Source organism: Dipteris shenzhenensis, chromosome 18 (genome assembly GCF_047967505.1).
Source record: "Dipteris shenzhenensis isolate YYH24624 ecotype China chromosome 18, Dip_SZ_1.0, whole genome shotgun sequence".
In the NCBI taxonomy this organism is placed as follows: domain Eukaryota; kingdom Viridiplantae; phylum Streptophyta; class Polypodiopsida; order Gleicheniales; family Dipteridaceae; genus Dipteris; species Dipteris shenzhenensis.
In genome coordinates, this window is record NC_141613.1 from 31,992,774 (window position 1) to 32,044,528 (window position 51,755).

At 41.4% G+C, this 51,755-nt stretch overlaps 1 protein-coding gene across 3 annotated transcripts; it reads left to right on the forward strand.

Moving 5' to 3' along the window:
* The first annotated feature begins 3,320 nt into the window (after positions 1–3,320).
* LOC147891116 (uncharacterized) lies at positions 3,321–34,596 on the forward strand. 3 transcript variants are annotated; one of them, XM_087389977.1, is made up of 23 exons: positions 3,321–3,350; positions 3,792–4,212; positions 4,461–4,619; positions 4,751–4,830; positions 6,975–7,061; positions 7,699–7,749; positions 7,968–8,085; positions 8,282–8,338; positions 8,487–8,551; positions 8,658–8,741; positions 8,872–8,922; positions 9,041–9,103; positions 9,278–9,321; positions 9,517–9,727; positions 10,102–10,191; positions 10,343–10,381; positions 28,154–28,303; positions 28,438–28,515; positions 30,032–30,117; positions 30,243–30,294; positions 33,681–33,761; positions 33,874–33,967; positions 34,082–34,596. In XM_087389977.1, the coding sequence occupies exons 2-23, from the start codon at positions 3,900–3,902 to the stop codon at positions 34,252–34,254; spliced, it is 2,226 nt and encodes a 741-aa protein (XP_087246103.1). In that variant the 5' UTR covers positions 3,321–3,350; positions 3,792–3,899; the 3' UTR covers positions 34,255–34,596. The 3 variants fall into 3 exon arrangements, 2 of the variants coding, with proteins under 2 accessions (XP_087246103.1, XP_087246104.1); XR_015542635.1 differs by lacking the exon at positions 3,321–3,350 and having other exon boundaries at positions 3,684–4,212; positions 34,082–34,338; positions 34,373–34,596; XM_087389978.1 differs by lacking the exon at positions 3,321–3,350 and having other exon boundaries at positions 3,692–4,212; positions 9,517–9,586; positions 9,665–9,727; positions 34,082–34,593.
* The last annotated feature ends 17,159 nt before the right edge of the window (positions 34,597–51,755 follow it).

A 51,755-nucleotide genomic window follows, 5' to 3' on the forward strand; every position in this document is an offset into this window, starting at 1 on the left:
TTATATACCCCTACACACAAGCATTTGTCCATGTCTTTCGTATGGTGGAGGACCACTTTGTTTAACACGAATATGGTTGTGGCAAATCCACCTTAAGGAAATGAAATACCAATGTAGCACAAAAGACCACTAGCTTTGATTTACAAAAAAAGAAACTATAGAGTTATTGAAAGTTATTGAATGTGAAAAGGCTAAACGGTTTATAAAAAATTTACACAGTCAAGCTCTCCTTTCCATCCTTCATTCTTTTTGGTGGTTGTACCCTACCCCATAAGTGAACTCCTAAATTCAAACGTAAAAAAATATTTAAAAATCAAACATTATTAAGTAATATGCTCCACCTCGAGCGACAAATATGCCAATATAGTTTTATGCTAGAAGTCATTGTCTCACAATCCCATCCCAATGTGTAAAAGAAATAAAAGCATGAGGCTATTGCATTATATCAAGGAATAAATAAAGTGGGAATGTTGTACCATCTAAGGAGGCAACATGTAAATGTTAGCCTATGGCTAATATATATCTATCAATACATAGCTTCAAGATATAGATGCGCACATGCATCATTCAACATCATAGCAATGGTTGTACCCTAGCATTCTTGGGGCATTCCTATGTGATGATAACATCTTAAGAACTCGAACTTCACACCATCTACACGAAGCACCCTTAACATAATTGTCATTTATCCTCTTAGAGCAAAAGATTATCTCTAGTGATGAAACATTGATGGCATCCTACCTCCACCTGCCTATCTATCGGCATGAAGGGTCACATTGAATAAGATTAAATGATATAAATAACATGTTCCTAGGTGATCTTATAATTCATCCCCACATTGGCTACATGAGTCCAAGGAGATATTACATAAAGAAAGCCTAACACAATTGTTTGTCCTTCTGTAAATGATTATTAAATAAAATGCACAAGCCAATTGCCAAAGTATAACACTTTATAGTATAAAGATTGTGGACATATTTAAAAACAAATTCTTACGCACATTCACCTAGATTACATGCAAACAATAAAAATTTTATAAACTTAAAGAAAGATCGTAAGAAAGATTGTGGACATAGTTAAAACATACACACACCCAGATTATTGTATACAAACAACAAAAAACATAAGATCAACTAAAGCATGAATAGATTATGTATTAAAGATCTTGTAATGTATCCAAACTCAAAATTCAAGGGGGGGTGGGGTAATTAAGCACCAAGGGTGGATGTAAACATATGCAAGGTTCTATGGATGTGGTTATAGAGTGATATATGTTTTGATGAGACATTGGTCCACTACCCATGCTAACATGTGTCATAAAATTATTTGAAGCCCACTTTGACATTGGGGGTAGATTGCTGGAGAGTTGGCGTTGAGAATAAGATAAGATAAAAGGGACCCCTTACATTATGTGTTTCCCACACATCAATTCAAACTTCCTTTTACCATGTGGAGGTGCTAAAATGGAGGTGCTTAATGCAAATGGATATCCTTCCATTATGGGGAGGCAAAGTGCAAATGGATATCCTTCCTTTGTGCTTTTCCGGCACATCAAACTAACCTTTTCCCTACCATGCGGAGGTGCTATAAAGCTGCTATAATTCCTTGGCCTTGCACAAGTTTATCTCAACAGTCACACACATGGGGGGGGGGGGAGAGAGAGAGAGAAGAGATGAATTATTAATTAATTGTTATAGGCATTGGGAGAGCTTGCTACATTACTCACTCCTACTCTTTAAGAAGAGCAAACCCATGAGCTAGTGCATGGCCCCATCAAAGTACTTCATTGGAAACTTTGTGGTTGAAAGCAAACGTTGTAGCATATGCAAGTACTACTAGTAGTAGCAAAGCCACGTGGCTAATGATGCAACTCCCATGGTGGGCTATGGATTCTAAGAGGCTCATGGAACATGCTCACTGGTCACATGCAATACACGTATAGGGCATTACGGATGACACTTGTACAAACGAAACACTTGTGAACCATGTGTAGACCACCTATGGTGGCAAGAAAGGCATTCGGTGGGCATCGTTGCACTACAAACGTTAACTTAAAAAGTGTGATGGTGGACACACAAAGAGAATACATGCCTTGACATTCAATATATGTCCTTCTATAGTTACAAGGATATACTTAATAATTACATTTTCACAACTTTTTCATCTTGTCACATTCGTTGTAGCATTTAATTGTCCTTCTAGTAGTTAAGGGCAGGTGAGTGTGCTCCCATGCCCCATGTGAGTTCATGTACTACAACAAGTGGGGTGGCTACCTTTTGGGGCTTAGTGCCTCTTGGCCTGTGGATACTTTGATGCGATTCAAGTTACATGGAATGGCATTGCCATCCTAGCTGATGGCCATAGTTAGTTAGGGATCACCTTTGTGCTCACATGTCTTTTTCACATATTGGCACAGTGGGGGCAAAGTTCACGATGCTTACTCTAGCCTTTTTTGGACTTCGGTTGGAAAAATTGGAGGTTTGAGTGGTAGGTGCAATTTTGCAAAGTGCGTGGTAGATGAATAGGGATAAGAGCAGCTTCATCTACTTTGCTTGGGAGGTGTAATACTAGCATTTTGATGTGGATTGGAGCTCTGTGCCACCAACGCGGTGACGACTTCAACTCGTTGCCAACATGCAGCACCAATCAACAAAACTAAGGTGATTACCTTTGCAAGTCACTCTTAAGAAGAAACATTATCAAATTTGGCAGTATGTGGTTGGTTTGCTTGGGCTAGTTGATTCTAGCACGGCAATGCCTAGTTGACAACTAGTATCACTTGTTAGGGAGTAGCCCCAATGTCTATTGTGATTGGAGGGAATGAGTGTTGGGGATACCTCTAATGGCCACCATTGGTTGTGCTTGGGGAGGTCCAATTGTACATAGAGTGGTTGTTGAAAAAAGGGAAATAACTAGGGAGCATTAGGTGCTCCTGATAACCTAGAGAGGAAAAAAGGGACCATAAACAAACATGAGTTAGTTAACTAAGTTGTTAAGGATGACCTTGAGGAAACCTAGAGAAGTCCCTTGTAGGGTAGCCCAAATATGTATGAAAAGTTTTTTTTTTTGGTGAACTACTAATTTATAGCGAGAACACTCTACTTGGGGCTTATGTCTTTGGAGGGGAAAAAGAGGATGGCTTTTTCGATGCTTTTCCCTTGGAAGAGCATATTTTGGATGTTTTCCACCTTAGTACATGACATGATGATCCAAGGGAAATAAGATAAGGCTATAAAGAAATGATATAATAATGAGACAGGGCTATAAAGAAATATCAGATTGATGGTAGAGAAGAAGGATAAGCGAAATACAAACTCGAGGTTGAGAGCATGAAGGGCTTACTTCCGAAGGTCGTCGCTATTTCCCCTCTATTTCTTGATATTTTCGTCCGTTTCCCATGGTGCATGTAGGAGAGCAGTAGGGAAGATAGGTCTTTCCCCTCTATTTGCCTTGTAGCATGGCACCAGCTCTGCTCCTCGGCACACCCACCCACCCAATTGAGCTCCGAGGCTCCACCGGTACCAAGTGGATGATGAGGCCAGAGAATGGAATGTGATAAGCCCTAAACCCTAGTAATGGTTTTTAAGAAGCAATATAAATATAAAAGTGTGCATTTGAACACGTAATTTTCAAGAGTCTAGGAAATTAGTGGCCACGTGGATGAAAGAGGACCGTAGATGGAGGGGACGGACGGTCACGATTTCGTCTTCTTCCCGCGCTTTTTTTGTGTCCTGCGGAGGGGGTCTCTGTCTCCGAACATTTTTTTATGGCGACTTCTGTTGATTATCCAGACCTCGCGAGGATTTTAGCTCTTGCAAATCCTTCTCCAGATTCCCTCATCTTCTTCCTCGACCGGAAATCACACAAATTTTTCAGTTTCTCGCTTCCATCCCGCTTGCATGCTCCGTATCTGCGAAAATCCCGCCCTTCGCTGCCTTCATCGCTCCCGGAATCCCGAAACTCTGATCGAAACAGCTTCCCCTCTCCGTTCGATCGACCCCAGACATGATCGGAATCCACGAGGTGTAGCAAACCGTAGCTGCTGCGTCCACGGAAGGCGAAGCCACATTTGGAAGTCAAATCGCGTAAACCTGCCGGGGCTTCACTGGTTTGGCCTGCCTGCAGACATTCTGTATCCGAGAAAGGAGACAGGGTCTTTAGATTCCCTCCGCTCTTCCGTTCCGCTACGTGCGAATTTCGGCAAAACGTTCGGTTCGTGGCTTCTCACTGATGCAGTCTTCAATTAGTTCACAATTTTCGCAGCTGTCCATTTTCCAATCTTCTCCGCATTTGAAGCTTTTGTGCCGAGCTCGTTTGTTGGTATCATCGGTGCCAGTTTTTGGTATGATCGGTGTCGGTGAGCGAGTATGTATGCTTATGATTCATAACCCCTAGTTTCGGTCTTTAGGGCTGCCAGCTTTCTGATGGTGTTTTCAAAAACTTTCCGGTTCTTTCTACAGTTTCTCGAAGTGAAGCTGTCGGAGACGAAACTCCTACAATCATGAAGTACGTAGTGGTGACCGGAGGGGTTGTCAGTGGGCTTGGCAAGGGTGTCACGGCAAGCAGCATTGGTGTTGTATTGAAGGCGTGCGGTCTTCACGTGACATCTATAAAGATAGGTAGGCGGTCCACATTGTTTTGTGGTTTTCCTGTACGCGTTTTGCGTTGAGGGCCATGGTTTTTCATGGAGAAAGCCGAGAGTCTGATTGGTCATCTTTTTCAACATTGTCTTTTTATACATTTATTTCAGATCCCTACCTCAACACAGATGCGGGAACAATGTCCCCTTTCGAACATGGAGAAGTCTTTGTACTGGATGATGGAGGAGAGGTACGTCCTTATGCATACTGGCAGTTTTCTTCCCTTTTTTTGGTGTTGTCATTTGTGATTGTTGTGACAGCCCATGAAAGGGTTCTCTATCATTGTACTGGTGTTGCAAATGATCTGGGCTGGGAAAGCTAGCTGCCCATGAGTCTTATTAACAGTTCTCTTGGAGCTATTTGTAGCTTGCTTTCAAGAATAAAACCACCCTGGCACTGATTCCTTGTGTGAGCGGTCAGGTAGCTCCACATTTTCAAACTAGCCGACAAAGGTGAATGTAGATCACGCATGTCAACGCTCTTCAAATGATTTCCCCTCCGATGCATGGATAATGAGTTATGGATATGAATTATATCATTTGGAAATTCCAGCATGCTATTTTCATGCGATGTATATGCCATTGCTGTTTTGCAGTCCATGCAATGCATAACAAACTTCACCACTTGAATCTCTGTGAGGAGGCTTTTGTGCAGTTACGACTACACGTGCCTGTATGTTCTTGTTGAAAGTCCAAATTTGCATTTGTTTTGGACTGAGCGTCTATAGTTTCACTACGGCCAAGAAGGGTGATGCTCTGATGGCAGTATGAGTTTTGCTTTTTCTTAGAACTGCGGTCATTTGGTGTATCTCATAGGTTGGACCGGCCCCGGATCAGGTCGACTAGATTTAGCCATCCGTAGGAAGACGCAAGCTGTCAACCTGCTTCTCTAGGGCTGACTTGGTTTGTACCAGATTGGACCAGGTCTGTGGTTTACCTGACCTGGTCTGGGAGGGCTGATGTGGCTGTATGGCTTTGTATACTAACTTGTATGCTGTTGGACACCTATGATTCTATTGTTTCGATCACAGTGCTCCTTTTTGGCACGGGCTATGCTCTCTAGAGTTCAGCAGGCTACAATATGTTGGCAGTACACAATCATATAAGCATGGGTCTGCATCTGGTGCGTCGTATTTATGTCTCTGAGTCCTTGCCAATTGAGTTGCAAGAAGTTGAGCTTTGAATTCTTTGGCTTAGCTACAGGACTATCATTTGTGTATGATATCAATATCTATTTGTGTGATTTCAACCTCGAATGTCTAAATATTGTGTTCGTTTGGGAGAGACTAAAATGAAATCGTTTAGACTTCACAAGCAGCTGCAGCTTGAATGAAGAGATTTGGACTGCTTTATGATTAGCCTTCTCCTTTAGTGCTAGCCTTCGTCATGGCTAAGTTTGCCCTTCACCTCCAGAGTGCCGACAGAAACTCAGTACGAAGACTTTGTATAAATGGATGCTCAAGTATGTGTGGGTGTGTGGATTTTGACTATAGTGAGATTGAAACTGCACTATGTTGTGCTTTTAGAGGATGAGTTTGGGAATGTTCTTGGATTCATCTAGGTATATGCTTTTGCCGTATTTGCGGACATGCAAATTTCACCTTGTGAAGTTTTCGTCCAAGTTGCGGCCTACTGGTATTGCGATAATTCTTTCTATCTTAAATGGTGTGTTGCCCTATCAACTAGATTTAGATTTAGATGCTCGTTTGGGAGAGACTAAAATGAAATCGTTTAGACTTCACAAGTAGCTGTAGCTTGAATGAAGAGATTTGGACTACTTTTTGATTAGCTTTCTCCTTTAGTGCTAGCCTTCGTCATGGCTGAGTTTGCCCTTCACCTCTGGAGTGCCGACAGAAATTCAGTACAAAGACTTTGTATAAATGGATGCTCAAGTATGTGTGGGTGTGTGGATTTGTATGTGTGAGAGTATACTTTTATACTATGGTCTACACCCACTATTGGGTGCTGATGATGTTAGTGGGGATGTCATAGTAGCTAGTCCTTGCTATGCGTGATGGAGTTTATGGTTTCAATCTTACGAGTGACTATCGTGAGATTGAAACTGCACTAAGTTCTGGTTTTTAGAGGATGAGTTTGGGAATGTTCCTGGATTCATCTAGGTATATTGTGTTTGTAAAATTTCAAGATATCATTGGTTATTTGTTAATTTTACTTTGCTTCTAAGTAAGATTAACTAATAACCAATGATATCTTCAAGCAGCTGTGCTGAGTAGAAGGTGAATGCGGTGTTCATATGTGTGAAAAAGAAGAGGATGCTCCACTTGGATGTTTCTGTTTGCATGAAGAAGTGACTAAGTGTTTTCATTTTGTGAAGGTTGATTTGGACCTTGGGAACTATGAACGCTTTTTGGATGTGACATTGACTAAAGACAACAATATAACGACAGGAAAGATTTATCAGGTTCACTATTTTACTTGATATGTCATCCAAATTTCAGATCCAAGTTCCAAATTGACAAGGCAAAGTATTCCCTCAAGAAGGGGAATCATTTAATCAATTTTGCATGGTAGTTCCAGCCTTCTTTTTGCAATGTAGGTTGTGCATTCCTAGATTGGGGATGTAAGATCGTTGGTGTTTTCCTGGACCTTTTGTGTTTGGAAAGATTCCAAATGGACATATGGGCATGCATTTGAACTTATTTTTGCTTAGTCACCTTCTTCCTTTCTTCTGTAATTCTTGTTTTCTTTCTCTTTTGTTTATTTGACGTATTTTAGTAAGCACTGGGTTTGCCCAAGAGACTCCGCGGGTCTTTAGAAGCCCAGTATAGCTGCTTATGCTTGGGCACTGATGATGACATAAGTGTTGCTTTGCTTGCTAAGTATGTCTTCCTTTTGTTTCTCAAAAAAGTTTTCGTTACCTCTTTTTTCTTCTCTTTCGTTTTCTCTTTTATTTTATGTGTAGATTTTCGGACATTAGAACTACAAAAAAGCTAAATTTGTATGATTGGACATATTCTAGCCTTACAAAGGTATATCATTTTGCACTGCCTTCCGTGAGTAGAATTGTAACTTGAGCCTACGTTCTTGTCTCTATACAGTCAGTACTCAATAAGGAGCGACGTGGTGACTACTTGGGCAAAACCGTTCAGGTTTTAATTATTTCATTCTTTTCCCTACAGCAATTCATTTGAGTGTATGCATTTCGTGTTCAATAGCATAGTGTGAATGCAGGCACCTTTCTGTTTGTCATCTTTTTGTGGCTGCTAAAAAATTGTGTACATCATCAACATTTATAACACATTCCTTTACCTTAATTGCTGGTGATCTGTATGTATGAGCTATATATGGTTGTGCAAATTGTATTCAGGTCATACCTCACATTACGGATGCGATTCAAGACTGGATAGAGCGAGTCTCATTGATTCCTGTAGATGGTAGCAATAAACAAGCTGATGTTTGTGTCATTGAGCTGGGCGGAATTGTTGGTAATGTGTTTTCTTTTTATATCATATGCAAGATTGGTTGACACCAAATTGCGTTGCTGGATTTTTTAATGGAGAGGTGTCAGGACTCGGAATGTTTGCATGTGTGCATGCAGTTGCTTGTTTGTTGGGGTTGTGGAAATATGGTAGGAACTTGCTTCTGGAAAATTTTAAGCTGTCTTTTTGCTTTTCTTTTCAGGTGACATTGAATCCATGCCCTTCGTAGAGGCTTTGCGGCAATTTCAATTTCGTGTCGGTGAGTTGACTTGGCAGATGTGTCTCCTGGCTGCAACTATTCGAGAGTTCATTTGTTGATGCTTTTCTGATGATTTTGTGCACTCTTTCAAGGGGTACATAAATGATGCTCATGTCTATCCATTCTTCAAAACCTTGATGAAGTGCAGGTCCGGAGAATTTTTGTCTAGTGCATGTCAGCCTGGTTCCTGTTCTCGGTGTTGTTGGCGAGCAGGTGACAGAGATCTAGCCACACTCTCTTCTACTTGGCTACTGTTGTGCGATTTTTTTTGGAGGTTACAACTGGTTAGCTCAATAGTGGCCTGGTTGCTTTTTGGCAGAAAACCAAGCCAACCCAGCATTCAGTCCGAGAGCTTAGAGCTGTGGGTCTCACTCCAAATCTTTTGGCTTGTCGCAGTGCCAAGGTAAGGATGTTCATGTTTTAGGTCAAGTGATACTGTTGTTGTCAGCATTCTTGTGTTAGAGTTTTGATCATGGTTTTGTTCATTAAGATTCTGGTCTGAACTTAACGAATGACCTTGGCAACTTTTATAGACTCTGGAACAATCCACAAAGGAGAAGTTGTCACAATTTTGCCATGTCCCGGTATATGCTCAACTTTCGATGTAGGAACATGGTTCTGTTATTCTCTGTTACAAAAGGATCAGTTGATTTTGCTAGTCTCCTCTTCACTTTTTTGTTCAATTGAACCTTTTTGATATAGGTTGGGCACATTTTTGACATCCATGATGTTCCAAATATTTGGCATGTACCTCTGTTGCTGAGAGTAAGTACGGAAAACTTTTTTGTGTGGTATATTGCTATTGCTATGCAGGCACATGTAAAGCAGCATTTTGTGATATTTATTAATTCCGAAGCTGTGCAATGGCTCATGCAATTGGCAAAAAGACTATGGGGGAATTCGTGTGCCTGATCTGAGTTGGCAATTTAATTGCTGCAGGACCAGAAGGCTCATGTTGCCATCATGAAACAATTAAACCTGAGGTAACTTATTTGCTGATTGTGATATTTGTAATGATTAGCTTCCCCCTTAGATCTGAGACTGGGTCGATGAAGTGTTTATGTCATTACAGTTCTTTTGTGAGGAAATTCACTGCCGCTTGTTTTGGGTTGTGCATATGTTCATTACCTCAGTAAGGTCATTGCAGCTGTCTCAGTTCTATAAAGTTTAAAATGCAGGTGGGAAACACCTCCAGAGTTGGGAGAGTGGACGTCTAGGGCAGAACTTGGTGATAGTCTCTCTATCCCTGTAAGTTTTCCTACCTATATATTCTGTTTCTCTGGATCATGTTGTTTTGTTTTGACAATCTATTTCAATAATCTTCAGGTGAAGATAGCAATGGTTGGAAAGTACACTGGTCTGTCAGATTCGTATCTCTCTGTCATCAAGGTCAGTGCATACTTTACCAAATGCAAACCAGTTTTTTTGATGCTTGTGACTTTGTTCATCTGGATGGTAGTCTTTAGACAGCTTTACTTTAAAGGTCCTTTACAGTCCTATCCGTAAGCTTTTTTACCTTGTGGGTTTAGGCTAGCAGGTTTAGGTTTTGCTTACAAAAAAAACGGTAGTGAAAGGTCTTTTTCTGCCAGAGTATAGTCTTAGCTGTGACACAAATCTCTCTTTCATTTATCTTGATCTGAGTAATGGATTCTTCGATCCTATTTGTGTCTTAGGTCTCATATAGCTGTAGTATTCTCGTGTTGGGTCGAGATGTATTCTTGTCCTGTGAATGGGTCTTGAATCTTTTGTCTGTGTATATGAAGGCCCTACTGCATGCTTCCATTGCCTGCTCGAGGAAACTGTGCGTGGAATGGGTGGCAGCTACTGATTTAGAGGATGCAGCAAAGGAGGAGGTGCGATTTATACTAGTGTGGTGATTGTTCATACACTTGTTTCCAAAACATTATTTAAAAATCTAACTTTTGTCATGCAGAATCCTACAGTGCATGCTTGCAGTATTGTTTCCAAAATGTGTTCTAAAAAAATTTAGCTTTTTGCATGCAGAATCCTACCATGCATGCTGCAGCTTGGTCAGCTTTGAAGGTGCGTATCAAGGGCAACTTTTTATAATGAGATGGCAAGGATTATCAAGAGTCAGAGTTTTGTGTGCTTGAGGAAGTTTCTCAATAAACTTGTGCCAGTGCTAGTCGTATGGGAATGAGGACAGGAATGAGCACTCTAAAATATACAAGGAATAGGTGGAAGCCATGCAACAGATTGTTTTATAATATTTTGGAAACAGTATAATTCATCTGCTTGCCTTAACCTAAAAGGTCATGTGAGCTGGTGTATTTTCAGCTAGATATTCTTACCTTCTTGTATTAGGGAATAGACATATTGATGAAAAAAGAGCTGGTAAGGTATAAAATCTTGGAAAAGGAGGCAGGATCAGGATTTGGAACTCTCCAGCAGAGAGATTATACCGTTGCCTTGTACCAGCCTCGTATTTGGTCGCCTTCATTGCCCGATCAAGTGTCTGTATGCATCCAATTACATTGTATTGAGGTACCTGATGTGTTGGCATGATGATTCCCTTTCAAAGGTAGCATACTTGTTTCATCCAACAGGATGGGTTGTGGGGTTGCACCTTAATTCCCAATCTTCATATGATGAATCTTCTCAGCTCCATTTCCCCCCTCTTCCAATACTTCTAGGCGATTCTGGGAGCCCATTCTTGACACCCATATCGAGCTACTATGTGCACTAAGATATTGTAGAGGACTTCCTCATTTCCTTTCTTTTTGCATTAGTTCTAGAAGCTGGGGAAAATCATTCATTTCACCTAGGACTCCCCTCTCCACACATGCATCGATTTGTAGTAGCTCTCAAAAATTTGAGCTAGATATCAGTATGAAGTGACTAGTTAGAATTTACTCTATGTGATGTGAACTTGCCTCGGGCATGACTTTTGTTTTGGTTTCTTTTGTCTCGAGGGCTAGTGCCATCAGGGCCCTCGCTCCAGCATGTATATGTAGCCATCACATCCCCACTTGTGAGTCACAAATGCGGACCCAGTGGGAAGAAATGTTGGGATTTAGCAGTCACCTTCCCACCTCTGAGTCCTCAAATGAGGACATGGGGGAGGATGACCTAGAACATTAAAAGGGCAGCATGCAGGCTGCCATGTGGGCAGCAAGAGCAGGACATGTGGCTGCATGGAAGGGCTGCCTAGGAGCAGCATAGGGCTTCTAGAAGAGGGCTTAGTGCTGGCAGCAGCAGGCTCGGCAAGCATTGCCAGTGTGAATATATAGGCCCTTGCAGGTGGTGGCCGAGGGGACTGCCTGTAGCAGGTAGGTCCTACACAGCGCCAGTTGCGGTACAACGGTACAGGTTGGCCGTACAGCAAATACTGGTCGGCTCTACCATCCTATAAAAGGGCCTGCAGAACCTCAGTGTGGCTGCAGGTCTTTGCCAAGGAAAGAAGAAAGCATATGGGGGTGCCAGCAGTCCACATCTACGCAGCACACAGGCTGCTTGTTACGCTCAAGTTGAGGCAACATGACCTCGGAAGGGTCAATCGACATTTTCCTTAAAAGGATCAATGTTTGTATTATATTTGTTGGGCTTTACGTAAATGATCAGAAAGGAATTAAAGTCAAGGTCCTTGGTGAGGGTGATATGGCACTAGACTAGGTGGATCTAAGGCTAAGGGGCCTAAATGCATGAAATGTGCCAAGGGGCAAATGGTTTCAATGATATCCCAAGAGAGGGGTAAATGATGCATTAAGGAGGGAACCTAGAATGAAGACATGTGGCATACTAGATCCATCTAGGGAATTTTGGGGCTTGGTGGAATTTGGTAAGGAGGGGCCTTCAAGTAACGAAAGTATATAGAGAGCTTACTACCACTGAGGTTGGCTGGGAGGTGAATCCGTGTGCCTGTGCTCGAGATTTGATGAAAGGCTAGGAGTCAGTAGTTTTGGATGTGTCATTTTGGTATCAGAGCGTGCAGGTGGATCACAAGAGTAGGAGCGTGACTAGCTAGAAGAGCTATGGCCGTGTGTAGGTGTGCTGTGGTGCATCGTTGTAGAAGTCATTGAAGAGCGGCGTGTAGAGGCGATTGGCTGAGGTTGTGCACGTTGCTTAGGGTCGTCGTCTTTGGGCTCGTCGCTGAAGAGCAATTGTTGGAGTTGCCCATTGTAATGCTTGCAAGGTCGTTTGTTAGCAGACGTTGTTGCAGGTTTACAGCTCGGTGTCTTCAGGGCCCTTTGGCATTGCGGGGGGGGGCTAACTATTGCAAGGAGTTTATAACTCAAGAAAGCGTCGAAGATGCGTGAAACAGTACGGCTCTGGGCTAAGGTTACGAAAGTATTCCGAAAGCGAGTTTGGTGGTAGTGGTGTGTTTGACGAATTTTGCCTTTTGCGGTGGTGAGAGAGCTTGTAAGCGGTTCACATATTCTATCTGGTGACTCAATCGAGGTGACCTATGGGTCAATAGCTTTGCAAGGTTCGTGCGTTGCGATGGACAAATGGTTGTGTTAGTCTGTAGAGATACGTGCATTTTGTTGTGATCGAATATGAGGAAGCTTGGTTATATTTAGTCGTATCATTTGGACTGTGTTCACAAAGGCCTATATGGTCAGTAATAGCCAAATCGACGTCACATACTTGAATTCGTTGAAGGAGTCCCACTGAGAATGATGGAGTGGTTTTTAGGGACATGTTAATTTCGTCATGCATCAGAAATATGAGCAGGGAGCTCTCTATGCCTTCTAAAGCTCGTTGGAATATGTACTCGTTTATTTGCATATGCATTTGAGGGTTTTGAGATTGCAGGAGTTTCCCTAGCATAGGGAAAAGTGGTTTTGGTTACAGTGTAATATATGCTTGGTTAGCTGTAAATTTGGAAGTTGGACTTTCGATTTGTAAATACAATTTCAAGCGGTGTTTTATATGTTTTTATTAAAAAAAAAAACACTCATTAATCTAAATGGAAATAGAAGAAGAGGCTTCTAGGATGGATCCCGTAGAGTCGGGAGTTCGACCGACCCTGTAGGTGTCGCGCCCAGTAGGCCATACATTGTCTGGTAGAATTGCCTTATTGGAGGATGTCTTGCAATAGATTTTAGCGCAACAGTTACAAGCAAATGTAGGGCAATCTGAGCTAAGGAAAATGGTACATAGTATGTCTACTAGATCATCTTGTGAAGAGAAAGGTAAAGATCCAATGGAGCCTGAATCCAGTGTTCATACGGTCGAGCCTAGGAGGGCTAAGGTGCCTAATATTGCCAATTATAGGCCAGAAAAGTATTCTGGTCAGATGTCTGAACGCAGTTCCGATATCATAGAGACCTGGTTACACAAATGGGACGAGGTCTTCGCCATTTGTGAAATCAGGAATGATATGAAGAAAATCCACGAGGCCATCCATATGTTTAATGAGGCAGCGGATAGGTGGTGGATAAACAACAAAAAGATGGAGTGGCATCCACTACTTGGGAGGGGTTTAAAAAAGAATTTAGAAAACACTTCTTACCTCATGACGAAGCATCCCGAGCTTGAGATCAGTATCGAAACCTTTGTTAGAGAAATTTATCAGTGGCAGAATACACTGATAAGTTTAGAGAAAGTGTAATGAAAGTTTATGAATCTCTACCTTAGTCAATCCAGGTAAAAGATTTTATCTTTGGATTGAATGATCGGATCAAGATGGAAGTTCGGGCTAAGTATGCGAACACGCTAGATGAAGCAATTGCCATAGCTCTGAACTATGAGGATGCAAAGGGGAACAGACCAAGTGGGTTTGTGCAGGTTGGGACTCGGTATGAGTACGCGAAGAAAATTGGGTTTAAGAAGAAGTGGATTGGAAAAGGGAGTGCCTCACAGCCTAGTGGTCAAGCCAAGCAGGCGAAACCAGTTGAGACTCCTAAATCAAGTACCACCATTGGAATGAAAAGAAAAGTAACACCAATGGCAGCCCGAGCTTGGTTGAAGTCTTCTTAAATTCCAGAAAGAAAGAGCAAAGGGAAAAAGCGAGGAGAGAAGGCTTGTGTTTTGGATGCCTTCAGCCTCATCAGTGGAAAGATTGTCCACGAAACAAAGATCGTCGGATGGCTGAGATGGTGGTCTCAGAATGCGACGTGGAAATGGAGGGAAGTCCCAGAGCAGAACAGATGCAGATTCAGCTAGCGGGATCTTCTCAAAGGTCAGTACTTGTTTTGTTCTATGTGTGTTGCTAAGCTAGTAACTAGTGCACCTGATAATGTCTCGTCAAAGCCCGCAGCAATGGGGTATACAGCCTTTAATGATACGGAGTTAATTAAGATGAAAGGGCAAGTAGCTAATCATGATGTCATTGTGTTGTTTGACTCAGCGTCAATGCATAATGTAATTAACTCCAAGCTTGTAAAGAGGTTGAAACTAAAGACTAGCCCATCTGACTATGCATATACAGTCATAATGGCAGATGAAAGTTCAACTGAAGTATGAAACCAAAGGGTTACCCAGGTGAAGCTTCGAATTCAGGACTATGCTGAGAAGCTTGGTTTTGAAAGCCTTGGGTAAGGCTTGGCATTCTAGGAAGAATCCAGCCATAGATTGGAAAAAACACATTTATCAATTCAAGATGAATGATGTGTTGTATGTCTTACGAGGTGAAAAGGATATACCTCAAGGGTCGTTGGTTTTTGTAAAGGAAATTCGAAAAGCTCAAGAAGAGTTTTTGTTTCTTTGTACAGCATCGGTAGAGCCAATTGATGATTCTTCGGCTAGCACTGATGTTGTTAAAAATGGAGAGATGGCCAAGCTGGCTGATCAAATAGCAGAGGAGTTCTCTCATTGTTTTAGGGATGAGCTACCTTATGGGTTACCTCCAGAGCGGAATGTTCAGTATAAGATTGAACTAATCCTGGGGGCAGAACCTGTAAATAGACCTTCCTATAGGTTGAGTTTTATAAAAGAAGCGGAGGTACGAAGACAATTGGAAGAATACCTCAAGTTGGGGCAGATTCAACCAAGTTTCTCACCTTTTGTTTCGCCAGTGATATTAAAGAAGAAAAAAGATGATATCTTTCGTCTCTGTATAGATTATAGAGCATTGAATAATATCACTAGTAAGCATAGGTATCCGATGGCTTGGATTGATGATTTGCTAGATGCATTATATGGGGCCGTAATTTTCAGTAAGATAGATCTTAAATGTGGCTACCATCAGATCCGTATTAGAGCCGAGGATGTGCATAAAACCGCTTTTAGAAGCATGTTTGGACATTATGAGTTTTTGGTAATGTCCTTTGGACTTACCAATGCTCAAGCTACATTCGTCATGCTTATGAACGATTTACTACGTCCGTATATCGGAAAGTTTGTAGTACACTTTATTGACGATATTCTGGTATTTAGTAAACGTATTACTAAGTATCGTGAACACTTAAGAATAGTGTTCAATACTTTGAGAAAAGCGAGTCATTATGTAAATAAAAAGAAAACTATACTGTGTATGGTAAGACTCGAATATTTAGGATTCATAATTACTCCTGAGGGGATAGAAATGGATCTAAAGAAAGTGGTTGCGATACTGACTTGGCCAATCTCTCAGAGTTTGACTCCTTTACGATCATTCTTGGGATTTGTCTAATTTTATCGAAGGCATATTAAAGGATATTCCAAAATAGTATCGCCATTGATTGATCTGACCTCAGATAAAGTACCTTTTATATGGGGACAGAATTAACAGGAAAGTTTTAACACCATAAAAGAAGCTGTGGTCTCAGGACTGGTGTTAAAAATAGTTGATTCCTAGAAACAGTGTTTCCTTGAAACCGATGTAAGTGGCATTGCGGTAGGAGCAGTTCTTCTCCAAGAGGGAAGGCCAGTAGCCTTTGAAAGCAAGAAGCTGTCTCCCTCTCAACGAAATTGGTCAACTCATGGATTAGAGTTGTATGCTGTTGTCCATGCTCTGAAAACATGGAGACATTATTTGTATGGACCAGAGTTTTATGTTGATGTTGATCATGATACTCTGAAACATTTTTGTAAACAACCTGAGTTGAGAGGCCACCAAGCTAGGTGGGTAGAACTCATGCAGGAGTTTAACTTGATGATTTGGTACCGAAGAGGGAAGGATAATAAAGTTACTGGTGCATTGTCACGGACTATGCATAATATGAGTTTCACGGTATTAGAGAGTGCTCTAATGATCGAGATTAGAGAAACTCAAAAGGTGGACGAGTTCGTTCAGAGCCTTTGGCCTAAGACTCATGTATTCAAACTCGGGGAAAAGGATGACCTGGCATTCATAAAAGGCTTAACTTATGCAAGGTATGTCATAAGGAATGGTATGCTGAAAAGAAATGGCAAGATAGTAGTACCTAATCAGAATGATCTCAAGCAGAGAGTCATTGAACAATGCCATGATAGCCCATGCGAGTGACATCCAAGAGTTGAGAAGACATATAATTTCGTGAGACGAGATTTCTTTTGGTCAAAGATGAAAAAGCATATTCATGAATGTGATACGTTTTTCGTGTCAGGTAAGTAAGGCAGAGCGGGTGAAGCCACCCGTACTTTTACAGCCCTTGGAAATACCATTAGGTAGATGGGAGAGCATTTTCATGGACTTTATTGTAGGTCTGCCTACGACACAAGGTGGATATGATTCTATCCTTGTGGTGGTTGATCGTCTTACCAAGATGGCTCACTTCATTCCAATCATAGAGTCTGTTAGTGCCCCGCAAGTGGCGGATTTGTTTATCAAACATATATTTCGTTTACATGGATTACCCAAATTCATAGTGTCACACATGGATGTCAAATTTACCGGTCATTTTTGGAGTGCGGTGTTTGAGATACTAAGGACTGAGTTGGGAATGAGTAGTGGGGATCATCTAGAAATGGATGGTTAGACGGAAAGAATCAACCAAATTTTAGAGGATATGCTTAGAGCATATGTGTCATTGAGGCAACATACATGGGACAAGTGGTTGTCATTGTTAGAATTTGCCTACAATGACAGAAAACATATCTCTACAGGGTTCAGTCCGTTTGAGCTGAACTATGATACAGGGTTCAGTCCGTTTGAGCTGAACTATGGTTATAGATCAACGAATCTAACTACAGTTGGAGTACCTCAGAAAGTGCCTAGTGCCGCGAACTTTGTGGTTCAGATGCGGGAGATGCTAGCACTTGCGAGAGCTAACATCCACCAAGCTATGGATAGAGCTAAGGCGTATGCGGATGAAAACATATTTGTTAGAGAATTCAAGGAAGGAGAAAAAGTTTTTCTCAGAGTTCCTTCGCACTCTAAGTCTTTGATTGCCAGAGAGAGCTAAATTATCACCTTGATATTATGGGCCATGGTTAATTCTAAAAAGAATAGGCAAGGTAGCCTATAAATTAGAATTGCCACAGGGTTGTAAGGTGCACCCAGTGTTTCATGTTTCTCGTTTAAAGAAATTTTTGCATACAGGTGACTCACTGATCGAGGGTGTTGTTTAGTTTAAGGAGATAGAGGATAATGCAAGACGCAAACCAATAGGAATCCTGGACCGAGGAACAATGTAAGTACGCAATCGGAAGATACACACGGTGTTGGTTGCATGGCATGGTCTACCTCTATCAGAAGCTACCTAGGAATCCGTATACCAGTAGTGTTCCCAGACTTTATTATCGAGGACGCTGATGCCTGAAGAGGGAAGGAATGTTACGCTCAAGTTAAGGCAACATGACCTCGGAAGGATCAATTGATATTTTTCTCAAAAGAATCAATGTTTGTATTATATTTACTGGGCTTTACGCAAATGATCAGAAAGGAATTAAAGTCAAGGTCCTTGGTGAGGGTGACATGGCACTAGGCTAGGTGGATCTAAGGCTAAGGAGCCTAAATGCATGAAATGTGCCAAGGGGCAAATGGTTTCAATGATATCCCAAGAGAGGGGTAAGTGATGCATTAAGGAGGGACCCTAGAATAAAGACATGTAGCATACTAGATCCATCTAGGGAATTTTGGGGTTTGGTGGAATTTGGTAAGCAGGGGCCTTCACATAACGAAAATATATATAGAGCTTACTACCACTGAGGTTGGCTGGGAGGTGAATTTGTGTGCCTGTGCCCGAGATTTGATGAAAGGCTAGGAGTTAGCAGTGTTGGATGTGCCACTACTTGATGGTGGTAGGTTGAGCACTACATCTTGTATTAGAGATTGACCTATTTTGGAGTATTCTTCTAAACATTCTTTGGCTATTTCTACATGCTGTGTACTATCTAGTTTATGTGTGTTATTTCGTTCAGTAATACTTGTAAGCTCCTCAGTATCTATACTTTGGTACCCTTCAGCTTGTAAGATTATCGAAGAAGCTTGATCCGCATATCTTTTGGCTTCATTGTAAGGATTGCATGACCTTTATAGTGCGTAATAGAAGCTGGCGTGGAGTCGTCATCATCCTGCTCATCATCATCCGTCCATTCAATGTTGGGCAAGCCTGATTTGATCTTTTTTAATATTTCACTATATGTGTCCTCCTCTTTGTACCAATCTTCTGGGAGTCCCCCTATTCTAATCTTCAGCGCATTATCACATCTAGCTTCATGTTCTTTAATCTCTGCTTGAATATCAGACTTACTTGCTTTGGTGTCCACTTCCACAATCACTTCCTCCTTAGCAGTTTGTACTTCAATTTCAACAAGATCTTTGATTGTAGAGACTAGCTGCGGGGTAGGGGGGAATCCTTACAAGATTTTACAGCTTCGCCAATTAATGCTTGCTTACCAGGCCCTTCTAGAATGTGAAGTCGAGCCTTTACTTCTGCCAGTTCCAATCGTAGCTCTCTCACTGCTTGCTGCAGATAAAAAATCTGATCTTGTTGACCCTGGATGGGTTGTTTTGAGCCTTCTTGTTGGTAATTGCGTGCATACGGAGAGGGAGTCATGGTTGCAACTGTAGAGTACCGAGTCCTGATGGAGGTTGAAGGAGTTGAGGGGGACTTGGAGGAGAGGGTAGGCCAGTCCATAATTGGCTGTCTGTAGGATCTCCTAGCTGAACCTAACCCCGGGTTGAGTTGGGGGTTTAGCCCAACTCCTTCAGGTCCCTAGGTTGGGTTGGATAGATAGATAGATAGATAGATAGATAGAGAGAGAGAGAGAGAGAGAGAGAGAGAGAGAGATTAATGTCCTCAGAGGACCTCACAGGTGTATGGGACAAAGTACACACCAAAAAATTGCAGAAACATCTAGATACCAAGAGAGTTGAGAGAGCGCTCGAGGCAGCTCAGCCCCATTTATTTAGATGCATGACTAACTACTAATAGTATCTTAGAAAAACGGCTTGGATAACATCAGTTTAAGACTGAGAGTCTTTGGGTTTAGATTTGAAATCTCGAATCAAACCCTATCCATCTGGGTGGATTGCCCATTTACCTTTCTTGCGTGCTTCCACTTTTGTGAGTTTGACGTGTCTTTGTTTGAGATGGGTTGTATTGAGCTCCTCAGATATCCAAATTCTTATACCCTTTAGCTTGTGTGTTTGTATGAGAATCTTGACTCTTGCTGTCTTCTCATTGAAGTGTACCTGCACTTGTGTTCCTTTTTGAGTAACATCGCTTGTGTCGTCTTCATCCCAGTCGATTTGTGATATTTCTTTCTTGAGGCATAATATTCCATCTTCTATAAGACCCTCCTTCCCGTCTCTAATGCATCCATCTTGCGTAGTATCACCTTATTTTGTACTCTGATTTGCTGCTCTTTAACCTCCATGGATAAATCAGCTTAATTGACTTGCTATTGACATTTGTAGTCATCTCCTGCTTGATAGAACTCACTTGAGTTGTGATCATTTCCTTCACTATGGATACTAGCGAGGTGTTGGTGGAGATGAAGTGCATTTGTTCTACACTATTTGAATAATTTCCTGCTTGCCTTTCCCTTTTATAACATTGTTTTCCCTTTCTAGAGCTACAATTCTAAGCGTGAGCTCATGTATTTCTTGTTGCAAATAGTAGATGTGCTCTTGCGGGTCTGTCACGCTCACAAGCTTTCTGTCCATACGGGGAGGACGTCTTTGAGAAGATGTATAGGAGGGGAGACGAAGCTGCAATATCAGAATAGGAGGGCTAACTTGGTGTTGAAGAGAAGGTCTTCATCTTTGGGAATTCCATGTTGTTGGCCTGTGTAAGTTGAGAAGCCCCTTTGCTGATATTGACCCCCAGGCTGGGCCAGGGGTTCATCCCAGCCTGGAGTTGTTCCCTTTAGGCAGATCTTTGATCTGGATTCTACTTTATGTAGATGATGTGGTTTTACTCTCCTCCTCAATCGAAGCCTCTAGCTACACTTGGACGCACTTCAGACTTATTGTGAGACACATGATCTAAGTCAAGCTTGGAAAACCAAGGTTATGATCTTCAACATGTCTTGGGCAATCACTCATCGAGAGCAGTTCACTTTCGACAGGCACTAGTGGAGATTGTTGCGTCATATACACCTAGGAGTTCTCTTTTCAGGATTGATCTTCACAATGCAATCAAGTATGTAGGCTTGGTCATGTTGCCCTTGCCAGCCTCAAGCACTAGTGTTTTCAGTCTCATTTTCCTAAAATGCCTTGATCAAGTTTCTTCTCTTTGATTTTGTTGTTCGTCCAACTAGAATGTATGGTAGTCCCTTTTGGGGCCCAATCTATTTGAGATAGATTTCTTCATGTGTCGGGAGACTGTAAGGTTTACTTCTTGCATGGATGGCCCCTAGCAAGCCATTTGTCCCACACCATATTTAGCTAGTAGGGTTTGGGGCTATCCCTTTGTAGCTTGATGCATCCTTCCAGGTGTTAACATACCTTCTCAGAGTCACGGGATCTAGCAGCCCGACATCAGGGTGGTGTAGGTTCCCTTTTGTGGCCTTGACCTCTATGGCCCTTGAGGTTGAGGGGATCAGAGGAGTTGGTACACTCTCTCGTAAAGGCAGGGTAGTGTATTTTCATATTGGCATCCTAGTTTCGGACATGAGCCTTGGGTGTGGATGTCTACTTTAGTGGCCCAATCTCTTAGTTGTTATTGTCTTAGTCTCATGGATTCTTTTGTCCTTCGAGGTTGTCAATAAGTTTCGTTCGAAGTTGTTAATAATGTTTCTTTTTCCTTAAATCTCTGAATTTGCATTTGCATACGAGTTTTAGTTATATCTTACAAGCTATTCTTTTGGCATGCTCTTTCACTTTCTTGATTTTGTCTTTAGTGCGCAGGCTTAGACTAGCATGCTGAACGGGAGAAAAGAGCTAAGCAGATGGGTCAAGGTTAAAACTTGTTGTGGGCAGTAGGGTAGCAATGCTATTTTGGTGGTGAAAACCACCTTGAAAGACAACTAGGGTAAAGAGAAACGCTAACTTAAAAAGGATTCAATAGTTTGAGGTTGAGAATTTGCAGTCTTTTGTATGCTTAAGTCACTATCGCTATCATTAGAACTTGTATAATCAAGCCCAATAATGTCTTCTAAGATTCTATATGCTGATATCCTAATAATTAACTAGCTAATTAAACATCGTTGCCTTAGTAGATGGATGTGGCCTATCATTCGAATTTCAAGTAAAGGGCATCGTGGGTCCTTGTGCACAAACAAAGCCGTAGCGATTAGCTGAGTTGATCATGTCAATTCAAATCAACAAATGGACAAAATAGTGGATTTATAAGAGTAACAGTTTGAGAAAGCGAAGAACCAAAAATTATCTGTGTGCACCTTTTGAAAGTCATTCTATTTGGAATCCCCTAGCTCATGTCCGATGGCACTCCTATATACTGGAGCAGTTGCCAGTCACATCAACTTGGCTTATGGAATCGTGCCAAAGGTTGCATCAAGCTATCAGGGAGTGCTCCAAACATGGTGTGGGACCAATGACTTGTTGTGTATCATCTATGCGAGAAGTAAGACGAGTCCCTCCTTTGGGGTCAATCTATCTCTAAGAGACTTGGGTCCCAACAAGTAGGGGTACCATACATCCCGATTGGATGAACAAGAGAGTCAAAGAGGAGAGATTTGGTCCTAGGACCTTGGAAATGGGATTGGAAGCATTGATGCTCAAGTGTTGCAAGTGCGTCATACCTCTGCTTAATCGGGCTTCTATAGTGGTCTCATTGTGAATAATCTTTGTTTTCCTAAGGTTGACCTTAAAATTATGTGAAGTTTGAAGTGGTGACCCTTTGTGGAGGAGGAGAGTAAGGCCATGTCATTTGCGTATAGGACAATCGAGACAAGAGAGTCGAATATGAGTGAGCGTGTTCTGCCTAGTGTCGCGATGAATGAATTTAGCTTATCTATATCAAGGGAAACCTTGTTTGGCCGTGCCCCTTTGTCCATTCAATCTTTGTTGAGACACTGCTTGATGCCTACTCATAGAGTCACGAGTGTATTGATTGTCCAATGATGTCCCAATCGTACCCTAGTCTTGTATACGCATGAGTAGTCGAGCCCAGGGCACTATGTCAAAAGCCTTGCAGAATTCCACAAAGCAATTGAAACTGGCCTTTAGTTTCCTAAAGGGCAGTAAACCATGACTAACTTGCATACAGCCATTAGTCATCAATTACAGCCACTTCAATACTTATTAGAGCCACTTAGAAATAGATCCAGCAAAGCCAAGCAGGTACTGAAACAATATTCAGGAGCTAGATTTCCCGAGTGCAACACTAGATTGGCCCCAAAATCGTTGGCGCCCCTTTCGGTCTTTGAATACAACAAGGTGACTACCTTGCACTTATCCAGAACCAGCCAACTGAATCTTATCCTAGCAAGCATTCAACAACCTTGGAACAAAAGCCTATCTTTGGCTTAAAAAGGCATCCAACCTCAATGCATAATTCCATAGCATAAGGCATCTAAAATCTAGCACATATCCAAGTGCATAATCCATGGCCTAATTGGCAACCATAAGCAAAACAAATTCTCTGGCAAGCTGACATTCAAATCAGTAAATATTCTTTGACAAGCTGCTCTAGGTATCAACATAAACAAACTAGGCACTGTCCAGCATCAATCCCTCTGGCACATCAAGTTTGCACATAACCCGGAGCTGTTTCCAACAACTAGCCTCAGCCACAGAGCTCTACCCAGGCTATTACCCGTGCCAATCCTTTGCTGTCCAGCTGTGGATATTATAGCTGACCAGAATATAGGAGATTCTCCATGTACAAATTGGGAGTGAATTTCATACACTGAAACCTTGCTGTCCAAAGCTGACACACAGCCCTAGACCTAGCAACCAACTTGCAGCAGGTTCAGGGAAAAGCATGAGAGAGAGATTCCATCCCTCATGGGCTCACCCTTGTACTTTGCTTGCTTCACTGGTGATTCCCTTGTTAGAGCCAATGCTTGGCCTCAATCTGCATCCAATTCCAAGTGCATACATTAGTACCCAATTACCAGGCAAGGCTATGGCATTCCACATTGATTGTGCCAACTGAGTGTGACAAGGCATCAATGCAAGTCCCAAAAAGCACCCAAATAGCGTCAAGGCATACGAATTGCAATACACTGTCCCTCTAGCACCTTTCCAAGCACACCCTCTCTGGTTGGGTGTTGGTTTACAACCTGTATGGCCTAGAGAGAGCCTCGAAGAAAAATAGAAGCAATAAAATGACAAATGCAATCCAAAAGGAAGTTAGAATATCCATACCCCCTGTCCATGAAGCTCCTTCCTGCACCTATCTTGTGTCTAGGCCCCCATGGCTGTAGAAATGACTCCTAGCCAAGGGACAAGAGAGAGAATGAGAGATATACAGAGTCTGGGAGTTGAGAATAGAAAGAAGAGCAAGGCTCATGGGTGCAGAGGCCAGACTCAAGAGAAAAAGGCGAGAACATCAGCAAAATGGCATTGGGAGGTGCACCAATATCTCGTACAGCTTTCAAAAACAACCTCGGGTTGTGTGCCAATTGCAAAAATCATCGCAGAGCAGCAAAAACGAGCTTGGGATTGCGTGCCAGAGGTTTTGGAACAGAGGAGCATTGGGATGCGTGTCAATAGCAAAAATCAACTCTGTTCTCTCATTTCCTCATTTCTTCCTTCTTCTTCCTCTTTTCCCTATCCTATTCATTTTCTTCTTCTCTATTTCTCTCTTTTTTCTCTTATAGATCTCCTATTTTATTCATAATACAATTAAAAAAACAAATAATACTTTAGTTCCTTTTCATAGTCCATCAAAAACTAATGGAGACTTCACCGTTGGAATGTGTTTAACCATTCAGAAAACTTTAGTATTCATGATATATTGCACACTAGACGATAAAATTTTGATAGGGTAATGATTTAGATGGCTTGGTAAGGGTTACTCAAGATGACAATTTGCATGAGGAGGATCAATACCTATTTCATGCATTGACACCCTTGAAGTGAACTTTCACTCTAATTAACATGACATACATTTTAATGTATTGCCACAGAACTGTAATATATGTCATAGAATGTGGGGTCATAGAAGAATGCACAATTTTTGGGATAAAGCGATCTAAGGATGTATATAAGTAGGATCCCAAAAATAGATGCATAAAAATAGCGGACATAGAAGCAAGTTTGGGACTATGCTCTACTAAAGTGGCCCAAATAAGTAATAAGGCATGTCAACAACTTGTCAAACCTATGGCTCAAGTTTCATGAGATGAAGATGATCTATTGTGTACATAGTTGAGCATCCGTTAGCATTAAGTGAGGCATCTATCATAGGCTAATAAAGGAGCTAACAGTAAGCAAGCCTAAAGGCCTTAAATATAAGCTTAAAAGTGTATGTTATCCCCAAGGCATGTGACCTATCAAATGCTACTATCATGCCAGATTTTCAAAGTCCTAATTCTAGCCACTAATCTACATCAAGTATGGATTATACTCTATGGCCTCACTATGGTCCTAAGTGCATTTTAGGACACTAAGTTTCCCTACATTTCTATGGCCAAACTTGATAATGTCCACTACACTAGAGAGAGAGAAAAAGGGTAGTGTGGAAAATCCCGTATAGGGCCTTTAGAGAGAAAGGTGCATGGTGAATTGCCACGTGACTCATTAAAGCCCCTAACCCTTCTTACCAATGACATTGGTGGTTTGCCCCCACATTTAATCTCTAACCCTCTTTTACCAATGAAACATTGGCTTTCCTTGGGCCTAACATTTAGACCCCTCTTAGCCTTGCCTTGACCTAGCATTTGGGCCTAGTGGGTGGGGTGCACTTTGAACTAGACGAGGGACTTTTAGGAAGTTGGCTCTTCCTCTAGGTCAGTCCCTCGCGGCCAAAATGTGCACGGGTTTAGTTGCACATTGAAATTCTCATCCCCGTGACAACAATAATAAGCCCTTTGCATTTGTGTCAGTGCCTCCTCAATGATGCCTCTCAAGGTGAAGATGTCGTCAATCGTCGTGTGGTTTGCTTGAAAACCTACCTGCTCAACAATTATGCATCTCTCATAATTCACAAATTGTCTGAGTGTCGAATGGTGAGGCATTTATCTTAAGCATGACATGTCCAATCATAACGATCCTATAGCTTTGCGGGCTCATGATATCCCTTGCCATATGGGTTGGGATGATGGCCTTGATGCTCTAGGTGTGAGGGAAATCAGTGCAAATCGCTTTGTTATATAGCTTTGCTAAGATTGGGGCAAGGGTATCGAGTCCAAATGCAATGCACTTTGCTTCAAGTATAGATAACTGTATTATGTATGATTTGCACTCTATTGATAATTATATTATGTATAAAAAATAAAATTTTATACATAAATTGTATCATATTGCCGTTTCTTTCATTTTCGTTTCGGCGGGGGCTGGAAAATCTGTTTCTTCCGTTTTCGTTTCGGTTGGCAACTATGTTTGAAACCTCCTCCGTGCAGGAAATAAGGGAGCCCAGTTGAAGGTGATCATGTGTCAGGACCATTGTAGATAATTAGGTTATTAAGCTATCCCTATCCATGAAAGAGTGTCTGTATGTGATAATCAAGGCTCGCCTATCTGTGGAGGCTCGAGATATGTTTGCCTTATCAAGATAAGTGTCAAGTAATAGAATAGTCATGTTGAAACTCAATGATCAACACCTCTTAGTTTGCAGTTGTAGTGTTGATGTCTCCAAGAAGGAGAGCTTTCCTATGGTTGGAAAAGTCCATGATATTTGGTTACATGGCTGCGTGCGACGGCGTTTCACCGTCCTTTCGGAGCTTTATGGCGAAATGTAGGTCTTTGGAGGAAGTAGCATACTTTTATGAAAAAGCCTTGTTGAGGGGTGCCCTTGATCTTACTTCATAAAAATTTGGCATGCAGTGAGAGAAGATAGGCATAGAAGTGCGACCCCAATTGATTCCTATACTTAGTTTGTCTCTCTGATCTCGTCTCGATAGGTCAGCTTTCATGTATATCCACAAACTAGTGGTAGTGGGTGCTCTGGACTCTGATGATCTCGTTTTGTGTACAACTCTGAGAATCTCCTTGGCTCTAACCATAAGGTCTTGGTTCTCTAACTCTCATAGACCTTGCCTCCCTAGGTGGGTGTGTTAATGGGCGACTGTTTGGGTTGAGTCAAGAGTCTCTCCTCTTGGACAATTGCCCATTTTCCCTCCTTGTGGCCAGCATCTTGCTACTGTAAGAGGTTGTCTCTCCTCCTCTTGCTAGAGTGAGATCCTCATTCGTATGGACCTGTGGATGCTCTGAAGGAGTTGCACATTTGCGCAGTGCCACTAGTTGGGCTTGGGTGTTCCTAAACTGTATGATCAAGGGCTCCTCTTTGTGGGGTTGCACCCTACGTACTAGGGCCCCTCAATCTCATGCTCTTGTACACCGATGATGGAGGTCCCAAAATAGGTGGCATCAGTGATTGTGGAGGGAGTGCTAGGTATTTTGTGTGCTCTAATGTTGAGAGGTTTACTGGCTCGTTGTTGCTGCTAAAGTAAGGTGGCTGAAATGTTGCCTTTGCAGGCTCTCATTTCACTACATCCACCCACTTGGAAGTCTCCTCGATGGCCAACTGCATTGTGGCCAATGCTTCTCTACGACTACACCGCTCCTTGAGGGTTTTCTCCCCTTGCCGCCGAAGGTCGACTACCTCCTTATGGAGATCAATAGCCTCAATATGGATTGTCAAGACATCATGTTGAGGATGTCGATCTGTTGCTGCTGCTTGGCCTCTTGAGCTCGAAGACCTGTATCACTGTAAGATGCTGCTGTAAGAGGTCCAGGGAGACCGAGGTCTGTTGTGGTGTGTATGTGAAAAGGAGGGGAGAAGTACGTGGTGGAGGGCGAGCTGGAGAAAGTCCGACAGCAGTGGAGAGATGGATGGATTTGTAAACATCTGGGAAAGGCCAAAAGGACCTATGAGACCAAGCACTTAAGTATGTCATGCTTGTAGACTACATCTAGGGGGAGTAGTGGTGTCTAGCACACCTCTATGGTATAAATGGAATTTAAACTATGAAAACAAAACTAGAACAGAGATACATTCTAGAGATGGTAATCTAATGGATCTAGGTCTAGGTTCTCTGATATATCCGACTTATGTTTGATATCTGCATTTGATGACCTTTAATCTGCTCTACTGGTCACGCACGTGGATGTTGTGGGGTAGTCTGCTGTGCGGTATCCTGGCTGGTGGGCTTACTCAGTCCTGGGTCAGCAGTAATGATAGATCAGAGCTGCGAGTGAGCATGGCTAGGGTCTCAACTATAATACCGATGTCTTTGGAGCAGGCAGAGAGAGCATTTCTGTGTCTTATATTTTCTCTGGTTTTCTTTATTGCTAGGTGACTTTGGAAAAACATGAAGGCAATTTAGCTAGGAGAATTTAGTCCAACTCATGGATTATATACACAAGTGGATAATTGCAAAGATCTTTGTTGTCTTCTGCATATTTGACATTCTCTGTTTCTAAACGTGTAGAGTGTAGATGGAGTTATAGTCCCTGGCGGTTTTGGTGACAGAGGAATTCAGGGCAAAATTCTGGCTGCTAAGTTTGCGAGAGAAAATAAGATCCCCTATTTGGGTGTTTGCCTTGGCATGCAGATTGCTGTGATTGAGTTTGCACGCTCGGTACGTTTTTTTTTTTGTGACTCACATTTCTCAATCACGTCTGACTATGCAGGATGTCTGTTGCAGTTATTAGGGATGGTCTTGTCTATTTTCAAGCAGACAACCTGCACTAAATCTGAACTACATTTAAGCAGGTTCTGAAGCTTGAAAAAGCCAACAGCACAGAATTTGATCCTGCTACACCACATCCTTGTGTTGTGTTCATGCCTGAGGTAATTTTGGATGCTCTATTTTTTATATGGCTTGAAGCAACCGTTGTGAAGCAACCATTGCACTATGATATTGTTAGGAAACATTCTTTTCACTATGTTAACAACCTTAGTTGGGTTGTTGCACCAATTAAATTGATCAAAACTTTTAAATAAGAGGCACTTAAGAGATCGTATGGATCTCCTTAGGGTTTAGTGGACTTAAAACTATATTTAGTTACAATACATTATTCTTTTGCCTCCCCGGCAATTGTTTTATTTTGTTTATTTGGGTATATTATCTCTTCTCCTCGGACTTCGATTTCTAGGAGCTGCATTTTATCCTGGAAGTGTTCAGTCCAGGTGCATTCCTGTTAAATACATCAGCTTTCTTTCAGACATGGTGTGATTTCACCGATTTTTGAAGCATACAAGTGGTTAATCTTGTCCTGTAGGCTGTTGTCAGTGGCCTTGCTAAGAACTTGAGCTTTATTAGAAGAGTCTTAGGGCAGAGATTCATGCACAGGTAGCACAGATGTGGATAGGAGAAGAACCTTCTTCGTATGTACACTCCATGGTTTGGACTCTGTTTATATCGCACATTTCACCAATTTTTGGAATAGTGAATACTGGGGCATTTTCGAAGCCATTACTGTGATCTCTTTCTTGATTGATCCCATTGAAATAGGATTCATTAAGCAGGCTTTTCTTCAAGTTCAGCAGTACCATTTGTTCTTTCATTTCTGGGATATTTATTTCTACTCAGTCACAAGCTCCCCTCCATGGCATGAGGAGATATGTTAACATCGATTTTATGCAAGCAGTAATTGTTAAATAGCTATTCACCAGTGTGACACTGAAATCGTGCTGAGCATCTTGAAGACAGTTTAATTTCATCCATTATGTATCTACATAGCTTATTTGCACTTTAGAACCCAGAAAAGAAAGTCATTTCAGACACTCTTCCTTCCAAGACAGTAGGCAACATGAGCAAAACTGAGAACAAAGAGCGAGAAGCAGAGTAAGATTCCATGCTTGGTTTTCTGTTTGTCTTTCCCTTTTGTTTTTTTTTGGGGGGGGGGGGGGAATTTTAAGATACAGGTTGCAATGCTGTCTGTTGTGCCTGCTTTAGTCTGCAATATGGTTTTTAAAATTAGTTCGAATATCAATGAAAACTCTCATAGCTTCTAGATGATCCTGTTTTGTTTGATTTCTTACTATAGTTAATGTAATTTGTAAGCATCACCTTCAATGTTAAAATCTTTGGTGGTTTTACATGCGACGTTCTTGGTAACTTTTTGCTTTATGCCAACCCTTTCAAAACTATTCATGTTACCATGTGTAGTTCTCATTTTTGGTACTTTCTTCTCATGCTTCTGATTGTGCTTGCTTCCTTCATTATGGCTTTGTCTTCTTTCTCCCTCTTTTGTTTTAATACTTTTTGCACTGTATCCTTTGTCCAGCCTAGAAAGATGTTGGTTGCTTTCTGTTTTCCCGGCAGGATATTACCATGACAATAGTTGGTGTTACCCCCTTGCAGGTGTCCAAAACTCATATGGGTGGCACCATGAGGTTGGGAACACGGAAAACATATTTTCAGACTTCTGACTGTCTGACAGCGAAACTGTACGTTCTCTTAATAGATATGCACTTGCCCATGTAAAACAGTACTTTTGGACTGCAGTTTTTTTTCTGGTCTTTCATCTTGATTACATTTCGTGAACAAATTATTTGTGCTACCTATTCTGAAGGTGTAAGGCACCAGGCCTTTATGTGGATGAACGTCACAGACATAGATATGAGGTAAGCATGTTTAAGATGTAAACATATCCTTATTTGTGCTTTCTTTGTGTGAGATCTAGCTTCAGTCAAATTTTCTGTTAGATGGAATACTTTGTTTGCTAGTTCTGTTTATGGTTGTGTTCTTTCCTAATTCTTAGAAATGTAAAGCATATGATCGAGTGAGAAATCTGACTTGCTATACATATACATATATATATATATATACATACATACATATATATATATATATACATACATATGTATATGTACACACACACACACACACACACATACACATACACACACGCGCACACACATAAATATGTATAGGTATATGTATATATATACACATATACATATGTATATGTGTATTTACACACATATACATATGTATTCAAATGCATGGGGGTCTGAACATTCTTAATATTCAAATGCATTTACTTGCTCACAGAGGGAAAATGATGATACAGTTTATGCAAGGAGATCAGCCTTGGGCTTTCATGATCCGCTCTCTCTTATTACATTTTCATACCTCTGCCTTTGGGAATTGGCAGCCTACTCAGTGGGATTTTTTATTTGGCTCTATCCAAGGCAAGATCAGAGGCTGCCCTTTTTGTCTCTCGTCTGCTTCTTGATTGGAAACATATCTTATCCCACTTGGAATGGCATGGCAGGGATTCTCTGTCGGGCAACTCTTTGAGGGTTGAGAATATTTTTTGGTCTAAAGTATTCCACCCTCCTTTGGCCATACAAGAACCCAGACGTTCTTATTTTCTTTCCTTCAAAGGCATTTCATCCGTGGCGGATGTACTTCAGGATGATGGCACAATTTTATCCTTCCTATGGCGAGTTTTCCTTGGCATTTTTCCATCCGGACAGTTACTCGCACACAGACATATCGCTCCAGCTGTTTGTCACAGATGCCAGCACTCTACTGAACCTGTGCTTTACATTTTTTGGTTCTGTCCACATACTTCTGATCTCATCGCTCTCATCCGACAGAGGCTTCGAGCGCGATTTCCTACTGTTACTTTTGACAGATTTATCTGGTTGTTTGTTTTTCATCCACGAAGACAGGGTTTTGATTTATTTTTTGTATGGGTGCGCTATTGGACCCTATGGTCTTTATGGATGGACAGAAATCATAGTCTTTGATGATCCACTATTTTCATCCATTCTTTTTTTCAAACGCTCTCTGCAACAATCATTCTACGATTGTTTTCAGACTTGTTTGATTGATTAGGATGTGTATACACCTTATACTGAGATCTTTAGTTGAGTAGTAGCTACTTTGTTTTTGAAGTAACTATGAATGTGATTATTTTACAGCAATAAAAGATTTCTTCCCACAAAAAAAAAAAGGTATTTACACACACACACACACACACACACATTGTACACACATTGTGTGTGTGTGTGTGTGTGGTTTGATCCTCCTCCAGCTTGATATGTAACTTTTTACTTGGTTGTCTCGTGACTTTTGCTCTGAGGCTTTACTTGTAAATTTTTTCCTTGTACTTATTGGTGGGTTTTTACCTCTTTTGGGGTTTCCCACACAGAAATATAAGATTTCACAAAAAAAAGAGTGTGTGTGTGTCTGTACTTTGTTCTGTCCGATTGAGTACTTTTGGATGGAGTATAGGCATGTTGTTTATCATAGGGGGGTTAGGATTGATCCATACATATCTCTCTATTTTTCAACAATTTCCAAGCTATGATAATCAAACAAGCTCGTATAAGTCGACCTTCAATGGGGCAAAGCTTGTTTTCGAGCTAAAAATGGAGTCCTTCAAAGTTATTAGCACAAAACCCTTCGCTTGCTTCCTTGAATCTTCCTTGAATCCTCTCTAATAAATCTTATAAGTAGGAATCTAGAAAATGGGTGAGGCATCTAAAGCTACGAGGTTTAAGTAAAGGTTTCATTGCACTCACACTCAATCTAAAGATGGTCATTGAAAGAGGCACCATAGTTGGCTTAATCGCCTTGATTGAGCCCACCACTTCTTCATCTACGGTTTTCTCAATTATTGATGATTTTCTCATGTACAAGGTTCTACTCACATATTCCATTCTTGATGGCTGCTTTGTGACTTTGACCCACTGCACCAACTTTTAGCTATTATCTACCTTTAGATGGTTGCTCGATGGCTTTATCATAGAACGACTCTTCTACAACCTATCACACGAGAGCATGACGAACAGCACATCAAACATTGTTACTCCTGAATATTAAGCACACATGGCAAGTAAACATGTGGCACTCAAGATGCTTCATCTTATGATATTTTGAAGTATGACCTCTTCATCGTCCCATAGTCTTCATTTAAAAACATATTTCAAACATTATCGTGAAGTATTTCCTTTTAAAAGAAGGGACGTGGAACTTAAAACAATCAAAGAGGGCATAGAAGAGAGTAATTTTGAAAATTAAGTGTATAAAAAAGTTGACCAGTTTTTGACGCATCGACCATTGAAAACTACATTAAAATAGGTTTTTTCCTAATTGCCAATATAAATATCGGTACAAAGTTGTTGATATGCACGATAATGTAAGCGACGATATCATCGGTGACTAGCATGCACTGTACTGTGGACTGTACCTTCGACTATACTGTGGATTTTACCTTAGTGTATACCATCTCTATGTTTAGGAAAAAAAAAGGGATGGAATTGGGCTTTGTTGGCCCCATTATTCCCCAACAATGTTGTGAAGTTTTGCATTTTTTGTGCCTGAAGTAGAGAGCTTATTCAGCTATGATCGGATTTTGTGTATCCCAAATTAGCAAAATATTTGTCAATTCTGGTATGCCAACTTTTAAGTGTTTGTTTTTAAGCCATATAAACTCTTTTCAATTTAGACTTTTTGATCAAGTTTTCCTTTTCCATGTGGTTAATGTATGTACCTTTGTGGTCAATCCATATATACTCTTCGTCTAGATATCCATTCAGGAATGCATTGGTACAGATTCCATCTGCTATTCGTTTCCAATATGATTCGATAGTAGCATGCAGCGTATACTAGAATATTAGTTGATTCTGACTCACTGAAGTGATAGAATATTAGTAAGTTATTAGGATGGCTCAAAGAATTCAACCAAGGATCCACAGCTTGTTGAGCTTCCAGAGAGCTCTTCGTAGGCAATCCTCTCATAGGAAACATCACTCTGCATGAAGCATCACTCTTCATAGGCTATCTATGACACTTGCAGTATGATTCTAGAAAGAAACTTACTATCTCATCATCAATCCTCATAAGAAGATCATCAATTCTCCAAGTTTTATAAACCTTTTTGAGTAGTGATCTTGTACACTACTCTTCCTAAGCTATTCTTGATTTGGTTACTTTGTACGATCTGGAGTCTACTGCCAAGGACAGATAGTAAGTGACAAAATTGCCACTTTTGCAGGTGAACCCAGATATGGTTGATAAGCTTGAAGAATCTGGTCTTCGTTTTGTTGGCAAAGATGAAAGCGGCCGAAGGATGGAGGTGAGTTTCCGATGGTTCATCTGAAAGTTCTAGTTAAACAGCCCTTCAGTAAAATTTTGTAATGTGATTCTAATGCGCTGTCTGCTTTTGGTGTAATGCTCTCGGAAAGCAGATACTTGAGCTTCCTGAGCATCCCTATTATGTAGGTGTCCAATTCCATCCAGAATTCAAGTCACGGCCAGGGAGGCCTACTCCTGTTTTTCTAGGTCAGTCATCTGCCATTGGATTTATGCAAGGTAGTTGTAATTTATTTCTATATTTTAGTAGACGTTTTCAGCTGCATGAACCACTGCTTAAGGTTATAACTGTCTTTTGGATAGGCCTTATTTTGGCTGCATCAGGCAGTTTGTCTGCTTACCTACAAGAGAATGCAACTGCTTTGCCATACATTTCATCTAATGGATGTTCCAAAAGTGGTGAAGTCTCTCAAAGTCCAGACAGCGCTGCTGTTAATGGATGTGGAAAGGACTATTCAAATGGTATCTGTGCCTGATCTGGGCCAAGAGAGAATCTGGCATGAAATTTTGTAGAGCTGGGATAAAATCTGGCATGAAATTTTGCTTATCCTAGTGGTAAGGTGTAATGTTTTTTATTAAAGCTATCTTGGTAAGGTGTAATGTTTTTTATTCAAGCTATCTTCTGGTAGCCTGTGTATTATTTATGCCATACAAGACTGCCCACGATACTAAATTTATAAATCTGTGGTGCTAGAAGATGGTTTGAATAAAAGACTATCGGTTTCTTTGTGTTAACCATTACTTACATCATAGCCTTTGTATACGTTTGCTGTTGAAGGGCCCACGGGTTTTTGTGAATGATTTTGGGAGTGAACTTGTTTTGCAAGTCTCAAGCTGTACATGGCTTAGATCATAGGTCTTTTGCAGTGTCCTCTGCATGGCTCATGGATTATGAGTCTTGTCGAAAGCAAAGTAAGACTTGGAGATTTTGTTTCTCCTTTATTCGCTTCTATCTCAGCCACATGTATGCTCCTTGGCCAGTTGAACATTACCTTTGTCACCCAGTGTTTCGTAAAAGCGCAAGAGTCTTCTGCAAAGCTTGCAATCTTCTTTCTGATGAGAATTTGTTTTACAAAAAAGAGTAACTAATATTGTGATATTGTTGGAGATGAGGATGGATGTGTCAAGTTGTTAAAAACAAGTGTTTGACATACTGAAACTCAATACAAAAAGCAAAATTTTGACTATGTATAAAGGTCTAACCAATATGTAGATATGTTGACATGGACATGATGAGATTATATAGAGTTGCAAAGATCGTCATTGAGAGGCCTCATCTCAAAGTGGATCCATAAAGCTAAATTAGCTTTTGTCGCGAAAGAAAGCAATTGAGCACACTAACGATTCCTATATAAGTAGAACAACATTCACAAAGGACAGCATGAAAAGAGTATTCAAACTCCATGAGAAAGAATAAATGTTCAAAAGCTCAATAGGAATGGTAAAAAGTTGTGCAAGATGACAAACTAAGGTAAGGTAAGATCATAATAGTCTTAGTGCTATTCATCGAATGGTGTAACTAGAACGTCTAGCCCTTCACGGTGATGGGATTTGGGTTGGAGAATGTGAAAGAATAAATGTTCAAAAGCTCAATAGCAATGGTAAAAAGTTGTGCAAGATGACAAACTAAGGTAAGGTAAGATCTTCATAATAGTCATAGTACTATTCATCGAATGGTGTAATTGTTATTGCCCATGTGGTAAAGAACTTCCAGCCCTTCAGGGTGATGGGATTTGGGTTGGAGGAGGCAAAACTCAATGCTCTAGAACTAGAGAAAGAAAGATGGCAATGTAATTAGGAGAACCAAGAATGAGGATGTGGCTTGAACCAAGAATGAGGATGTGGCTTGAAGCGCAAATATCGAACCAAGCTAAAATGCAAATGTTTCGACCAAAGGGCAAAGAGAGTTACCAATGAAACAGTGATTTGGAAAAGGCTAGGGTGAAGTGGGAATCAACTTTTATCCTCCTATCAGCGTTGTGTAGCGGATGCTTAGGTGTTGTGTGTAAAGGTGATGCTGATAGGTCAAAAAATGTAGTAAGCTCTTGTGCACTGTACATAATAAGGGTAGGCACGTAGATATGCACTTTCATGTTTTGGTTTGCATTATGGGTTACTAGAGACGACTTTTGGAACTACGATGAATGGTTGTATATATTTCAAGATAAATAAATAAATATACATAGATATTTGCAGGGGCACATGGAAAATGATGAGAAGCAGTGTGGGTACACCCATATCCAGAGCATTTGTGGTATCCAATGTGTGACGGAGTTTTTTGTGTGACTTGATAAATGTTCTTTTGTTACCTTGTGTCTTGGGTTTTCTTTGTTATGAGTTGTTTCCTTTTGTTGGGGCTCATATGAGTATCCCTTGTGTCAAGGATGGGTTCATTATATGTGATAGATTGTGGGTAAGTGCTGGCTTGAAGGGAATGTGCATTAAATGTGAATGTGGGGCATTTTTTTGCCTTGGTGTATGGTTTTTGGGAAAGGAAAAGCGAGTGGTTTAATGCATGAGATGAGGTGGCCAGCAAATGTGGGAGTTTTGCATGGATGTGCAAGTTGGCTACGTGATCAGGTGAAACGCTCAAAGGAAGTGGGAAGTTGTCATGTTACGTGTGGAAGATTTCTAGAGTTTCCAAAAGGGTGATGGAGCCATGTGGCTGTCTCAAGGAGGGGTTTAGCATGCAAATGGGGGAGAGCCTAACATCGTAGAAGAGGAGAAGTGCGATGGGAGAAGGAAGGAGTGTGGTTGTAAAGAAACGCAGTTCAGTGTGACGTGTTGATCTTCTTCAACGATGGTGTTCTAAGGGAACTGGACTCATCATGAGGGTAATGAAAGGCCAGTTGTTGATTGTGATTCGTTCTAAGGGAACTGAACGACTTCTTTGCGATACGTTCTTGTTGTTGTGATCATTTGCTGATTTGATCGTGGGATATTTCTTGAGAAGAAGGCTTGAGTGACGGGCTAGTTCACAACAATGGTTTCACGATCGAAGGGAAAATGTTTTCTGTTGAATTGAAAGGTGCTCCTACGTCATTCTCTGATTGACTCTGACTTCCTGATAGTAAGAGAGAAGAACGACTTGCTGCTGGTGTCTTTCCTCCATTGGTGTGGCGTGAGAATGATCAGTATGCCAGATGATTGATCGAATTGCGTTGAGTCAAGAGTTTGACAGGTTGCTGGCTGAATTACTAGATTTGAGAGTTCATTTGAGATTCTCCTTGGCTGCTCTTCTGAAGTGATTGGATGGCGATAAGGCCGAGGCAGTTTATACAGGCGCTGATTTGTCTATGGATCTACCTACGACCACGTGATTGGTGGGTTGTTGAGATGACGAGGAAGCTTGATCATTGACTTGTATACGTCATTAAAAGAGTTTTCTTACTGGCTCCATGTGCAATTTGGTCTGAGACAAGAAGACATTTGTGAAGCTGTTCGTGGTTGGTGCGGATACAAAGAGACTTTTCCAAGTGAGTTGTGGGTTCATTTCCTATATTTTGTTGTTTCTTGTGCTATCAAAAGGTGCTTGTGGGTGTTATGTTATCCTGAGATTGCTATTTTTTTGGGGATTGGTGGTTCGTGGGCTTTTGGCTTTGTGTTTGGGAAAGTTTACAATGAGATTGTGTCTGGCACGATTCCTGTAATTTTGGATCCATGCTTTGGATGGTGTGCTAAGCTACTGTCACTTGGAGCCAGATCACACTGCAATTCTGATTCCATGACTGCCCTGGCCTCAATATCTTCCAGTCTGAAGATTATTTGTTGTTTTTAGCTGTGTTCCTCTTTTGTTTAATCAATGTATCATCACTTAACCTACTTTTGAGGGGTGTTGATTAGCAATCAAGGGGGGTTCACTCACGAGGTATCATGGTTAGTATTTTTCTCCACTCAAATGTGCTTTTGGTTGTCTACCATATGTTTCAATAATGGAGTATTAGAAATTAGGAGCTTCATGTACTCTAGTTAGAGAATCGAGAATGGAATTATAAACATAGAGCATGCACAAACCTGAAATAAACTTATCCACTAATTGTATCAATGATCTACACATGTCAATGGCTGAGTAGAAGTTCATGCTTGAACTCGACATTTGTTGGGATGGACTTGAGGAAAAGGGCAACATTAGCTAAGCCAAGTGTGGCTAAAGGTGGATGAGAAATGAGGCCCATGTGAACCTTTGATGATTTCCCTTCACATGCCATTGGCGTGATTTGCTTCTTGAATCTCTATTACAACAATTTAATTCTTTAAAACAAAGATATAAGTCGTGAAATTTATTTTTATGATGTATCCCCTTGGTTTGCTACAAAATTTCTTACCTCTCTTCTTGCAAAATTTTGCATAGGGTAGTATGCATCTTATCATTGTTCTCTCATGTTTCACATTGTGTAATGCCTCTCTTCTCTTAGTATATTTTGCCATCTACCCCTTCAAATCTCCCTAATGCTAGTTGAGTTGCATGTTGCATGTGACTTGCTTCTTATGTTGAGGTCGTCTTAGTACCCCATCCAAGCCTTGACGGTATAACACCCCATCAAAGAGAGTGTAGCGCCTACTATCTCTGCGGATCTTCTTTCTCTCATAGCTAGTACTTTCTGAAGCAAAGGAGAAAGCAGTCAGAAATCTATAGATACCACCATACCATGGATCCCCAACTTCTATGGCCGCTACAAGGGTTACATCGAGGCACTCCTCTAAATTAATCAAAGCATTCTTCAAGTTGGAACAACCCCCTTTTACAATTTTGAAAGAAAAATCATATTCTTGTAAAACTGCCAACCATTTGGCCAACCGGCCCATGGGATTTGGTGATTGAAGAGCCTGCTTTGCAAGACCATTGCTGCAGATTATGATGAAGGACTTTCCAGCCACATAATGCTTTAATTTCTCAATGCAGAATACCAAAGACAAAGCATGCTTGTTAGCCTCAGAGTAGCGTCGTTCAGTTTCGAGCAATCGTCGAGAAGCAAATCGAATGGGATACATGAATCGATCCTCCCCTTGTTGAAGAAGAATACCTACCAGAGTATGCTCACCAAACGCAGAATTGATATAGAAAGTCTTTGACCAATCATGATTGCATAGAATGGGTTCTGAAGCTAGAGCACTCTTGATTTGTATAAACCCATGATCATAATCCTCATTCCAAGAGAAATCAACTCCATCTTTTAATAGCATAGTCATGGGTTGCGTCAAAGCAATATATTTATCAATGAAGCGGCGATAGTATCCTGTTAGATTGACAAATGAGCATACCTGACGTTTGGTTGTTGGCGGGGAGAGCTTGAGGATACCTTCTACCTTCTTGGGGTCAGGCTTGAAGCTCTCGGATGAGACAATATGTCCCAATAACCGCCGTTGAGTGGCTCCAATGGTGCATTTATCAGGGTTGAGGCTGCCATTCGCATCATTGACCCTTTGGAAGGCCAACCTAACCTTCATGACGTGCTCCTTTCGTGTCGATAATATATAGAAATAATCTAAAAACACCTCCAAGAAAACCCCCAAATATGGAGCAAACACCATCTGCATAAATCTTTGAAAGGTAGCAGGAGCATTGATGAGGCCAAATGGCATTACTTTGAATGCAAACGTCCCCCAGGGTGTGGCAAATGTGGTTTTAAGCACATCCTCCTCATCAATTTTGATTTGATAAAACCCGGAGTAACCATCACAGAAAGTATACATCTCATGACCACTTACCTTCTCAAGAATGAGGTCTTAAAAGGGAAGAGGATGATGGTCCCTCTTGGTGGCCGCATTGAATTTCTTATAGTTGATGCAGACCTGCCACTTGTTGTTTTTCTTTGGGGTGAATACCACTGGTGAAACCCATTCAGTATTGTGAACCAAAACAATAAACCCAGCTTCTACAAGTTTCTGCAACTCTGAGCGCAAAGCATTGGTCTATAGGGGCCCTAATCTCCGATACTTATGAGCCACAGGCTTTGCATCAGGCTTCAGCTCTGTGTTGTGCTCTATGGTAGTCATATGGCGAAGGTGGCGGTAGTTAGTTGCGAAGAGTTCAGGGAAATCTTTGAACATTTCTAGGAACTCGTCTTTCTCACTTGGCGTGAGGTCTAGGGAAAGCATAGATTCAAGCTGTTGAGGACTAGCTATTACCTTTTCTCTAGGTGGCGGGATTGGAGACACCCCCTCATGTAAACTTCCTCCTCTGAGAACTCCTCCCCCCGTCTGATTCTTCCATTGATTCAGACACCGAGGATGAGAGAGTATCACTGTCTTGCTCCTCTTCTTCTGGTTCAGTGGCACCTGGTTGCACCGAGATCTTCTCCTTAGAAGCACCAAAAGACATGTGTCATGTCTTCCAATAGCTGACTGCATCACTCTTTCTCAACCATGGTCTCCCGAGTATGGCTGGGTAACTCCTGCCTGTATCTTCGATGTCCACTACATAGAAATTGATGGTGGTGGTCAACCCATTGATAGTGACGGGTAAATCCTTAATGACTCCCAGGGTGGCGAGTCGTCGACCATCTGCTACCTTGATTCGAGTGGAGGAACACCTTGTGCATTTCAAATTCAATTTCTTCATGATTTGGGGCACCATGATATTACATGCAGCTCCCCCATCGACACACACACTTTTGACATGGCAATTATCTATGATGACATCTATTGTATGTGGGTGCCGATCAATTTCTTCAAAGATAGAAGAAACCTCTCGTACCTTTCCCTTTTTCTTGCTCCTCCTTGTTGAGAGCCCTTGCTGCAGCTCACGTCTCACCTTAGGACAATGCTATTAGTTGAGGAAGCGTGATGCTCAAAGATCGATGAGCAAGGTCCTGAACGACCGAGTAGTCCTTTTGCCCCGAGCCGATGGGAAAATCCAAGGGCGATCACTTACTCTTGTGAGATCTTTTAGTCTTCTCTGTTGATGGGTCTTCCATTTCAGCATCTAAGGGCTCTGAGAAGGACACCTTCTTCCTGGGGCGGCCCGATCCATGGTTTAGAGAGGGGTCCGAGGTGGTTCAACTTCTTTTCCCGAGATCAAGGATCTCTACGTCAGAATCCTCGGTGCCTGATTCACTTAGAAGATTCACCCTTGGAATATTGGGGCATTCTGTGCGATAATGACCCTTCTGGTGGCACTCGTAGCACACAACATTGGCACGTTCTCTTGGAGGGTGATTGGCTCGATTTCTGATGCCCACCATCTCAAGCCGAAGATCATTCACGGCCTTGGCTAGGTCATTGACTCTAGGTTCTTTAGCAAGAGGGGCCAGGGGAGTAGGAAGGAGGGGGCTCATGGGTGAGGCTGGGGAAATCTTCCAGGTAGAGTTTGAGGATATACTCCTTGTTGAGGGTAAGCATGTAAGGGAGGACCATACATTTCAGGTGGAGGCGGTGGATACATCCCTGATGAGGGGTGGGGGTATGCCCTTGAGTTGGACCCCCTAGGTTGTTCTTGCAAGAACCGAGGGGGTTGCGGAGGGACAATCGTCTTCTTTGAAGCGAGGTCAAATTGTACTTTATCAAACTTTTGAGCAATCTCATATGCTAGCACCATAGCTTCTAGATTCTCCCATTTAAGCTTGAGGCGAAATTCGTCGCTCCTGCTACAAGGTAGCCCAACACATGTTGAGTCATTCCAGCTCAAAATCCGGCATTGTCCTCCTATGTGGCAATTAAATGGTCTAGGAGCACTGCCGCTCGATCCACATATCGACGTGCCGTCTCACCTTCTAACTGCTTCAAGTTTGCCACCTGTAGGTACACATTCTCCGGCTCCTCTTCTTTGCCAAAATACTCAATCATTGTTGCTATCAACCTTGGCCAGCTTTGGCGAACGTCTTCAGCCTGCTTCTCATACCACACTTAAGCCAAACCCTCTAGAAATGTGGGAAGAACCAGCAACCATCTATCTTCAGTAAGAAAGGTGAGAGAAACACAATGGTGCTTGAAGGCCACAAGATACTCATTTGGATTTTTCTCAACCCGTCCACAGAACACGAGAATGTCAGCCATGCTTGGAAAATGGAAAAGAGAGAGACGAAATGAGGCTTATCTATTGGCAAACAATGGAAAGAGGTAGCTTGAACTGAAAATCAGGTGAAGATACATCCACAAAGCACACAGGCAGGGTAGGGTGTGACTGGTGTATTGTCAAATATTAAACGGGAAGAATCTTCAGCATAGAATAGCCATAGACAATCTTAAAAGGACCAACCCTCATGATATTGCATCCATCTTTACAAGCGAGGGTTAGAGATGCGGCGATGTATGAGGTTGTTCATCAAGGTGAACAAGAATGCCATGACGAATGTCAACAGCTGGAGAGCTTGCACATCACCTTCGGCTTCTTTCAGTTCTTGTAATTGCCATGCTATTTCTTCAAGGGGTGTGCAGTCTGGCATCCTTCTTTTGAGCAATGTCCTTGAGGACCTTTCTGATGATCTTTCAAAGTCGGTAAAGTCGTATCAAATATGCCCAACACTTAGTTTCATGATGACCACAACCTTTGCATTCCTTACAAATGATCACCCTCATTCGTGGCTTGCGGCTTTGTTAGGGCAGTGCTTTCGCTCGTTTCATGCGTGATTGAAGTACAATCTTCACGTGCCAAGAAATCAGCAACTAGATTTTGAGCTCGAGTGATATGCTGAATTTTTACCTCTTCAAATTTTTGGCAAAGTTCCGATGCTTATTGAAGTCGTGGAACCAAGCCTTCGCTCCGCACCTTCGACCTTCCACTAACTTGTTCACACATGAGTTGAGAATCTCCTTGCACCTGAAGTTGCTTGATGCAATGTTCTTGCACCTTTTGTAGCCCAAAAATGAGTCCCGAGTACTTAGCTTGGTTGCAAGTACTTGCTGGTGCAGACTTGCTATAACAATACACCTCATGCCCTGGTGAAGTGAGCTTCATACCCACACCAGCAGCCTTGGTAGAAGGTTTGTATGCGCTGTCAAATTGGAGGAGCCAAGATGTCATCACACCAAGGCTAAAATCCGAACATCCCAAGTTTCTCGGTAGTCCAAGATAGGTAGAAGGAGAGGGTGGGGAGAATTCAATACTTCAGCAAGACGTTCAGCACCAAATAAACTTGCAATCCTTTGTTGATAGTTTATCTTTAGACAAAAAAGAATTACAACTTGAAGCTCAAAATGAGGCACAAAAGGTTGATTACGTACAAAGGGATTCCTTGGTCGAAACATTACCAACCATAGCCGAGCCCTAGAAAAATTTGTAGTGAGATCGAGAAGAAATCATTCAAGACGAGCTTATCCATAGGAATTAATAAGCAGATGCACCAAATCTCCCCCCAAGCTTGGGGAGCATCCCACCCTTCGAAGAATGTCACCCTTTTAATTACCTCCGATGCAGCAAGTAGCTCGATCATCGCACAATGAATAGAATTGAAATCAAAGTCCTCCCAGTGTATCACTACTTCTTCACCTTGAATCATCCACGGTGTATCATCCCACCCATTGTCTTCTTGAACAATGCATTGTACAATCAGTTATTGAAGATCGACATGAAGATCAAGCAAGAGATCTCGCCAATTGGTAGCTATAATGAGCAGAGGACCGAACACCAAATCCTTGAACTCGTCGAGAAGTGACATAAATATCCACCCTCCTCATGTGGCGTGCGTCCAAGGAGTGAACTTGAAAAAGTTTAAAATCTACGATCTAGTATCAGATATGAATAGAGCACATCAAATGAAGTACTTTTTCTTTTTACAACAAGAGGAAACTCCCTACGGTTAGAGAGTTACAGTTCATGAGATTTCACCATATAAGCAATATCATTACACTTTCATCACTTCCTATTTGGCATTGGTAAGTCTTCCTTTTGTGAATGGGGAGGTCTTGGGTTCAATTCCCACTCCTTAATAAAAAGAGAGGAGAGAAGAGGAGAAGAGGAGAAAGAGAAGAAGAAGAAGAGGATAGGGGCGCGAGATCTTTTGCAAGAGCCCGAAAAGTCAGTCTGTGACACGTAGATGCACCAGAAGACGCATGAACTCAAAAAACAATCGCGATTCACGATCTGTCCGTGATGTGCATATATGCTAGCTGCAATCAAGGGGCGTGCGGGTGTTGCAAATGCATAGAAGCGGTTTTGCAGGTGCAGTCGACTAGAAGATGCGTGGCGTCGCATAGAAGACGCACAGGAACCCAGAAGATGCGCAGGAATCATAGGCTAAAGGCACATGAACCTAGACGATGTTCAGGAACTGCAGGCTAAAGGCATAGAAAATGAGAAGTTCTGTAGCCGCACAGATGGAGAACCGCGAGTAGAAGATATGCAGATTAGGGGCGCAGAAGCAAAGAACAGCACATAGAAGGTGTTGCAGAACTACACCCAGCCATAGGAGTAACGAAATTTACACCACTAGCCATGGAGATTTCGATCCCAGAAGCCACACCTATTCTATTAACTAGAAAAGAATTCGAGGCATGATGCTAGATGCGAGGCATAGCGATGCTCGAGGGCCATAGAGGAAAAGGGAACATGAGGGAAGAAGCATTAACATAGGTGAGGAAAAAGGATTAAGAGGGGTGGGAATGAAAAGAGGGACTATGCCACAAGGGGGAAGCGAGAGGGGGAAGAGGAGATGTACATGATGGGAGGTGGAATGTAGAGATGGAGACATCAAGGGAGGAGGGTCATGCTTTATTTGAAAGGAAAGATGGGGGGAAGAAATCAAAGTACTAGCTAGGTGGCTTTACAAGAATGAGCGTGTTCAATCAAGGAATAGCCCCCTCCTTTTATAGCCAAGAGAGGCAGTCTCTCCCAATAAATGCATCCTCCCACATGCATGGTGTGTGTGGAAGAGTCTCCCATGTGGGCTAGGTGGTTACGCACTCTCAATTGTGTGCGACAACCCTTTGCCTCATTTTTCCACATACATCAATCCCCATATTCCAAGTCTAAGATACTCCCTTGGTCTCTTCCCAATTTTATAATACATTCAAACATCTAGGAGGACAAGTGGAGGGTTGGCACAAGGAATCTTGCTACCTCATCCTACTTTCCCATTATTTAACTTGATTCTTGGACTTTCTACACCCCCCCCCACATGGGCCTATCCTACATGGAGGGAATAATCTAATATAATATCCATCTCCACTTATTTTATATTACTTCTCCCATGGTCCTTGGGCCATATCTCACTAAATGCAAGCGTGGGACCACCTAGGTGGAGGGGTGGTACATGGAGGACCCGTGCCACCTTATCATTTTATATTATTACTACCATGGATTATGTACAACACACCTTATGGGTCCTCTTACGTGGAAGGGTGGCACATGGTCATGCCCTGCCACCTCAACCCTGGGCCTTATGCACACCATATTTTATTATACTATTGCCACACATACAAGCACACACACATATTTATGCCTTTTACTTTGGTCAAATTTATCCATAACAGTGCCATGATTTATTTTCTTCAATGCTAATTTCTAATACAAGTAGCTATGCACAAAACTCCAACCGAGCTAAATGCAACATTTGCGTACAATAAATAAGAAACTCTTTACAAAGTTTTAAGGGCTAGGAATAGCAAACAACTATCAAAATCACTATATTATGAACCATTTTGTTGAGCTCGGATTGCCCTACATTTACTTGTAATTGTTGTGCTAAAATCTGTTGCAAGAAACTTCACATAAATAGAGTCGCAACACTTTAGGAAAAATACAATTAAATTGTGCAGCAACTTTTCAAAGAGAAAAATGACACAAAGGTTCTTATATATTTGCACTGGAATTTTGCTAGAATATCTACAAGCAGTGATACAAAGATGGAATACTCCAGCTGTAACACATTTAAAGTTTGCAATGCTATCACTTTGTCTCGTCATACTTGCCCAAAGCCTCCTACTCTTAACTAGAAAACGGTCCTTTCAAAACTTTCCTTGAATTTCACTTCCTCTTCACATCTTTTTCTTGACTAAAATTGGTCCTCACAAGAGAGCAAACGAAATGATGGTATCTCAAGGGGCTAAAGTTGCTGACATAGATGGAGGAAAATTTTCTTGTAAACAAATAAGGGCCATTGATGCAGATGAAGTACCTAAGGTATTGAAGCATTATCATGATGGATTTTGTGGAGGCCATTATGCTTGTGACTATACAGCTAAGAAGATTTTACATGCTGGGTACTAGTGGCCGACCTTGTTCAAGGATCACTATGTATTGCAAAACTTGTGAACCATGCCAATTCTTTGGTAGGAAGGATTTGCGTCTTGGACAACATCACCCAGTAATGTCCATCCATCCGTTTCAGAAGTGGGGAATAGATTTTGTTGGGCCCCTGCCCATGACTGCTCGCAAAAAGAAGTATCTTCTAGTAGCCACTCAGTATGTCACTAAGTGGGCTGAAGCTATCACCCTCCCCACTACAAATGGTAAGGCAGTTTCAAATTTCATATTTGAACGTATCTGCACAAGGTTTGGGACACCCATGGAAATAGTATCTGACCATGGGAGTCCATTCTTAAATGAAGCAGTGGAGTTGCTCATGGATCGCATGGGTATTGATCATCGAACTTCTAGCATCTATTATCTAGCATCCATGGGACAAATGAAGCGGACCAATGGCCTCCTTTGTAAATCCATGGGAAAAATGGCCACAGGGAATAGGAGCCAGTGGGATCAGAAGGTCACTGAAGCTGTGGGGGCTTACAACATCACTCATAAAATGTCTACATGTCACACTCCTTTTGAGTTGGTGTAGGGTACTGAGGCAGTTTTACCCCTAGAGATAGACATTCTGGCCTTGAGGCACAAGAACAGAGGATGACAGAAGATGAACATGTAGAGGCTAGGTTGGTACAACTTGAGAAGTTAGATGAAACCCGACGCCTTGCACTACATCAGACAGAGATCCAAAATAATCGACAAAAGGCCCACTTGGATGCTAAAAGTCACAAGGGATGGGAAAGACACTTTGCTAAGGGGGATGTTGTGCTATGCTTTGATAACAGATTGGACCACCAAATGGATAAGAAGTTCCTGCCACTGTGGACTGGTCCACACAAAGTCATCAAGGAACATAGCAATGGGTCCGTACAAGTTCAGGAGCTGCATGAGCCATATGGCAAGAAGGTGATCAACAAGCCCTTCTTTATGCGTGATGGTCCCAAGCATGGAAATGTTGTGCATTCCCTGCCTGGGGGGGGGAACTATTATGGATAAATTTGACCAAAGTAAAAGGCATAAATATGTGTGTGTGCTTGTATGTGTGGCAATAGTATAATAAAATATGGTGTGCATAAGGCCCAGGGTTGAGGTGGCAAGGCATGACCATGTGCCACCCTGCCACATAAGAGGACCCATAAGGTGTGTTGTACATAATCCATGGTAGTAATAATATAAAATGATAAGGTGGCATGAGTCCTCCATGTACCACCCCTCCACCTAGGCGGTCCCATGCCTGCATTTAGTGAGATATGGCCCAAGGACCATGGGAGAAGTAATATAAAATAGGTGGAGATGGATATTATATTAGATTATTCCCTCCATGTAGGATAGGCCCATGTGGGGGGGGTGTAGAAAGTCCAAGAATGCAAGTTAAATAATGGGAAAGTAGGATGAGGTGGCAAGATTCCTTGTGCCAACCCTCCACTTGTCCTCCTAGATGTTTGAACGTATTATAAAATTGGGAAGAGACCAAGGGAGTATCTTAGACTTGGGATATAGGGGTCGATGTATGTGGAAAAATGAGGCAATGGGTTGTTGCACACAATTGAGAGTGTGTAACCACCTAGCCCACATGGGAGACTCTTCCACACACACCATGCATGTGGGAGGATGCATTTATTGGGAGAGACTGCCTCTCTTGGCTATAAAAGGAGGGGGCTATTCCTTGATGGAACACGCTCATTCTTGTAAAGCCACCTAGCTAGTACTTTGATTTCTTCCCCCCATCTTTCCTTTCAAATAAAGCATGACCCTCCTTCCTTGATGTCTCCATCTCTACATTCCACCTCCCATCATGTACATGCTCCTCTTCCCCCTCTCCCTTCCCCCTTGTGGCATAGTCCCTCTCTTCATTCCCACCCCTCTTAATCCTTTTTCCACCTATATTAATGCTTCTTCCCTCGTGTTCCCTTTTCCTCTATGGCCCTCGAGCGTCGCCATGCCTCGCATCTAGCATCATGCCTCGAATTCTTTTCTAGTTAATAGTGCATTCTTGAAAAACCTTTTTCTCCTCTTCGCTTCTTCGGTCTCCCTTCCTTTCCATTCTACTCTCCTCCCTAATGATCACCACATTCTAGAGTGCGTGGGAGAGTGGTGGAAGAAACAGACTTGCTAGCAAGGGAGATCTTTGCATAAAATACTGAATTACACAAACTTTTTTCTTATAGTGGCTCCATTAGGACTTAGATTTCAAAACACACGTCCTGTAGCTATAGGTCCAATGATTCTGCATTACTTTTACATCATGGTGGGGAGTCCTCAGCATACCATTTATTTCAATGGCTTCAATCTTTGGGCCCCTATATCTAGCATTTATGACTCCTTTTAAGGGTGAGATTAAAAAATTTATTACCTTTTATCATGGCTAATTATCAAGGCAATAGTTGGTCATTGCCGTATTGGATGTTGTCCTTATTGAGTTACAGCTTCCAAAGAATAAAATATTCCTGTGCCCAATACGCTTTTATCTTTATGCAATTCATTGGATTTGGTGATCCATTCCATTCCAAATCTTCAAGAATCACTATCCTGTTATGGTGATGGTGTTTGATTTTCTACAACTCAATCCACAGTTGATGAAGATTTTAATTTCTTTGTCCCTATCTTGCTAGAGCAAGAGCATCATGCCTTATAAATTTCCTCTTTATAATGTACTTCCTCCTCCCAATTATAATTTGAGACTAGAAGGCCTCCCTCAATTGTAATTCATCCAATCTTTGTCAATCTTGCTTTTGAACATATCCTACACCACTACCATTAAATCTAAAAATCTTGAATACACTGATCTTAAAATAAGGGCAAAGGTGATGCAAATAAGTATAATATATAGCCCATCTCCATATATTATTTTCAAAAGCCATGGGTGACTAACGCTTAACTTAGGTGGGTGGTGGTGGTGTTGGATGTGCCAGTCAAAATGGTCTTGTTGACCTTGATTTTGAAGCCAAGTGGCCAACTAGTCAAATGTATTGCATCTTGAAGGTATATTTTATGGTCAACCATCTATGCTTATATATATTAGTATTGGTTGATCAATCAAAATAGATTACAATGAGAGAGGGAGTCCAAAATAGGTGCTAGAGGGGGCATCGGGTGAGGTGGGCCACATGAAAAAAGGAAGGGGCAGAGTATAGAGAGGTGAGGGTGAGGGAGGGGCATGCACCAAAACATCTGGGGGGGGGGGAGGAAAAGTGCAAAGAGAGGCGTTCTCAAATTTTCTAGGAAGGGCGATGGGCAGGGGGTTTTAGAATCCTTGTGAATGTAGGGTTAATAATCAGCCTTATCTAGAGATGAAAAATATATTTATTTTCAAACACATGCCATGTTGCACATGATTCAATTATCCACCATTCATCCATAGAAACTTTTGCAAAATTTCTTTGAAAATGTCTACTATGAAACGTTTTGGATTATCAATTGGAACGACCATGCTTATCGGCCTTTTTCTGCCATTTCCTTGCAATAGAAACAATTACCTTATTTTTATGTGTCATTGTCGAGATTGCCTATATTTTTAATGCAAATGCTTTCAAACTTATCATTACTTTGACCATGTTTCGGAAAAGACTATACTTTGACCATGTCGATCATTCTAGTCATGTCGATCATGTCGATCATGTTGATTGCGTCGATTGTGTCAACTTTCGTTACAAAAGGCTAGTCTTCATCTTCTTGTTCCTAATATTTCCCTTTAAAGCAACTGTCCACATAATGAATCGAATTTCAAGTTATTCATCCATGTAAGGTAAGTGTATTCACAAACTATTGATAAAACTTAGATGGACCTCAAATTGTAAGATTAGTCATCTCACGATTTCATTATGTCACCAATGTCCATTAACTAAGCTCTTATGTCGTGCATGTTGACAATGTAATTACTATTCGTATCATCATATTTTGCTCAAATTGTAAGATTAGTCATCTCACGATTTGGTTATGTTACCAATGTCCATTAACTAAGCTCTTGTGTCTTGCATTTTTTATAATATAATCACTATTCTTATCATCATATTTTACTCAAAGGGATTGCCTTTGTTAGCACGTAAAGAATGACCCCTTGAGTGCCTGAGATACTTGACTAATATTTCTAGTTAAATGATCTTTTCAATCCACATATAGGTGCTATTGGAGTTGGTTTATCTCTTCTCAATTTTGTTGGAATATCTCTTGTATTGGAAGCAAGATATAGAAGGGTGTGTGGGTTTGGATAAGCATGTGGAGGATAAGATCAATGAGGTGATTAGGGATAAGGACCCCAAAATATGTATAAGTACACACACACTTGAAGTGTGTGATAGAGGAATGAAATCCAATATTGAAGTTGGATAATACTTGTGTCTCCTCTCCACGTTTGAGCACTCTAGTCTCTCTTGTACACTCTCTCTCTTCTTTTCTAACAAATTTCACTAACATGATTCCACAACTTGTTTATAAGGATGATCTTCCTTTAGAACTCCCCATGCACAAGTTGTCAACTTCGTTGTATTGGTGGATCTGATCGATTGTCTCAAAAAGGAGTCTTTTGATCACCAAAAAGCCAATGATTATTACTATGTCTTTGGTGGCTCTTCAGCAAAAGCAAAAAGTCAACTTAATGTTGAGTTTCCTTGCAATCAATCTTATAAGACATGTCATTGCACTGTCTATGCTGGTTTGACTACTAAGGAGGAAAAGTTATTGGCCTTTGATCACAATAACGACAATGACTATCACAAATCCATGTCATGGCAAATGCTAGAAATCCTGACAATGATAAGAATAAATATAGACACTAAAAAAAGCTATAACAATATTGTAGCAATAATAATTTAATAGCATATGCATTTTGCTAGAAATCCTCAAACAATGAAAAGAATAAATATAGACACTAAAAAAAGTTATTAAAATATTGTAGCAATAATAGAACCTATGGATGTTGATGTGATGTTGTATGATGCAAAAAACTCTCAAATACCATATACTTTCATATAGTTACAATAGCTCACAAAGAAACAATGCAATTTTGGCTCAAAAAGGATATGCTAAAATATGGGTTTTGAAGTTACCATGAAGGATAGATGGGACTCCTTGTTAGGGAAATGGACAAGTGGATAAGCCAATCTAGAGGGAGGAGATTAGTGTTGAATCATTGAATATACCCTATGTCAACCTTTTATTTCTCATGATGGTGCCCTTCTCCCGCTAGCCTTGAGAACTCATTAATAGGTCCTTTCTTTGGTGAGGATATATTAATTGCAAGAGAAAGCTATCCTTAGTTGAATGGATGTTTTGTACCAAGCGAAAGTGATGACGTCTAGGAATACATTGATATTTGGCAATTAGAATTTAAAGTTTTAGCCTCTTGGATTATCCAAAGCTATCTTGACGCCTAATGCTTCATGGTTTGAACTTATGATGAGAAACTTCTCCATTGTCAAACCACAAAGGGGATAGTGGTGATTTCACGTAGAAGACTAGAATAAAGTTAGGTCTTTCTAATTAGGACAACAATTGATAATGAGAACATTGGAACTGTAGCAGGGCAACATATCATGGAAAAGGGATAGATGCCTTGTTTACTAGAAGGAAATCAACTTGGTAAAAATTCCTATTCCAACTTCCTCATGATGACTATCAATAGAGTGCTCAATCAAAGGTGGATAATAGCTAACAATGCTGCTTTCTGTAGAGGTAGATTCCCCAAGGTTTGGTACAAGGACATCCCTAGAAAAAGTGCATCTGAACCTTTCGATTCTGTAGTGGCCTATCTCAGACCCTTCATAATGCTCTACCCTATTCCTGTTGTTGGTGCACTGG

Bases quoted from the DNA above. Each gene is read 5' to 3' on its own strand.
- LOC147891116 (XM_087389977.1), top strand. From the start codon at position 3,900: ATGCTCCGTATCTGCGAAAATCCCGCCCTTCGCTGCCTTCATCGCTCC. The intron at 4,620-4,750 runs GTAGGCGGTCCA...CATTTATTTCAG, and splicing joins CGTGACATCTATAAAGATAG to ATCCCTACCTCAACACAGAT. The intron at 4,831-6,974 runs GTACGTCCTTAT...CATTTTGTGAAG, and splicing joins TACTGGATGATGGAGGAGAG to GTTGATTTGGACCTTGGGAA.